Raw genomic sequence first — 72,089 nt, forward strand, 5'->3', positions numbered from 1 at the left:
GTTAAATCCTCAATATCTATCATTACCACTTGATTATGCAGTCATGTTTGCTTAACAATGGGGTTACATTCTGAGAAATGGATCCTTAGGGTGATTTTGTTGTGCAAACATTATAGAGTATGCTTGCACAAACCTAGATGGTATAGCCTACTATACACCTAGGCTACATGGCATAGACTACTACTCCTAGGCTACAAACCTATACAGCATGGTACTGTACTGAATAATGTAAGAAACTATAATATGATGGTAGTATTTCTGCACTTTAAATATATCCAAAAGTAGAAAACATATAGTGAAAACATGGTATAAAAGATAAAAAATTGTATGCTTGTATTGGCACTTACCATAAATGGAACTTATAGGCCTGAAAGTTGCTCTGGGTGAGTCAGTGAGTGAATGGTGAGTGAATATGAAGACCTAGATCATTAGTGTACACTACCACAGACTTTATAAACATTGTACACTTAGCCTACACTAAGTTTATAAAAAATTCTCTTTTTGATAATAAATTAACCTTAGCTTACTGTAATATTTTTACTTTATAAACTCTTAATTAAAAAAAAAAACTTTTGACTCTTATAATAACTCTTAGCTTAAAACACAGATTGTATAGCTATATAAAAAATATTTTTTCTTTATGCCTTTATTCTATAAGCTTTTTCTGATTTAAAATTGTTTTTGTTTTAAAGCTTTTTGTTTAAAACCAGGACAAACACACACTTTAACTTAGGCCCACATAGAGTTAAGACTATTAATATCATTGCCTTCCACCTTGACGTCTTGCCCACTGGAAGGTTTTAAACAGCAATAACACACATCTCCTATGATAACAGTGCCTTCTTCTGAAATGCTTCCTGAACACCTGCCTGAGGATCTTCTTGAGGAGGTGTTACTCTTTTCAGAAATATGTTCATGTTGGTTTACTTGGTTTCTTTTTTTCATGATAGATTTACTTATAAGCAAATAATGCACCATGAATATTCCTCTCTATTAAGGAAAACTTTTCAATGTTAAGGACCATGGTTTCCAACTTTTTTAGGAACTTGTTGAGGTGTGTAAATGCTTAACTAAACACTTCACTATTGCATATACAGTTCAACGTTGGCTGAAACAATGTTATGCTGTCTATCACAGTACATTTAAAGAGGCTGAGGTCCTTACTTACTTTGTGTTACAATGCTTCTCTAGAACATGCAACAGTGCAGACACTACAACAATGCGGTCATAGTACAGATACTCAAAAAATATATGTTGAATAAATGACCGATTGGGGATGATTTGCTCTGATGGGACTGGATTGGTTTCAATATGTCAGCTGTCCCCAGGGTGCCTAGCTCCTTATAAGCTTGAGGCCTTCTAATTAAAGAAGACAGAGGAAAGATAAATAACTTACACTCTTTCTTGTCCTGACATGCATTAATTATGTCTTTTTTATAAGCCATTGAGCCTTAACCATTTTATGTGAGGAATAAAGTAGCTATTCTTGCAACTCCAAAGAGATGCTGCTTCCTCTGTATTCATGAAGAGAATAGGCCTAAATGTGTGTAATTTCTGGCTTTTGTCCTAATCAGAAGCTTGAAGTTCCAAAGAACTCATGACACATTTCTTGTTTTCTGTCTGAGAATTTTCACATTGACATCAATCAGTGGTCAGCTGAAAAACTGCGACTGTAGAATAGGGCTGGGAATGGAAGAAAGAATGTTAGTGCTTCATCCAAAACAAATTTCTCCATTGTTTGACAGTTGTTGAGCAATAAGAAAAGATGCAGTCAATTTTATTTAATTTTTTTTCCACTTGTGACCTGAAGTCTTTTGGCAGTGCAACATGCTAGTCAAGAACAATAGGAGGAACATTGTCATAATTTCTTCTTTAAAGTATTAAGGTCTAAAACACACACACAAAAGACATAAAGGTAAGATAAAACATATTGTTATTATGTATACTTATATCTAAGTTTATGTACTAATGTAAACCAACAAGATAGAAAGCAAAATGATTCTAAAGTTCAAATATAAAATATAATGTTATGCATGTAATACAATACACAATATTTATAGTTTTATTTTTTTTAGGAATTCTTTCTTCTAAATTTTCCCAAAGGACTTCAAGATCTTTGGATTCTAACACAGGACTGTTCTGTCAAATTATTTACACACTTTCTTCTGAGAGGCAGAAATTCTGACTAATTTACAGTTTTTTCTAGAAAAAAAACTTATAAATCATATAAACAAATTAAGGGGAAAGAACTGCAAAGAAGTGTGATATCTCTGAGATATTTACCTTACTTGCAAACTAACAAGTTAGCTTGCCATGATTTCATAGATGTTGGCAAAAGACATAAGAGTCCTGGTCAGAGACACAGAGCTTTATGACTCACGGCATAGCAAGCACCATGAGTATCATGTGCCAGTTTCCCTTGCCTCCCAAGTCCTTGCAGGAGTGATAGTGATTGGTCCTGGTGGATTCTATACACATAGTGGTTTTGTTCCACAGTTGGGGAACCCCCAATTCAGGAAATCTGAATGTCTTATAAGAGGTTACAAGCATATCTACCCTTTGTGTCAGAGAGGGACAGTGTCCCTAATATCCAGTGCTGGGAAAGATAGCCTCTTTGCCCATAAGGCACACAGAAGAGTGAGAGGGATATGGATAATTTTTAAATAAATTAAGGGGAAAAGACTTAGTGCATTGTTTCCCTTTTCCTTCTATCTGTCTTGGCTTAAACCTAGAAAGCAGAGAGAACACTTAAGTAAAACCAGATGCTTATGTTTTTACAATTAGCATAAATAATCAGGCATTTAGTAATATCTTTTGTTTTTCTTGTTTTCCTTCATCATTGCCCAAAGTAATACCATACAGTAAGAACTCATAAATACTTATTATTTGTATAAATGTTCAGAAGGATGTCAAATAAGCATTGCTACATCTCATCTCCAGAGAACAAGTAGTAACTGTACAATTAAAGTCACCAGCCACTGGCTCACTGCTACTCTAACTTTCATCACACATCTTCAATACTGAATAACATCCAGCTGTATAAAGATGTCACCTAGTGTGGAAAATTACTATTATTTTAGATCTTTGTTACACTGATGAAATTAAACAAATGTTATGCAGCATCACTTTATTTATGCATAGGAAGAATAACAATTTTAGAATAACAGTTCTGCAGAAATTCTTATGTTTGTGGTGTGTGTTAAGGTAAAACCTGTGATAAACATTTTTTTTTTTTCACTATGAGAAGCTGATACCTCATAAATGTGTAGCCTTCTCCTGCAGAGTATAAAGATTGGTAAGTAAAGAGCTCTCTAGATAAAGAGCTCATCCCTGTGAAGTCAATGAGTCCTTTGAAGGTACTATGGTTCTATTCAGTGCTTTGGAAGAGTTCATTAACCTAACATAAATAGACTATTTATTGCTACCTAGAGATTCATACTAGTTACGTTGCTCTGTTTACCCACCTATATCCTGATTTCTTATGAATATGTGAATGTCTTGAGTCTCATTTTCTATGTCTTTTGAAGGCAGAGATGATTACAGAGTCACACTCTATAATTCATATGTCTGTAGATCTGACTTCTTTGAAAATCTTCACAATCAATTTTTAAAAATCTTGCCATGATAGTGTTATACTTAGTAAGAGAGCCCAGATGGAAAATGTTAATATTTTATATGTTTATAAATGTCTATAATAGTTTTCTATGGACAAGTTTTATTATTATTTAATTTTCTTCTTGTTAAATTCAAAAAATTTATTCCTCTTACCTAAGGATAATTTCCACATCTGTGCTGTGAATTTTATTCTCAAGAATCTTAAATTATAAGCAAATGTCTCTCTTTTATATTCTCTCTCTCTCTCTCTCTCTCTCTCTCTCTCTCTCTATCTCTATCTCTATCTCTCCCACTGGAAATTTCTCACTGGCTTTTCAATATTCTCAGGTCTCCTTTATAAAACATCAACAATAAAAAATCATCTTTAGACCTCTCCTCTCCTTCTGGTAAATTCTGTCTTTATTTTCTCCACTTCACAGCCAAATCTCTCAAAAGAATTATCTTTGTCATTGTGTTTATTTCTGCACTTTCTTCCAATATAAATTTGAACCATTGAAACCATTTTTATTAAAGTTAACGCTGTATACTGTTAACAGAATCTCAGAAATTTCCAGTCATTTTGTATGAGTCTTCACTGCTACATTCAAAGTTTTCAATACTTAAAAAAAAAAAAAAAAAAAAAATTCTCTTCCTTTGCATTTAGTCCCTACCATCTCCAGGTTTTACTTCCTACTTTTTATGTTGCTCATTTCTGTCTCATTTTCAGCGTCAGTCTTATCTTGGACATGAAATGCTGATCCTAAGGATTCTTTTTCTTGCTGTATTTTAAATTTTTTTAACCAATTTCAAACATATTTGTTGTTTAAGTTGCAACATATTTATAGGCAACCTGCAAATATACAGCTACAGCCATATATCTTTTGATTTACGGACCCACATATTTAACTGCCTTTTGAACATTTTCTTTTGGAGAGTCAAAGTCATCCAAAATAAAAATTCTTCAATTAGAACTCATTTACATCCCCTTGAACTGCCTCCCTCCCCTTACTTCATCTTCTCTAAAAACACCACCTTATTTTATTACCCAAGCCAGAAATCTTGAGTCATTTTTGATAACTTCTTTTGCTAAATTCATCAGAAAATCTCATTGATTTTTTTCTTATATAGTTCTTACCATCTACAATCCACCACTCTAGACCACGCTTTCAATATTTTTCTCAAAGATGACTAGAATAGGCTTCTAAGTAGTCTATCTGCACCCACTCTAGTTCACTTCCAAACCATAGTGAAAATAAAAGTTTTTAAAATGTGTGACTCTCCAAAAAATTATCCACATTACTCTTTTAGCCTCCGAGTAGCCTTAGGACAAAGCAAACTTTTCGATGTGGTCAACCTGCCCTCTAGACTCTCTCTCCATGTTCTTCCTTATCCTCCAGGCTCTAACTAGTTTGGCTTTTCTTTTAATACATCACATTACACATGTCCTTTCCTCCCATGGTATTGTGCACATACCGTTGCCTCTACATTGATGTTCTTTTCTTGAATCTCACCTACTTAACTATAACTCATCCTTCAGCACTCACATCAAGGATCCTTGCTCACAAAAGCCTGCTTAACTTTTTTGACTAGGTTAGTTTTCTCCATTACGTGTTCTCAGAAGATGTTTGTACTTCTATCTTGTAGCTCTAAACACAGTAGAAATTTTATGTTTGCACAATTATTTGATATCTATCATCTCCATTAGAATATAATATATACAGAGTTAGAGATGGATCTGTTTTTTTTTTCTTGCCAGGAATTATCAAAATGAGAAGCATATGAAAGGCATTCAGTAAATGAGTGATGACATAAGAAAAGAAAAACAAAACAAAACAAAACAAAAATAAAACCCAGTAGATTAGGAATAAAAGACTTGTAGAATATAAGAGGATAGAAGGCAATTAATGAAGTATGAAAGAAAGAAAAAAAAAAGAAAGGAGAAAACCAAGAACAATTAGAGGAGAAAACCCTTGTTTGGTAATATATATATAATATTTTATGTGTTAAGCACTGTGTTAAGATATTTATAAGTATTACTTTTAATATAAATCCAAAGTATAAACTATTTTAATTTCTGTCATAGATGAGACAGCTGGAACATAGAAAAGCTCAGGATCACAGGTTGTGTAAACGCTATGATTTAAACTTAGATCTGTTTGACTGGAGTGAAATGAATTAGTTTAGAATTTTCAAGCCTAAGATTATAATTTTTAATTAAAAATTTGGGTAAAATAGGATGCCTAAGAGCTTTTGAGAAGTCCGAGCATGTGGTCCCAATAGTATATATATAAAAATAAGCCAGTATCTTTTACTAGATCAAGAAAAAAAATGGTAAAAATAAACAATTAACTATCAAATGACTACTTTTTATTATAAAATAATGTTTTTGACTTTAAAAATAAAGATTTGTTAGGTATGAATAATAACTAGTGTTTTCTAATTTTGTCGAGATAAAATTCCCATTAACATTGTATAAGTTTAAGATAAGCAACATAATGATTTGATGTATGTATATAATGCAAAATGATTATCATTTTAGTTAATATCCATCACCTTACATGGTTACATTTTTTCTCTTGTCATGAGAACTTTTAACATCTATTCTCTTAGTAACTTTCAAATATACAATACAGTATTAACTACAGTCACCATACTGTATTTTATATCTCCAGAACTTATTTACCTAATGACTAGAAGTTTGTACTTTTTGACCACATTTCCCACTTTCCCCACCTCTCAGCATCTGCCTCTGGCAATCACTAATCTTTTTTTTGTTTCTATGAGTTCTTCTCTCTCTCTCTGTCTTTCTCTTTCTTTCTCTCTTTCTCTTTAGATTCTATGTATAAGTGAGATTACAGAGTATTTTTCTGTTTTACTTAATTCACTTAGCATAATGCTTTTAAAGTCCATCTGTGTATCTATGCCATTAAAGGACATGTAGGTTATTTCCATGAACTTTATTATTTTGAACAGACAAAATAATGGAATGGTTGAGAGGCCAGGCTTTACAGATAGACTAGAATCAGTGTCTGAGCTCTAACACTAGCAGATATTTTCAGGCAATTAGCTTAAACAATTGTCTTGGGCAATTGATTTATACTCTTTACTCTACAGAGGAAAAATGCCTATCTCATAGGATCATTAAGTGTATCAAATGAGATGAAATATAAAAAATTCTTAAACTGTAGTTGTAGGTCCTATTGTTTTCAAAGATGATATTGTTAATAATTAATAATAAAGAGAAAAAAGAGGAGAAGAAAAAATAAAAACAAGAAAGCAAAAAGTAAGGAAAATAGATTTACAGTTGCAGCTCTGCCTTACTGATGTATCTTTTAGGCTCGTTTTATAAGCATAGAATTATACTTTGGGCTCATATCCAGTGCAAGCTCTTAGCTAAATTATAGATTCTGTCTTTACTACCGAGTGCACAGGTCTTCTTCATCCCTTAACTTTTCTTTCTTAATCAAATAACTTTTACCCTCCTGCAGTCTTCCTTGGCTGTCTAGAACCCATTACCACCACTCCCATTCTAACAGGTCAGCAATTCCCACCTGCTCCCTGATCTCTGCGTGTAAGTTTTCTCAGTTCTCTGTACTCAGAGGCCTGCTCCTTAGAAAATAATCTAACAAAATGGTGGTATCTCAGTGTTAATGTTTAATAGAAATTTTAACATATTACTTGCCCATTGCCCAAAGGTGTTTGCTTTTTAAATGGCTGTATCAATCAGGGTTCAGAGAGAGAAACAGAATGTGCAAGAGATTAATGTTGAAGATTTATTGTAAGGAACTGACTTACACAATTATGGGGCTGTCAAGGAATGTTTGAAAATTGTAGGGCAGGCAATAAAGGACAGGTTAGAACTCTTGGGCACAAGCTGAAGTTACTGTCCAAAGGTGAATTTTTTCCTTATTCTTGGAAACCTCAGTACTGATTTTAAACCCTTTCAACCATTCGGTTCAAGCCCATTCAGATTATATGGGATAATTTCCCTTACTTGAAATCAGCTGTGTAGACTTAATGACCTCTACAAGGCACCTTCACAGAAACATCTCAATTAGCGTTTAATAGAATAACTAAAGATTATATCCTAGTCAAGTTGACACATAAAATTGCCCATCACAATCCAATGCTTGTCAACATGACATCCATACACATCTTCTTAAGTCATACCTAATTTCCGAATAAGAACAATAACAAAATCATACCTCTGTTTAACGTGATGCAACTATCCTGTGTACAACCGAAACATACAAACTCTTCCCTCAGGAAAGAATGGTAAGCCCTTAGGTGATATTTATCCTCTTCATTTGATTCCCCATAACTTAAATAATGTGATATAAAGTTACCTAGTAACAATATATCTTATGTTAGATAAGAGAAGGAACAGAATAAAAATATTTTGCTTATATATATATAAACATTTTTACGATAAAAACAATTCTTTATTTTGTAATAGTTCATGTGGTCATAACTTGTATTTATAACCACCTTCTTCTAGAATACTCAACTACTTAGTTTAAAAATATGTCTTTGTCAGAGTATACTAGTAAAATGTTGTGAGTTATAAAAAAAATAAATATTTTGTCATTCAGATGACTAAAATGTGTTTTGCAGATATATTTGGTCTACATCCATAGTTCCTGGGTAACACAGCTTCCAAACCCTTTGGAATTTCCTAAGTGATGAGAGCAACAGCGGTGTCTCTAGTTGTTGGTGAGGTAAATTTGAGACCTCATCCAAGGGTGGCAGTTGGTTGCCAGTAGAAGCCAACGATGTCATTAGAGGATTGAAACTTTTAGTGCCTTGATTTCCAGGGAGGGGAGAGATGCTTGAGGTTGGATCAATTGCCAATGGCAAATGACTTAGTCAATCATAACTACATAATGAAGCCTCCATAAAAATCCAAAAGGATAGTTTATTGGTTTTCCATGTGCCAATGGGTTAGGCTTAAAGGTCCATGAGGACAGAAGCCTTTTTTTTTTTTTGCTCAGGACTGCATCCTGTGTATCTTTTCATCTGGTTGTTAATTCATGCTGTTTAATATCCTTTGTAATAAATCAGTAATCTGGGTTTTCCTGAGTTACGTGAATTGTTCTAACAAATTAATCAAACCAAAAAAGGGAGTCCTGGAAACCTCTGATTTATAGCCAGTTGGTCAGAAGTACAGGTTACAACATAGATTTGGCGATTGGCATCATCAGTTGAAGGGGGTCATTAGAACCTCCAAATTGTAGTTCAGTGGTCAGAAGCAGAGATAACAACCTGGATTTGTGACTGGTGCCTGATCTTGGTGGAGGGTGATCTTGTGGGACTGAGCCATTTACCTGTGGAATCTAATTTTATATCTGAGTAGATATCATCAGGATTGAGTTAAATTTTTGGACACTCTGCTGATCCAAAAATTGCTTCTTGTTTTGAGAATTGCTTCTTGCTTTGGGAAGCCTCCATACACAAATTGGAATTGGGTCCAGAAACACTATTGCCTAGAAATGTTGAATTTTATTTTATTTGAGTTCATTTAAATCTCTAGTTAGGGAGATATCATTTAATAGATTGTTTCATGAAAAAACAAATTTATTTTTATAAATAAATTTTAACTGATCTTTTATTATATAAGCAGATTTTATTTTCAGAATTTATGCTTTACATATTAAAACTGATTTATGTTAAGATTTTTTAGTTATATTATAAAGTTAAATCATTTTAAGTCACTTATTAAAGATCATGGTACAGAATATTTACTAAAATATTTTGATTATGGGATTTGTATTATACAGTAGATATTTTGAAATTTTATTGATGTATAATTTACATACCATAAATTTACCAATTTTATGTATAAAATCAATGTTTAGTAAATTTACAAAGTTGTGTAATCCATAATTCAGTTTTAAAACATTCTTTTTACCTAAAGATTTTATAATCATTTTCATTCAATCTCTGCTACTACCTCTATCCTCAGACAACCACTGATCAGATTTCTGTTTCTATAGGTTTACCTTTTCTGGATATTTCATATACATGGAATTATTCAATACACATTTTTTTGTGTGTCAACTTCTAAATTAATGGTTATGAGGTTCAGTCAAATTGTAGTGTGGGGGAGGAACAAACTTTCCTCTACCCTCAAGGTTCTTCTGACTGGTCTAATAATCAAATAGACATGAGACAGAATAGCAAGAGAAAACAACCAAATTTAATACATACATATGTATGAGAACCTCACGTACATGAGAGAGTCAGAGACCCTAGATACAAGAGATGTTCAGAGATAGAAAGGAAATGGTATATAATACATTCTGAGCCCCTTGGGGCTTCAGAAGGTAACTGTCAAGAGTACAAACTCAGTCATTAGTAGTTTGCCCTGCTAGATAGTTTTTCTCTCATAATCTGTTATTATGAGCGAAGTCCCTAATTCAAGTTTTTCTAGGTAGTTAAGAAAGGGGCAGAAGTTCCTCTCCAACCTGAGGCTAAAGTTACCTTTAGCTCAAAACAATCTTCATACCACAGAAGCATATCTGACTCGGCCTGAACCCCCACAGTTGCATATATCAATAACTTAGTCTTTTTACTACTGAATTATTTTCCATTTTGTTTATCTATTAGTCAAACTATATTTTGATTATTTTAAGTTTTTTATGATTATGAATATTACTGCTTTAAACACTTGTGTACAGGTCTTTATATGTTCTAATTTGGGGAAGGTAGTTTAATTTCTTGATTATATTGTAAGTTTATGTTTAGCTTTTAAGTAACTGCCAGAGAAGCAGCCCGATTTACATTCCCACCAGAAGTGATTGAGGATCCCACTTTTCCACATTCTTACTGACATTTAATGATGTCTGGTTTTTGGATTAAGATCATTCTAATGGTGATAAAGAGCTATCTCATGGTAGTTTAATTTGTATTTCTCCTTATTACTTATGAGCATTTTCATATGCTTATTAGCCATTTATATATCCTATTTTATAAAATGCCTATTTAAATCTTCTGTACTTTTTAAATTAAGTTGTCTATCATTGAGTTGTAAGAGTTCTTATTTATATATTCTGGATGAAATTTTTTTCAAATATAGGATTTGCAAATATTTTTCCTGTTGACTGTCTTTCACTTTTCTAAGGGTGATTTTTAAAGCGTAAAAGTTTGCATTTCCATAATGTACAGTTTATCAAATTTTTTGTATTACTTGTGCTTTTAATGATATAATTAAGAAATCTTGGCAAAGCTCAAGGTTAAAAAGATTTATTCCTACATATTCTTCTAAGATTTATATAGTTTTAGCTCTTACGTTAAGGTCTGTAATCTATTTTGAAATAATTTTTATGTATAGTGTTATATAATGACATAAATTTATCTTTTAGTAGGTAGATAGCCAGTTATCCCAGAACCATATGTTGAAAAGATTATTTTTTTCTCCTATTAAATTGCTTTGGCACTTTTGTTGACACTTAATCGACCATAAATATAATGGTTTATTTATGAACTCAGTTCTGCTCCATTTATCTATATGCCTATCCTTATGCCAATACCTATATTGTCTTTTTAAAATTATTTGTATTGAAGTATGATTAATATGTAAAAATCTGTACATATTTAAAGTGTACAACTCAATAAGTTTGGGAATAAGTATACACTTATGAAACCATCACTGCTATCAAAGCCACAAACATGTATATTACCTTCTAAAGTTTCCTCCTACACCTTTTCTCCTCCTCCTCCTCCTTCTTCTCCTCCTCTTTTTTCTCCTTCTTCTATGTAGTAAAAACACTCAATGTAAGATTTACTCTCTTAATAAATTTCAAGTATATCATACAATATTATTAGCTGTAGGCATAATGCTTTTACAATAAACCTTCAGAACTTATTTGTTTTATATAACTGAAAGTTTGTATCTTTTGACCATTAACTCTTTATTTCTCCTCCCCTCAGCCCCTGACAACCACCATTCTCAAAATCTATGATTTTGACTATTTTTGATTATTATAGTCCTGTATGTTATGTAATGGGAAAGTATACATACTTCGACTTAGTTCTTTTTCAAAATTGTTTTTACTATTCTGAGTCCTTTGTATTTCCATATAAATGTTAGAATCATTTTTCAACTTCGACAAAAAGCATATTGAGATATTAAGAATAGCAGAGGACTTCTAGATCAGTTTTAGGGGAATTGCCATCTTAACAATATGGAGTCTTTCATGAATGTAGAATATCTGTCCTTAATTTAGATCATATTTAGATCTTTAATTTCCCTTATCAATGCTGTATAGTCTTATACTTCTTTGACTAAATTTATCCTTAGGTTTCGTGAGCTTTTTATTGCTATTGTAATATATTTTTTTTAATTTCACTTGCATATATATTTATCTATTTATATTTTTGTTGGATATTGATCTTGTTTTCTGTGACCTTGCTGAAATCATTCATTAGTTCTAGTTGTTTTTTTTGGGGGGGTAGCAGTGGGGGAGGGTGTTCTTTGAGATTTTCTAAGTACAGGATTATGTCATCTACAAATAAAGACAGTTTTGCCTCTTCTTTCCAATATAGATTTTTAAATTTCCTTTTCTTGCCTGATTGCACTAGAAACAACCTCCAACGCAAAATTAAATAGAAGTGGTGAGAATGGACATCCTTGTTTTGCTCCTGATCTTAGGGGAAATTTATTTAATAATTTACTGTTACGTATGATGTTTTTTGGATAGATGCCTGTTAGCAGGTTGAGGAAATTCCATTTCATTTTTCGTTTGCTGAGATTTTTTTTTTATTACGAATGGATATAGAATTTGCTTTTTTTCTGTGTCTGTTGAGATTTATATGTGATTTTTGTCAATTAATGGAGTGTATTTTATTACTTTTTTATATTAAATTAAGCTTTGCATTTTTAGTATAAATTCCACTTTGTCAAGGTTTATAATCCTTTTTATGTATTATTGGATTCAGTTTGCTAATATTTTATTGAGCAATTTTGCATTTATGTTTATGACAGACATTAGTTAATAATTTGTAATGTATTTGTTTGGCTTTAATGTCAGAGTGATATTTACTTCAGAGAATGAGTTGGGAAATGTCTATTCCTCTATTTTTCTGAGTTTGTGATAAATAGTTATTTCTTCTTTAAATGCTTGATACAATTTACCAGTAAAACCACTTGAGCTTGAGTTTTTCTTTGTAGGCAGATATTTTTATTACTAATTCAGATTTTTGGAGTCAATTTTAGTAGATCATGTCTATGTAAAAATTCTTTACTCTTCTAATTTATTTAATTTATTGGTATAATATTGTTCACATGTGATCTCTTCTAATTCTTTTAATTTCTTTAAGATCCATAAAAATATCCATCCCTTCTTTCATTTCTGATTTTGGTAATTTGTGTGCTATCTTTTTTTCTTAATGATCCAAGTACTGTCATTTGTATTGATCTTATCAAAGAATCTACCTTCGGTTTCATTAATTTTATCTATTGTTTTTCTGTTTTCTATCTCATTGGTTTTTGCTTTAATTTTTATTATTTCTTTTCTTCTTCACACTCTGGATTTAGTTAGCTATTCTTTTTCTATTTTTTTTTTCAAGGTAAAAGTTTAGTTTTCAAATATAGGTGCTTAAAGCTATAAATTTCCCTCTTGGCACTATGTTAGCTTCATCCTATAAATATTTATAGATTTTAAAAAATTTAATTAAATTTTTTTCTGATTTTCTTGCCAAGTTTAGATCATTTAAATGTATGTTGCTTAATTTCCAAATATCTGTGAATTTCTCAAATTACATTTTGCTTTTTACTTCTATTTTAATTTCATTGTGATTAAAGAATATACCTTGTATGATTTCAATCCAATTAAATTTATTAAACCTTCTTTTATAGCCTAGCGTATTTTAGCCAAACCTCATGGCCTGCAACAGTAGAGCTAGGTAGATAGAAGTGGAACAACCCTATTATAAAACTCTAGTCTAGTCATGTTAAAAGAGTCTCTGATAAAGGCATTTTCTGTTTACTATTTAAATGAAGGATAAAATCTCTGTTGTCAAAGATTATTGGTTAACCTAAAAATAATTTTATATAAAGTAGCAATGTAGTAAAAATCATTACAAAGAAAAGTTTTGGATAAAAATAGTTATGCTGTCATAAAATAAATATTCATAAGAAAAGATTTTGATGTGGTTATAAAAAGTATCTTCCAAATTAGAGTCAAGCACCTTCTTTATTTTTACTTAGGAAGGAAATGTGTATATATTTGCCATTAGGATAAAAGTATGAAGTGAATGATTCAGTGCACTGAGTCTCCATCTGCCTTAGGCTCTATGCTAGATATTAGATAGTGGTAACAGGGAGTTCAGGGAACATTAAAGAATGTCTACTTCAATAAATAGAACATCAAATATCATGAGGACATAATTTAATTTTTAAAAACTAAACTAATACATTTTACTTAATTTTTTTTCTACAATAGGAACACAAGATATTTTTAAAAACAAAGACAAAAACAAAACCCCTGAGGAAGCATTGGAATAAGCTGTTCTACCATTTTATTTGGTAAAATAAATAACTGAGTGAACAATCAAAGAATACTTTCCTAATTACTATCTTCAAAATGTGAGCAAATAATAAATATCTTTCTATAATAGAAATAGTCTAAAGCCAGGTACAAAGTATAATAATCACACCTCTTTCTCTGTTGTCTCTATTCCTTCTTTCTTCCCTCCCCCTTTTCTTTCTTTTTTTCTTCCTTCCTCCCGTCCTACCTTCCTTCTTCCCTTATTTTTTTCTCCTCCCTCTCTTTCCTTCTCTCATTTTCCTCCTCGTCTTTTTCCTAATTATTATTATTATTTCTCCTCCTCTCCTTTTCTTCCTTCTTCTTCTTTCTTATTCTCTCTCTTTTCTTTCTTACTTCCCACTGTCTCATGAAAATAGAATGTTACATCTTAAATGAAGTATCACAGACTTTACATGAAGATGGTAGCCCAAAACTAATAAGTGAGTTAAAAGATTCAGGACAAGATATTTATAAACTTTGACATTATTCATGCCTGAATAAAAGCTGAAATTAACTTTGTTTCAAATTATAAGTTATGGTTTCTATATTAAATAAAATTCAGAATAAGGTTTTATGAAAATAAAACAAAGTAAAAAAAGATAATTTGATGAATCTTAGGTTTAAATATTAGCTCTAATATTTAAATATTGGATTTAAATCTTTAAAATTTCTCTTTATTGCGTGATTAAAACTTCCTAAAGTTTTTCTAAAGAGATTTATTTTTAAAAAACAAATCTTAATTTAATATGTACTATGGACTTGACACTATACTATATGTGAGAACAGGCACAAAATTTGGGTCCTTCTATACAGGAGTTAGCAATGATATAGTGAAACATCACTGTATGTAACAAAAAAAAAATTACTTGGCAATGGATGCTAATTAGCAAATGAATATAAATAATACTAATAAATTATAGATGGATGAGATATTTTTCATTTGGGATGGATAAAAATGTTTACAACTTAAAATAATCAAATTAATTTAATTTTGTTTGCATTCATTGGAAATGAGACTATTTCAAGCTATTTTATTTTTCCCTGCTGTAAGGTTAAGACTAGAATATTCATGTTTCAACTTATAGGTGTTTCTGATTTAATATGTACAATTTAGCATAGTTAAAGTACATTTTTAAGCCTTCTTATTTTGAATTTGTTGAGTATCTTGAGTTATTAATCAAACTTTGGTTTTATGTACTCACAGATAAATTTTTCCCAAACTACATTTTCATTTAGTTTTGAAATCAGAGTATAATTATAAGAAAAATTTAACCCACATGTTTTTATTCATCAACTCTTAATTGTTAAAGTACATTATTGTTTTTAATTGATATTTTATGTTCCAAGGAAGTCTTTTGAGCTATTTCTTTGTTCTCATTATAAAACACAATGATTAATTTTTAGCTAATGTGTTACAAAACAATCTGGAAGAAAAGAATAGTCTCAGGTTTCGCTTCTTTGCACATCTTCTTTCTTGCATGCCTTGTCACCATAGGCATAAGAAACCAATTGCAGTGGTGTAAGGTAAGAAAGAGAGAAGAGTTGGATACAAACCAGCACAAGGCATTTATGGAATAGTTTTATTTTCCATTTATGAACAAAGAAAATATGCAGTTTTGTGCTTAAATTAAGCAGAAGTGTATAATCATTAGGTTTATTATAGGTCTTTATAATGATTCAAGTGAAATTACTTATGATGCATTTAATGATGAAACCACGCCAAAATACAATATATTTATAGAAAAAGAGCTCCATTTAGTAAATTTGCGAGAGTGATTAAATGAAACAAGAATATTGATGGGTAACACTCTTGCATCATTAGTCAGGAAAGCCAGCCCTGACATAGTCCAGTGATAATACCAGAGCTTTCAGACTGAATTTATGAATCAGCATCATTCAGTTGTCTATTCAATCTCTGCTTAGTCTAAAGTAGCCATACCTATAAAGAAGTAATGTGAGAAAGAACAGCCATTATATGCAGGTGAAGTAGGTCGTTGCTAGTGACATGAGTAGGTCCTGAGACTATCTGCACACAGTCTGTTGCTGCAATCTAAAAATCCATGATTAGGGATTTATATCTTTGACTAAAACAATTCAAATCATCTCATGAAAGAAAATATAATCTTTCACTGAACATTAGTGATCAAGTTTATCAGATTATTTTTTGAGGCTTATGAGTTTTGATGGAGAGGATAGATTTTGCTTTTTTTCAGAGTTTTGATAAGACTAGATATATTTATAAAAGTCTTTAAAAATGTGCTCTATTTGCCCAAGATCCCATACATAGTCAATGCCAAAAGCAATCCATCAAAGGAATTCTGTAGTTGGTTGAGTTACTTATAATCTAATAAAAATAAAACTTAATATATCCTGGCACAGTTCTGTTGATGTGAGTTTTCATGAATAAATTTCATGATTTTTTTCTTTTCCTCTGTTGAAAGGCAAAATGGCCAAGCAGCAGATAGATGTTGACCCAGCTCTACTAAATAGGCTTATAGTATGCAAAAAAGGATGAATGAATTTTTTGTCAAAGATTTTATAGTTACTATCAAAATGTTAGAGGTGGGAATCTAACTTACAGAAAGCACGTGTGACAGGCCCCAAATCTGGCTCATAATAGACTCCTTATAATAATGTCTGGATTTCTTCCTTTATAAATTTGTGGTTTTCCCCCCAAATATTGCATTAATTTTATTATCACAAGTTTATGAAGAAACACTTTATTGTCATCATCCATTTTTACAGATGTAATAACTGAGTCTTGGACTAGCTATATGAAAGTCAAATCTTTGAAGGAAGGAAAAGTGTCTGGTTGCGTTCTACCCTTCTTCACTCAGCAACTCTTTCTTTGTTCCACATGTGAGCACCCTGGGGGTCCTTCAAGGTTTTCTTTAAGAAAGGCATGTTCATGCTTTTCATAGTAAAGTTTCTGAAGTCCATGCTAGGGCCAGGTAAACATCCTCAGACTTGAGATATTTAAAACTACCTATGAGATCTAGCATCTGGACAGGCTGATAAATTCCTTTTAGCCCTTCATTCTTATTGCAATGGAACTGAACCAAAGTTGTAATTCTTGAAGAGTTTTGGAATGGTAAATGAATTTCAAACCTGGGTGTTAGCTGCTCTCTGCATATTAAAAGGTAATTGAATAGGAGCAAGTACAAGTACAATTGGATATGTAGGCTAGAGGCACTAAGTTGCAGCCTCGAAGAGGTCACACTGAAATGAATTTTTTAAAAGGAGTATAAAATTGCATCTAAGATAGATGGTGAGCAAAAGTAATATTTAAATGAAATTGTTATGGATATAAGTCACTTCCCAGGCATTATAACTATTTCTAACATAAAATATGTTTTCACTTCATATATAAAACATTGTTATTATTCACATTTATGACATGTTAACATATTAAAACTTAAATGTTTAATGCATATATTAAAATTTTGTGTCATCATTAACACAGCTGATGAATTCTCTGAAAAAAAAGTGGATAAGATATATTAAAAGAGATAATTTTTACAATTAGAATAAAAATACAAGAAGTGTGGTGGGATAAAAATGCCTATCTAAAGTTCTAAACCCTTCTTTTTTTTTTCCTCATGGGAATCTTACTGCCATTTGTTTTCCTATTAAATGACATTTCAAATACTTTATTATAAACATAAATCATATCTCCTTTCAAGAAGGCAAACTTAAACTAAATTTGAGATCTGGCTAGCATTTCCAAGCCTTACCCAAGACTAAATAAATAGATGAACAGTTGCTTTATAGATTGTATCTGAAGGATAAGGAAAAAGAGACAGTAGATTACAGAAAACATGTCACTTGAAACTGACATCTGCCCTTTAATTCACCAACATCAACCTAAACCCTGTCACTTTAGTTGACATCTGTTACACATCTTGATGCACGAGGTTCTAGAAAAGTACAATCTTATCCGCATTTGGTTAGAAACAACAATGACACACATATAATATATATTAAACAGCTTTGATTTATCTATAGATATGACTTCATCTTTATTAGCCTTTTAAAATGCCAAAAAAAACACTTTTGTTGACCTGCTGATTCACCTAGATTTAGTCGTGGATGCTGATGGAGTTCTGTGGAGACATTTTCAGTCCTATGTGCCCAGATTATACATCCTTTGTGATATAGGAAATTTCCACCATTAATTTGACTTCTTTAAATTAAAGCAACTCAACAAGATCCTTGTTAGATGCATACATATTACCTGAGATGAATAAATTATGAGTATGTTTATGTTCATTAGCATCAGTTATCATATTAATAGAAAAATAACCTTTTGAAATAAAATGAGGAAGAATTACACCATAATGAGACAATGAAATAGAGCCTAGATCTAGTCCATTGCTATTCAAAGTGTGGCTCACTCATTAACAGTCTCAGCAGCATGGAGAAGTTGTTAGAAATGCACATTCTTCTGTTCCACCCCTCCTCTACCACCTACTGACTCAGGATATCTTGGGGTGGAGGCTGCTTTACATGAAGCTCTTGAGGTGATTCTAATGAGTGCTAATATTTGCCAAGAACTAGTCTAAACTTGAGATTAGTGAGGCCACCTGATGGTACAAAAAGAGGGAATGAGCAGAGTTGAAATAAGCACTTTATGTAACACATTAATTTTACATATTTATTTACAGTAACTTATGATCCCAATTACAATTACCTGAAAAAAATCATGGTTAAAATTAAGTGGTCAGTATAAGTCTGTATCTATACACCCATTTTATTTGAATATACTCTGATAACATAAGTAGGTTCAAAATACTCCATTTCATAACACATACTTAAATAAATTAAACACATATATAATTTCTAAAGCTTTGGAGTATTTGCTAAGAAAATTAAAATGTTAAAGAATCATAACTTTTATATGCAAAGTCACTGCTTTAAGAATGAGTGGTGTACAAAACAAAAATTAACCAAAAACATCTACATGTGTACTAGTCATTTCACACATATGTTAATGACAATACCCTCATAGAAAAATGGAATCAAATGGAATGAAAGGGTTTATAGGAACCTGTGAAGACATCAAGATTTTTTTTTAGTTTGTAGATTATAATTGTGCTCACTAAAGTCATAAAACCTTTAAACACATGCTATTGCTAACACCCTACGTATTCAATTGATCTATCTTACTGAAATGGAGAATATCACATGCGCCTTTGTTGAACCTCATTTTGTTAGATTTAGTTTATTACTAAAGCCTACTGGGAAGTTGTCAGAGCCCAATTTTATTATCAAATGAATTCACTGCTTTACCTTGTTTTGTAGCATCTAGAAATTTTGTGTACATATGTCTTATTCATTGCACATTTTTATAGAATATTGTAGCAGCAAGACAATTTCAGAATTTATAACTTCAAATTTTAAAGAAAATATGGTGCATATATGATGTATAAGTGTTTCTGTTATGATTCGTATGACTATTACTGAAAAATCTTGTATTCTGTAATATGGTGCACTAAAATTAATAGGACTAATGCTAATGGAAAAAATAGGTTTATGGCAGACAACTGAAAACCTGTAGAATTTTCTAATCAGAACAATAACAAAAAAACAACTAAGTATCTATTCTGATACAAATGTAGCACGACTAATCTCTATTGGCCATTGCACTTAGCACCTCAGTTAGTTAATTGTTTGCAACATGAAACCAAAGAGTTCTTACCTTGTCTCTGGTGATGTAAGTCCTGAAGGGTGACCATTTTCATTCAAGAAACAAAAACAAACCAAAAAGATGAAACTGAACTTTAACTACTGGTTTCAAAGCCAGTCATGAGATCTGGAATGACCACTTCACTATTAGCTCTCACTGTTCTTTCAGAGAAAATTTCTTTCGAGCACGTCAATAGGTTACGATGACTCTGGGATATGATTTCCAAATCCTATGTTTACTCTCTTCTCTCCATTGTTCTCTTTACCTAGAAATCCATTCCCTACATCTCTCTGTATCCAATTTTTTATCTTCATTTCATTATGTATCTGAAGTCTCATCTCTTCCTTTTGTGATAACTTCATTCTTACCAACTCCTCCTTCTATGTTGCTGTAGAACTAATTACTAATGATTTATTATAATCATATCATACTTAGCATATGAAATCCTGTATTGTCACATTATATATTTTTATCCTCCATCTCCCATCCTGAGTAATGATAGACGAGTAATCCTTTTAATCAATGTATCCATAATTCATTCCTGTTAGTCAGAGTTCTCCAGAGAATATAGATATAGATATACAGATAGAGATAGAAAGAACGAGAGAGCAAGAGAGGGAGAGGGAGATTTATTTTAAGGAATTGGCAGGCTGGAAATCTCAGAAAGAAGTTGATGTTTGGGGTTCAAAGGCTGGCATAAGGAAGAATTTCTTCCTCTTAGGGAGATGCCAGTTTTTCCACTTAAGGCTTACAGCTGATTGGATGAGGCCCATCCACATTACAGAAGGTAATTTGCTTTACTCAAAGTTTACTGATTTAAATGTTAAACACACCAAAAAAGTACTTTTATAGTAACATCTAGACTAGTATGTGACCAGCAATTGAGAACTCACCATAATTTAGTCGAGTTGACACATAAAATTTACCATTACATCATTCGCCCATCACCCTTTTGATGGTCATTCAGAGTATTTCCTTTGCCACTACAAATATTGCTGCAATAAGTAAGCTTGCCAAAACCATTTCATGTAGTCATGAGCCACATAACAATATTTTGGTCATCAATAGACAGCATATACAATGGCAACCTCAAAAGATTACAATGAAGCCTAATTTCTTGTAAGAAATGAATGAATTTTCTACTTAGGAGGAATTTTATTTTCCTCTGATGGGAGCAATATCTGTTGAGCTATGTACATCAATTTTGAGTGCGCAGGTACATCCCAATTGGCCAGCTACTGACCTGTTTTAGCAGAGAAGCCTGTTCCCTCAGCACTACATATTTAGAAGTCGCTACAGCCTTCCCAGATCTCGAAGATGGTCTTCAGAGTATATTGCTATAAATTCTGGGTTGAGGACCCAAGGGTGCTATACAAGGACACAAGTGCTACTTTAATGAGTATTAAGTGCCACTGTCACCTTAGTAAAAGATGTTTGCAATAGTGTAGAGCCATCCTGTCTCTGTACTTTGAAAATATTTTCAGGTTGCAATGATGAAAAGCATAGATAAACTTTATTTCCTCTATCAGTTCAATGCCAGCAAGAACTCTTCGTGCCATGTAAGGTCAATGAAACCAAAAACAAATTTCTGGAGTTAAAATGTTGATGCTTCAGTTCTACACCCTCTCCATACTAAGCATCCTCCTTTTTATGAATACCACAAAGTTTCTTAATCTGATCACTCCTCTAACATGAGATAGCTAATACCATATTGCCATGACAAATCTCCTGTGTTCCTTTAAATCTCCATTTTGATTTCATTTTCCTACTGATTCTTCGGCCACCTTTTATTCCCTTTCAATAGTCACTATCATAGTGATCTACACCTACCCCAGGCAGTTTCTCCATGATATTTTCAATCAATCCAGCCTATATCTCTGTTCATGGAGCATCACTGACAGCTTGATGTTTTATTTTTGACCCTGTTGGAAGGAAGTAAGGGGGGGGGGTTATGGAACAGTATTTTAAAAATCTATAGTAGTGTACAGTAAAGTTCTAGTCTTCGCATTCCCTCAACACTCACTCTCTCACCCAAAGGAACTTCCAGTCATGCGTGCTTCATTAAAGCTAATTGCCCTATATTTCTGTATCATTTTTTTAATCTTTTATATTGTATTCTTACCGTATCTGTTACATATTTAGATATATTTAGATACATAAAAATTTACCACTGTTTTACAATTGCCTATAGTATTCAGTATAGAATATGTATAGGTTTATAGCCTAGAAGCAACAGGCTATACCACATAGCCTAGGTATGTAGTAGACTATACACATTTAAGTTTGTGTAAATGCACTATAGGATGTTTCTACTACAACAAAATTACCTAATAAAGCATTTTTCAGAATATATCTCCATCATTAAGTGACACATAACTGTACACATAGGTTCACCTATAGTATATATCCCTAGAAGTGTAATTTCAGGGTCATTTGTTATGCACAATTGTTAATTTGACAGATATTAAGTTGTTATTCATGAAAGTCCCATAGCAGAGTATACATTCCCATCTGAAGGTCTAAGAGTCTCTGTTTCTCCAGACGTCCCAACATAGCCTACTTTTAAATTTTGACAAATGAGAGTTGACAAATGGTATTACATTTCTCTTATTATAAATTAATGGAACATCTATTAAAATGTTTAAGAATCACTTGCATTTTTTTCTATGAATAAATTGTTCGTATCCTTTGTTTATTTTCCATAATTTATTAATATTTTTATGATAAAATAGTGTTGATTCTAGAATCATTAAGAAAAAAATAGTACAAGTCTTCCTCACTGTTCAAAAGTAGAGTGTTCCTATGATAATTTACATAAACTGAAATTGTATAAAGCAAAAAATAGTCTCCACTTTCTAAAAGTTCACATTATGCAACTTTGCTTTTATGAAAGACATATATTTGCACTAAGAGAAGAAATCCAAAGAGGATTTTTGCTTTTACAAATAAAAGCTATTACTGTGTTAACATAGGTCTTTTGTAAAAGTGAAGTGTCGTGACTCAAATTTTCAGAGTGTATGGATTACCTATATTTCACTGTATTTTGAGTTGAAAATATTTTTCAGAGTTTTTTTCTATTAGTCTGTTTTCACTATAATAATAATAAAAAGAATTTTATCATATATCAAAAGTTTAAATAAATTTTAATCAAAGTATTACATAAATATAGGGAAGTTCAAACATTACATGTATACAAATAAATAGATTTTTTAAAGTGAGTGAAGGTTACCTTTGTAAATATCACCATATATAGCTTCCCACAGTGACACTTCCAGTCAATAACAATCCATTTCCAAAGGTAAAGTCACCAACATATGTTACAGGCGTGTCTTATTTGGTTGCTCTTCACAGATATTGAGCTTTTTACAAATTAAATATTTGAGGAAACCCGGTGTTGAATGACTCTATCAGCACCATTCTTTTTAACAGTATTTGTTCACTTTGTGTCTCTGTCACATTTTAGTAATTCTCACACTCTTTTGAAATTTTCATTATTATACATTTTATGGTGATCTGTGGTCAGTAACCTTTGAGAAATTGTTTATAAACATGAGTCAATTGATATAGCAAACTTTATTTTTGTGTTATTATAAGAAATTGGCACAGTCATCTCAACCTTCAGCAACCACCACCATGATCAGTCAGCAGACATCAACACTGAGGCAAGACCTTTCACCAACAAAAAGATTATAACTCACTGAAGGCTCCGATGACAGTTCGCATTTTTTAATTAAAGTATGTACATTGTTTTTTAGACATAACGTTATTGCACACTTAACAGATTACAACATAATGTAATCATAACTTTTATATGGACTGGGAAACCAAAACATTTGTGTGACTCATTTTATTGGGATATTTGTTTTATTACGATGATCTAGAACAGGATCTGTAATATCTCCAAGGTTTGCCTATAGTTATACTTTTTAAAAAATTTAAATAAATATATTTATTTCTAGTGTTTATCGTGTTAGTTATATGTTATAAAGTTATATAGATGTTTAAAAGTTATATCAAGTGTGTATTCTTTAGGTATTTGGCTTCTTTGGCTCAACATTATCTTTATGAGATTCATCTATGTTATTCTGTGTAGTGTTAGTGTATTCATTCTCGATGCTGTATAAAATGTGTTAATATATCATAATTTTCTTAGTCTGTTTATGCTGCTATAGCAAAATAGCAGAGATTAGGTAATTTATAAAAAAACAGAATTTATTTCTTCAGGTTTTGGTGGGTGGAAGTCCAAGATCAGACTACCAGCATAGTCAGGTGAGGGCTCTATTTCAGGTCTAAGATTTCTTCTATCTTCACATGACAGAAGGGGCTAAGGATCTCTCTAAGGTCTCTTTTATAAGAACGCGAATCTCTCATGAGGGTTCCACTTTCATGACATAATCATTTTCCAAACGCCCTACACCCTGACACCATCACATTGGGCATTAGAATTTCAACATGTGACTTTGGAGGAGAAACAAGCATTTAAATTAAAGTAATAATTTATTTATTCATCAAATGTTGAAGGATATTTACACTTTAAGTTTTCTGTTATTTCAAGAGTGCTGTTAGAATGTTCTTGTATATGTCTTTTAGAAGACATATGGACATATTTCCGCAGACTATATTTAGGAGTGATATTGCTGGATCATAGGGTATGCATAGGGTTCTTTGTCTATCTATTGCTTGAAAAGGAAGATTGGATTATTTATTTTTAACTTTTCTTTTTTAAAATATGAAATTAAGGTTATAAATATTCTAAGCATCGTTAGCCGTATTTCCTCTAAGTGTGATATTTTATATTTTCCTCATCATTTAGTTAAAATGTTTCCCAATTTCTATTTTTTAAAGATCCATGCATTACTTAGAAGTACATTGTTTAATTTCCAGGCAGGTGGAGGGAATTTTCAGTTTTCTCTTTCTTATTGATTTCTAACTTAATTTCACTGTGGTCAAAAAATGTACTTTGAATATCCTGAAAACCTTTGAAATTTGTTGAGGTTTGGTTTATGATTCAACATGTGGTCAATTTGGGTAAACATTCCTGTGCACTCTGTTGTTATTGGGTGAAATGTTCTGATGTCAATTAGATCAGTTAGTTAATTGTGTTTGTGAAGGACATATTCTAAGATGGCCTGCAATTATCCTTGCCTCTGGATGATCAAATCCTTATGTAATTCCATCCCCTGGTGGTTGGTGGGTCCTGTGACTTGCTTCTATCCAGTAAAATATGATTGTGTTGCATAAGATTGTACCATCAGTCTCGCTAGGAGACTTTCCCTTGCTGGTTTTGATAAAGCACGCACCATGAGGGGGCACCATGTGACTGAGGCTAACAACTAGCTACAAAATGATGGTGACCTCTAGTCAACAGGTGGCAATAAACCAAGGCTCTTGCTACAACTGTCTGCAAGAAACAAACTTATGCTTAGAAATATGTGATTTTGGAAGCATATCTTTCCCCAATCACACCTTGAGCTGAGACTGCAGCTATGGGCAACATGGGGATTGCAGCTTTTCACATGAAGCTGAAACAGACAGGACCCAGGAAAACTATGAAAGAACTTTTGATATACAGAAGCTTTGAAATAATAAACTGTATAGTTTAAGACTAAATTTGTGGTGAGCTACAAATAACAGTGTTGTTACAAATTTTACATATGTACTAAATTTTTATATCCTTATTGTATTAGCTATAGAGAAAGGTATATAAAACTACCTCAGCTTTTATGAATCTTTCTTTCTTCTCTTAGTTCTATAAATTTTATTTTGCTTTATAAATTTCAAAGTTATGTTTTTGATTGCACACAAATTTAGAATTTTTATGTCTTCCTGGTGAATTTACTCTTGTATCATTATGAAATATCCTTTTTTATCTCTAGTAGTACTTATTGCTCTAACAGCTGTTAAAAATTTTTTATTTTGGTCTTTATTAACCTTCCAATGACAAACTTAGCTGTGATTCTCTTCTTATTTATTTACTTATGCTTTACAGAGCATATTAAATTCATGGGTGGATATCTTTTATTGCTTTTGAAGTATTTTTGGCCATTATCTGTTCAAGTATTACTTCCGTCCTATTTGCCCTTTTCTACTTAGAATATCCTACTTACATACATGTTATCTGTCATTTCTCACATGCTTCTAATTCTCATTTAAGAATTTTCAGTTTTTTCCTTTCTGATTCAGTTTGGATATTTTCTATTAACCTGTCTTCCAGTTCACTACTACTAGTGTCTTTCAATTTGTATAATTGGTTGTTAAAACTCACATAATAAATTTTTAATTTGATATATTTAACATATATTTATTGAGTAGCTAGTCTGTGCTAGCACTGTTTTATGCAGGAAAAAAATACCAGTTAAAAACAAACCAAACAAAAAAAATGACAATAACTTTACCTTCACACAGTTTACACTTTAGTATATGGAAGCTGAAAATAAAAAAAAAAAATAATCAATAAGTATGCGTTAGAATGTGAATTGACTATAGAGAAAATTAGTGCACAGATTGGTAGAAGTAAGGAATATTGCAATTTTCAACAAGGTGGAGTGTGAAGAGTTGACTGAAAAGGTGACATTTGGCCCAAAATTTAATAAAATCAAAGGACTTACATCTTTTAGAAACGTTAAGGGTAACATTTGGCCCAAAATTCTATAGGATCAAAGAACCATATAATTTTTTTGACAAATAGAATTCTAGATAGCCCAGAGGCTGGAGTATTCCTGACAAATTCAAGAAACAGCAAGCATACCATGTTTGTGGAGCAAGGTGAGTGACAGGGAGAGTAATCTCAGAAGTCAAAGAGAAAACCAGTGAACAATGCAAAGAAAATAGTGAAATGTTTGGGACAGACTTTGTGGGACCTTTTAAGCCATTATAAAGGTTTTGATTTTTATTTGAATTAGTTGGAAAATTTTAGGCAGTTTTAGGCAGATGCGTGATGTGATCTGACTGATACTGTAATGGGATTATACCAGCTTGTATTGTGAATAGTTCTAGTGTGTCAAAGATGGAAGCAGGGACACCAATTAAGGAGTTCATTTTAATAATGGCCATGTGTGTCAAGGTGTTTTGGACAAAGGTGGTACAGAGGTTGTAAATTATGATGAGAACTTGTTAGATTCTGGATACCCTTGGAAGGTAGGACCAATGGTATTTTGTTTAATGCTGCCATGTTTAATAATGACATGATTTACAGCTATACATTTTCTACTGTTCTGGTTTTGGCTAAATCACATTCTTTTTTTTATATTAGGGGTCATGTGTAATTTTATTTACCATTTTATTATTGACTCAAATAATTTAAGATAAGATTTTAAAATTCCTAGCATGTTGGATTTATTTTTACATGGAATAAGTATTTTATCTTTTCTTATTTTAATTTTATTACATTATGGTGAATGAATTAATGTTATCTTTAACAGTCCTATATTATTAGAAATTTTAAGATTGTCTTTGGGATATAGTATAGTAATTTTTTGTAAAAACAGAGAAAACCTTGAAAAAATAGTATATCGTCTGTAGGCATAAAAGTTCAATAAGTGTAAATATTAAATCAAATTTTAAATATTATTATTAAATTTTTCTTTGTGCTTATTTAATTCTTAACCTAATTAATTTTAAATGGTAATAGTATTATAAAATTCTCTTACTACATAACATTTAAATAAAATAGTTTTGAACTTATTCCATATTTTTAAATATATCACAAATACATAGGTCACCTAAACTTATTTGAGATTTTTAATATATTGGATGTATTTAGATAATCCAAACAGCCATCTCTTAATCTTAAGTGTATGCTTTATTAATTTTGACCCTAATTATTTTATTTGATGATCTTTGACTTAAATTCTACTGTATTTTATATTTATCTTAGATTTCATTTCATATTATCTATTGAAACACCAACTTAGTCAATTTGGTTTTTTAATGCTTTTTTGGTTTTGGGAAAGCAAACAAAAATAATATAGATGGATCTTTGTTTTAATACTATGTTTTGAGAATCTCTGTCTCTTAAGGGATTCTGGACCACTTATATTTTTGCCATTTGTCTTATATTTAGAATATTTACATCTTTTTTTCTGATTTTGTTCAACCTTGCAGTTTTTTACTTCTATAATTTTGTTGTATATAAATATTTCTTGTTCTTTTTTTACCTATAGTCATCTTTTATTAATTTTTTTGAATTTTCCAATTACTATTGGCATATATTATATTAGTTCCAGGTGTGCAACATATTAGATATTTATATAATTGAAGCAGTGATCATTCAATAAATCTAATACCTATGTAACACCATACATATTCACTACAATAATATTGACTGTATTCCCTGTATTGTACTTTACAACCCCATGACTGAAAAGCACACATCTTATGTTTAATTCATACACCTATTATCAATTCAAAATGTTTTTTTCTATTATCTATTTATTATATTTATATCAGAAATGAAGAAAAATTTCTCATTTCTTTTAATATAAACTTAGGGTTTTTTAAAAAGATATTTTGACATTAATTACTTTTAATTTTTATTTTTGTAATTCTGCATATTAGTCATCAGGTTATAGCTCATTTTCATCTCATTCCTCTCTATTTGGTGATTTTCACATATTTGTCCTTCATATCCCAAATTTAATAAACAATATTCATTCTATACTTTATTTCTTCTTTTGGAGATTTATTCTTACCTTTTGTATTTCCTTGAAATCATTTATTACTTCATTTTCCTCAATTTGCTTCACCAAAATTGTCTCAGCCTATCATTTCTACCTGGCTCTCTCCTCTTATAGAAAGAAGTCTTTTTCATTTCTTTGAAGATACCAAGCAGATATATTATAATTATTTTTCTCATTCTGGTATTTTCTTCTAATTTTTGAAAATGTCTTCTTTCCTTTAATGTTTAAGGATATATTTTTTTTATCCTTTATGTTCTGGCCTTTTAAATATATATTATCCTATTATGCTACCATTTTTCTTCCTAATAAACTGTACTTAAAAGGCAAAATAAAGATGTGTATCTATATAGTATCTTAAGTTTGTCAACAAGGAGATCGTCTATAATGCCATTTCTCCCATCCTTTCTAGCTGGCTATAAGCCTCTAAGTATTGATCTACATTTGACTATCAGATTGATGTACTTATTCCAAAGACAATTATAATATCTTGATAACAAAATTAATGACAATTTATGTAGTTTCTCCTTGATTTTATCTTTGTGATGAAAAGTAAATAAACTTAGGTGCTTCCAGAAACAAGGGCTTACTTTAGAGATAGGTATGGCAATGAAGGGGCGGGCATCTCCTGGGATTTTAGGAACAACCCTCCAATGGTACTTCCTAGGAACTAGGAAGATCCAGTATAGCAATAAGAACCAGGCTCTCTTATTTAACCCCTAGAAGCATATTTCATTGATGTTTGTATTCAATGAGTCACCATTTATATGATTAAACCACCCTCTTCAGTTCTTAAGTCTTTTTGTCTTCTCATTTCTATCAGTTAAAATTAGATGCCTTCTGAGGTTCACAGTTCCAATTTCTCGGAATGGAAATATGATGGATTTAGACGATCCCTATTCCCTCTTTTGAGAATACACTTTCAAACAAATTCATTTTGTAGGTTTCTATCCAGCAGAAAATACTGCTACTTTTGTGTTGATGAATACCCATGGTCTACTTATAGACAAAAACCAGGGATTTACTCATGACATTAGTGCTTAAAAAGCTTTCTTAGCAGGGAACTGTGGACAGGAAACCCTCTGGAATGGGGATTTGGAGTGTGGTAGGCATTAAATTGGTTAGCCAGGTTTTCCACATATGCTTCATTTAGTTCCCTGTCACTTTTTGCATTTATCTATAATTTTTCTTTGTGGATCTAATGAACTCAAATTTGTACGACTTTTCTTATTCTCCTCTATTTCCTGTTTTTTTTCATGGCGAGTGTTGCTTGAAAAGTTTATATATGGAGAGAAAATATGGTTTGAAAAGTTTATATATGGAGAGAAAATATGGTTATGAGTAAAATTCTAAGTCTGAAAAATCTAGAAGGTAGATCCTATGGCTATTTATTTTTCTTATTAGTGCAACTTCTACATTTAGGATTTAAGTAAAGATTGTGCAACTAATTTAAATGCCTTTTTAATGCCTACTTGGGGCACTCTGTCCTACGCTAATTCTATAGGTTTTCTCCAAGAATTCACTTTTTTGTTTATCTCCATTAATTATGGGGATAATAGAAGTCCTGGCTTTATCTAGAAATAAAATCTTTTGTTATATTTTCTTTATAGAGTTATTGCTACTTTTCTGATTTTTATATGTCTCTAAAAGTATTTTAATAACACATTGTTTATTAATATATGCTAGTGGTACATTAGGAAGAGACAACTTTTAACTACTACAATAAATTGAAAACTCTCTTAACTTTTTCTGATAAACTTTGAATTTGACAATATGCTTTTATTTGAAGAAAAATACTCTCCTGATCTTTTGTCAGAGAAAAAAAGAATAACTCATGTTATTTTACCTTTCTCCTTTATAACTGAGTTACCTATTTAAAGACAGTCTTCAAAGAAAATGTATTTTGAAAAAGATTTATTTCTTTAAAGCCTCATACTAGTATTTCTTATCTATGATTTATGCCATAGCTATACCCATTTCCACAAGCAAAATACTAACCAATCCCATGGATTTCTTCTTTTTTGATAACATCACATATGAGCTCTCTCTATATTTTGGATATTAACCCCTTATCAGGTATATTATTTAAAAATATCTTATCCCATTCAGTAGGTTGCCTTTTCATTTTCTTGATGGTTTCATTCACTGTACAAAAGCTTTTTAGTTTGATATGATTCCATTTATTTATTTTTACTTTTGTTGTTCTTGCTGTGGGAGACATATCTAAAATATTGCTAGGACTGTTGTCAAAGAATTTACTGCCTGTGTTTTCTTCTAAGAGCTATATGGTTTCAGGTCTTACATTTAAGTGTTTAATTAATTTTTAGTTTATTTTTGCATATGGTGTAAACAGTGGCCCAGATGCATTTTTTTTTTTTGCATATATCTATCCAATTGTCCCAGTCCCATTTTTTGAAGAGGCTATCTTTTCTCCATTGTATATTCTTGCCTCCTTTGCTATAAATTAATTGACCTTATAAGCATGGGTTTATTTCTGAGCTTTCTATTCATTCCATTGATCTATGTGTCTGTTTTCATGCTGGTACCACACTGTTTTGATTACTATAGCTTTGCAGTATAGTTTGAAATCAGGGAGCATTATACTCCATTTTAATTATAATATATTTTGGTGTAGATCTCTTTGGATTCAGCCTGTTTGTGAATCTCTGTGTTTCCAGGACCTAGACATTTCTATCCTTCCAAGTTAGAAATTTTACAACCATTATTACTTCAAAATCAGTTTTCTGTTCATTTCTCTCTCTTCTTCTGGTCCTCCTACAATGTGAATATTAGTAAACTGGATGTTTTCTCAGAAATTCTTGAAACAATTTTTCCTTTTATTTTCTGCACAGATTGGGCGATTTCCACTATTTCGTTTTCAAGTTCATTATTCTATTTCTCTTTATCATTTAATGTGCTTTTAATTTCTGTGTGTGAGTGTGTGTGTGTGTGTGTGTGTGTGTGTGTGTGTGTGTATTTCAGTTATTATACTCTTCCGCTCTGATTGGTTCTTTTTTAGAAAAATAATTTCTAATTCTGTTAAATTTCTCACTGTGTCCTTCTTTTCTTCTCCCAAGTTTGGTGAACATTTTTAAAACAATTATTTTTAATTCTTCGCCAGGCAAATTGCTTATTTCTGTTTCATTAGGGCTTAAGTCTGGGATTTTTTTCTTATTCTTTCATTTGTAACATAGTTATTTATATCCTCATTTTGTTTGAATTTCTCTGTTTCTATGAATTAGAGGAAACACCTCCCTCTCCTAACTTTGAAGGAGTGGCCTTTTGTTGGAAAAACCTCTGTGTAGACTAAACGTGCTGGGTGGCCTTAGTAAGCTGGCTGGAGCCAAAGCATGTGTGCATGGTGCAAGGGTGCCCTGGCAGGTCAGCTGGCCAGGTGTGAAGTGGGCATGGGCCAAGGTGTTCCAGGGCACACAGCTCTGGGGGTGCCCTGGAGGGCCAGCTGACCCAGGCTGGAGTAGATGTGGCATAGATGGCCCGGGGTATGTGATGGTAGCCTTGAAGTCTGGCTGCAGTACTTGGACAGAGCTACCCCCTACATCATCTAGGTGGAGGGTGAACGTAAACAATGGTGCTCACCCGTGTCTTTGATCCTGGAGAGTTCCTACAGAACCCCATCCATCTGGCAGGCACTTTGGAGTTAGTAAATAGACTTCTTTCTCAAATAGTTTAGGTGCCTTTTAAATAGCTGTTTAATCTATGTGCTCAAGAGAAGATAAGTCTGTATGTAAGCCTCTCAGTAACATCCTTCTTTACTACAGGTTTCCCCAATGGAAGAAGGTTCCTGTGGTTACTATATCTCCTTCTTTTTTACCCTTCTCTATGTGGTCTCTCTGTTGTTTGTTGTGCAGAAGCTGTTAAACTAGTCCTCAGTTGTTCTTTAAGAAGAATTGCTCTATAAGTAGATATATATTTGGTGTGTCTGTGGGAGGAGGTGTGTTCACGGTCTTTTTATGTCACCATTTTTAACCTATGTCATATATATATATATATATATATGTATGTATACACACACATATATATATAGATATATACATATATGCATGTGTATATAAATTTAATGTAAGTCATCATCTAAGTATCTTTCTTATCTCTTCACAGTTCTATAATTTCAGCACTATTACTTTTGTTCAGGTTTTCCTGATTCTTCTTCCTTATATTGGAAATCCCCATTCATAATTACCCCCTTGAGTTATTTTCTCTGTTGTATATTCCAAGCCTCAAGGGTATAACATTCTTCAGTGTAACCTAAATTGCTCAAAATATTATGTTCCAGTTTTTTAACATGATCTTAAGAATTTATCCTGTCTCTATTTCTTGTCTTACTCCTCAAGAATGAATTGCTAAATTTACTGAAAGGCATGATGCTCTGTTTCTGTTTTCTCCTGGCTAACACTCGGCAAATTTATATTCAACATTCAAAACTCAGATTAATTAGTACTTTCTGTCACTCACTACTCTCAAACAATTGTATTTATTTTTTCTCTCCAAGTTCCTATAGCATTTTGTATGCATCATACCAAATCTTAAAGTTTTTGTTTTTTGTTTTAACATTCTTTTTCTTCATCTAAATTTAAGACAAGAGGCAAGACCCTTGTCTTCTTTGTGCCACCAGTAACTACTATACTACCTGAATCATTGTGGACAAAAAAGTAAATACTTTTAATATGTAAAGTAAATAATCTAATGCTTCTGGGTCAATATAAATCCATCACCACTTCCAGAAGACGATATCCAGGGTACATCCTTTAGATAGTGGGAAACAAATTTATTTTTTCATACAAAGAAAAAATAAAACTCAGTGGAGAATATATATCTCATTCCACTGAGATATTTATGAGGTTTCTGAATTGAATTGAAATTCCCTCTTCAATATAAATCCTAGATACAAGTTGAGTGTGCTTAGGGTACTAATACTAGAAAAAGAAACAAAAAGAAAAGTAAACATTAGATTTTAGTTTAAGAATTTGAGTGCTTTTTTAAACCAACCAAATACAATCAGATTATATTTATTTTTACAGAAATGTTTGCTCAGCTAATGCATTCCTAATCAAATAATGGGTGTTCCATGATGGAAATTTCAAATAAAGTTTTTAAAGCTGTCAAAAAGTAAATAAGCTAACTAGAATTATATTTCTTTGTTTCTTAGTGTATCTCATAAATGCTCAGAGAAGAATATGGTCTATTTAGAAATAGGTCAGATAAACACTCAAATGCAATTATTATCAATGCTTTCTCCTCTATGCCTCACCACCAACCAATGATTTAACACATCTTCTGAGATATGTTCATTTTTAAGTGACAAACATCTCTCAGCTCTATTAAATATTTTTTATTATTTGTTTTTTTACAAACTCCACACCACTTCAAAAAATCTGTAATGTAATTAAGTAATATAATTTACTTTCTATAAAAAATAAAAAGCATTTTAATTTCCTCATGAAGTTTGTGTTTATCACTGTCCACATGGATTTTAACTGCATTAGTGTCAATGAAAGTCGATGAAGTTTTAACATATATTATAGAATACGCAAGTGAACAATGCAGACTGTTATAAGTAACTTTAGGGTATTTTGAAGTTTATTTTGAGTTCTTTTGTTCAAACTGCCAAAAGTCTTTGACATGATGCATTTGGTCTACAATGATTTATTTTTCTTTCTTTCTTTCTTTCTTTCTTTCTTTCTTTCTTTCTTTCTTTCTTTCTTTCTTTCTTTCTTTCTTTCTTTCTTTCTTCTCTCGCTCTCGCTCTCGCTCTCTCTCTCTCTCGCTCTCTCTCTCTCTCTTTCTGTCTTTCTTTCTGTCTTCTTTCAACCCCCTCTCTCACCCCAGTGTTTCATATCTATAGAGATTTTCTAACTGAACATAAGCTCTTCCACTTTAAGTTTTGTGACATAAGGATTACAGAATACTTATTAAAACACTGCTCTTGAGTACTCAAATTTAGACACTGTAGACAACAGTCTATTGTTAATAAAATATTTATAGAAAAAAGAAATTTATTTTCAGTCTTGTCATTCATAAGACATTAGCAATTAATCTAAGTTTCATGAGACATCATTTTGAAAGATTTGATTAAAATAGATTTGGATGCATTGAAATAAAATGACAAAAGTTCAGATTGTCTGTGTTTCCTCTTGCTTGAAATATCTCTCAATGGGAAGAATGAAACAGTAGTACTAAAGTTCAAGTTTTGTAAGATTGAGAATCTATTTTATATGAAAAGAATTTGTTTCACATGTTGTAAGACAATTTGAGAAAAATTAGATTGCTGTTTTCTGAGCTCATGAACTATTAGGACAATTGGCCATAGAAGGAAATAGTCAATAGGGTGCCGCTCATCTATGGGAACTTAGAATACTGAAGATTTTTCTGACAGTTCATTTTTTCTTTTGCTTTATGCCATTCAAGATAGAAAAGTCTACATAACTCTTAAGAAAGTTCTGTGTTCTAAAAAATAATAATAAAATAAAATAATAAATAAATAAAAATATAATGACTAGTTATCTAAATACTGTTTTTTTATTCATCCATCTTCATTTGCCTTTACAAAATCTCCAGAGAACTATGACTTTTCTTTAAAAGTTACAATCAATCTGACTCTTCGAGAACTTATTTTCAAAGAGCATTAAAAAGAACAGCAATCGTACCTACCTTCAGACTGTATCACTCATGTTGCAGTTCCTAAAATAAACACTTTATTTTATTTCATCCTCATAAGTGATCTGAATAGTCTAATTTTGCAAGTAAGGAAGTTGAGTTCTAGAGAGTAAGTTGTCCAAGGCCACATTTCTGGAAACTGGAGAAGGTGAAATGTGAGCTCAGGTCCAAAGCTTTTGATATTTTTGGGTATTAAAAAGAGATGGTGGGGGGAAGCTACTTCTCTATACAAGAAAATACAGGAACTCACAGAATTGAAAGGGACAGAAACTGGCAGTACTCTGGAAGCTGGTCAGCTGAATCACTTCCAGCAGTCTATAAAATCTTTCAACTGAGGACAGGCTGTCTCCATGGCTTGGTGACACTGACCCTGGACACAACCACTATTGCAGTAAATCATGGCTGCTGCTGCTCCCATGTGCCTCTGTGACAGCTATTATTCCATTTCTGTCACAGACCTCAGATTCAGTTGGTCAAGTCTTTGCCACATGGTCATGTCATGGCTAGCAAAAGTTGAAAGAGGGAAGATCTGCCAGATATTGGGCTGCAACCCACTAGGTTCCACTAATAATATACACAAACAAAAATTCCTGAAAATAGGAAACCTTAAAATTTGGCCTCTATAACCATACGATCTTGTTCACCATCACCACTTATCTGTATATTAAAGTAACATCTTAATTTGTTCCTCTTCTTATCTTTTCATCCCATCTATTCATTCACAACAGAGTGGCCAGAATATTCCTTTTTAAAGCTTGTTGCCTCTTTGTTGAACCCTTCAGTGAGTTCTCATTTTACTCAGACTAAAAACATAAATATGATTTTCAGATATATGGACAGGATTAAGGGAATCAATGAGGTGGGATAATAAGGTACTCATGGCATAGCAAAATTAGGAAGTTGTCCCCACTCTTAGATGTAATGTACACATCATTTCCTTTTGCAACCCAAGTCCCATGGGATGATGTAGAGGTGGGTCCAAGTCTATATTGCGCACACAGTGGGTTTGTGTCATTGAAGAATTTCAATCTTAAGAGATCCCAACCTTATAAGTAAGCCACTAGTAAATTTGTCCAACTATTGTCTCATAATAAAAATATTATTTTTCTTATGTTGGATTTCAAGTAAACTTTTCCTTCAGAGGGAGATACCATCCATCTCTGCTTTTCAAGACTGTTCATTTAGTGTGAAATAAAAGCTGTCACAAGACAAGTAGAAAATACAGACACATCGAAAATTGTCTCTCAATATGTGCTAGATACATGTCAATATTTTAAAATATTTCTTATATCTTTTAGGATGTCCAAAATATTTTATAACATATCAAAATAACATGAAATCTTTACATAGAGGCCCTGGGTACCACATATATTCATTAGATAAACCTTACTAGTGTGTGCTGGCTGGAAAGTTACTGCTTGGCTATTGCCCATGGGAACATAGGCTATCACCCATAGGAACATAATATTCTAACAATAAGCTTTTTGCTTCTGTACCCCTAGCTTGCACAACCGACCTGTGGGTTGACAGTAAATAAAAGAAAAATAGACTTGTGTTCAGACAGAATGAAGAATGGGGTTTGGGCTTAAAAACCCTGTACCTCTAAATTTCAGGGCTGCTTAATTTGAGGTCTGCTTACCCCTTGGAGACCCAGCTGGCTAAATAAAGAGTGTGTTTCCTATAGCTCGCTGATTTCTGGTGGTCCGTGTGTCGATTGGGTGCTGGTGGCTACAACACTAATTGTGTTATTTTAATCATCTATTTTCTTAAATAATTACTTTCTATTAGATATCTTTAATGTTGAGAATATATTAAAATATTACACTATTATTTCAGATTTTTATCTTTATCTTTGTTTTGTTTTTTTTTTTTAATTTTGACTTTGTGCATGGGTGCGTGCGTGTGCGTGTGTGTGCGTGTGTGTGTGTGTGTTTATACACATACGTAATTATAAAAAACAATGCTTTTTGGCGCATAAAAGATTTTTATTTTCATTTTGTTCTAATGAGCTGTTAAATGTGTCTTTTTGGTTCTCTATATTTTCATTGTACTCCTTTTTGTTAAAAGATTATTTTGTTCTACTGTAAGTATTGCTGTATACCTGATTTCTTCTATGAGAATATCTGTTAGGCTACTAGCTGTAAATAAATAGTCCACTATAATAATTGAGGAAGTTTTAATAGACTATTTACAAAACAAAACAAATAGAACCATAGATATAGAGAACAAGCTGATGGTTGCCAAAGGGGTATAGGAATAAAAAAATTAAAAAATGTGAATATAAAAAGAAGTTTTAGCTTGTGGACCACAAAACAAACAAACAAACAAACAAAAAAACAAGTGGGGAAAAAAGAGACTATTTACAAAGTTATGGAGAAGATTTGAGGGAATAAGGAGCAGCACAATATCCTGGGGGTGCTAGTATTTTAGTCCTACCTGTTTTCAGCTCTCTCCTTTTCTATCCTAACAGTTACTATTTTTTTTAGTGGAATTGATGAGGTAATAGTGAATTCATTAAAAAGCATTATGTTTCTTATGAAACTGCCCTTCCACTTCACTTCACCAGACTTCCCTTTTTCACCTTTAGTTTATGTCTTTTTGGGACTAAAACAGTTATTGTCAGCCTTAAAATGCCCAGTTGGAATGCTATCTGAACATTAATCTCTCATCCAATTGAAAACTTCTAATCCTACTCAAATCAGACGTGAATTCCTCTAACTCAGTGAAAGGAAATAAGAAGGCTCTGTTCTTTTACACTTTCTCCAGTTATTCATTCCATTTCTTTATTTACTGAAGTCCCATGAGCTCTTCTAAGATTAGGGGAGTCAGAGAGAAAGGACAAAAAGTACTTTACTGGTCCATATTTGTAATATAGTGTTTGTGTCCCATATTGGCAAATGCTCACATGCTGGCTTTTTTTATGGTAGAGTTCTTTGGTAGCTTTTCCACTAATCCTCACCATATCCTTAAAGGAATCATGAAATTCACTAAGTGATACAGGTTCTGACCTGGTGGTATATCCCACATTTATTAGTTTGCTATTGCTGGGTAACAAATCACCACAGACTTAGGTTGAAACAATACCCATTTCTTATCTCAGATTCTTTAGGTCAGAAATCTAGATATAATTATCTGGATTAGCTTCTGAAATCAAAGCAGTCACTCACTAGTCTGGGTCCTTTTCTGGAAGTTCTGGGGAAGAATCTGCTTCCGAGTTCTTTGAGGCTATTGACAGAATTTAGCTTCTTATAGTCATAGCACCAACCTCACCATTTGTTTGCTTTCTGTCAGCTGGAGGCTGCAGTTACTTTTTGAAGGTATCCCTTTAGTTTTTGCATGTGACTCTGTCATTTAAAATCACCAGTGGTATGTTGAAAATTTCATGTGCTTTAAATCTCTGACTTTCCCTTCTGCCAACAGCCAGGAAACAAACAAAACAAAACAAAACAACAATCAAACAAGCAAAAACACTTCAATTTTAAGGGGCTTACCTGGTTCCCTCAGGTTTACTGAAGTAATCTCCTTATCTGAAAATCAAATGATTTAGAATTCAAATACACCTGCGAAATCTCTTCATAGCACTGCCCAGATTTGTGTTTAACTAAATAACCAGGGAATTGGAATTTTAGGAGTCATCTTTAGAATCTGGCTTTCAAAGTCTTCCTCTGGCTGTCAAAGATCCACATGCCTCCTAAATGCACATTTCATTCACTTATTTCGAAGCCCTTGTGATGGTCACTTTTATATGTCAACTTGGCTAAGCTACAGTCCCCGCTTATTCAATTAAACCTTAATCTAGGTGTTGCTGTGAAGGTATTTTATAGCTGTAATTAACAGCTATAATTAATTGACTTTATGTAGAGGAGATTGTCCTTGACAATCTGTTGGCTGATTCAGTTAGTTAAAAGACTTGGAGAGAAGAGCTGAGGAAGAAGAAACTACTCAAGGGTGATGGCATTAGTGTTTCTAGACTGTCCTTGCTGACAGCCTGTTTTATAAATTTTGGACTTGCCTAGGCGATTATATATACCCTAGTGGTTCTTTTTCTCTGATGAACCTTTGGCTGATACAATTTGCAAAAGTCTCACCCAATTACAGTGTCAACTTGAAATCCAAATTCCATCTAAATAGCATTAGCTCAAAAGTCCAAAATCTTCTTATCTAAATCAGATGACAAAAAAGTTGCCAGGTGTAATTCACCTTAAGCCCCAGTGCTACTTAGGACCTGAGAAACTACTGAATAATCTTATCATCATACTTGCTGTCAAAATATTGAGGTTCGGAAAGTTTTTGTCCATATAATGATTTTCAACTCAAACTAGAAATTCTAATTTTTCTTTGGCTCTGTAACATTTTATGGTTACCAGTTTTCTGCTGTAATTTCTAAGCTTAAAAAATCTTTCTTTTCATATAGTATAAACAGATGTTTCATGATCCATGCCCGATAATTGAAATATTATGAAGTCTTTGAAATTACTCTTTTTTTGTGTCTTGTTTATGATGATTCTCACTAATGGTGTATTGTTTTTATAAGTCTGACCTTGTAATTAAATAATTATTATTAATACTTGAGGCCCAGGATGATATTATCTTCTTTCTGAGAAGACTTTCATGTACTTCCATTGGTATAAACCATCTAGAACTAGCTTAATCAAAATTCAAACCTTGAGGTTCCTTGAACTATTCATTCAAAATTTTCTTATGATCACTTTAATTTGGGAGTTATCTTTTCTTGAAGTTATTAACATTTAAACTCTTATCTTAATAGTTGAGATGAGCAAGGTTAATTTGGATAGGTTTTGTTACATTTCAGTTTTTTTGGGTATAATTCTAGATACCTAATAATAACAAAGCATAAACAACTTTAAATGCTGGGCTTTTCTCTCTGTCTTCTCAACTTCTTTTCGAGCACTGGCCAAGTAGTTTCTCATGATTTTGTAAGTTCTTTAAAACTTTAAAAAAATATTTTAAAGAAATATTTGTATATGGCCTTTGTAGTTGTTCTCAGTGAAAGGATGGGTTTGAATTATGCAGTCCATCATTGCTGGAAGAAGTTTCTAAACAAAGCATTTCTTCTGTTTTACATGTGGACAAACCTCTTGAAGCTCAACCTTTATTGGATGGGTGCAGTTCTAAGATTATGAAGGTATAAGATTACATCCTTACCTGGCTTTGAATTACATAACCTGCATTATTTAACATCAATAATGGTTCCAGCTCCATCTATTTTCTGCTTCGGCTTTGAATTTACTTTTTTTTTTTTTTTTGGCACATGGTAATTCTTCTTCCTCATTTGTTTTTGAGACAAATTAGGTATTATTGTTCTTTTCTGTTTTGTTCCATTTTAATGATTTATTAATTTCTTTTGCATTTCTTTCTATTATTTTATTATTTTTATTTTTATGGTGACATTGGTTAACAAAATTTGGTAAGTTTCAGCTGTACATTTTAACAGTAAGGCATATATATATATATATATATATTTACATTATATGTTCACTTCCCATAGTTAGATTTCTTTCTGTTATCACATATGTGATCCATTTTACCTCTCCCCTTCTTCCTCCTCCCCTCCCCCTCTGGTTACCACTAATTTATTGTCCATGTCCATGAATTTCTGTTTGTTTGTCCTGTTTGTTTGTTGCTTTTAGGGAAACAATATTTACACACTGATGTTCATAGTAGCATTATTCATGTTGGCCAGGACATGGAAGCCACTGAAGTGTCTTAAGATAGATGATTGGATAAAGAAGCTATATAGATATACACAATGGAATATTACTCAGCCATAAGAAGAGATGAAATATTGTCATTCACAACAACATGAATGGACCTTGAGATGATCATGCTAAGTGAAATAAGCCAGACAGAAAAAATGATTTGTTCTTTTTAAAATATTGCAGATGCAACATTTATACAAATAAACAAAGAAGTTTAGCAATTTATGTGTTTTTGTGATTTTTCCCAATCATTTCCTGAGGCTATCTTAGGATAGGAGCTTTCCATAGCAACTTACTCAATGTTGGAAACACACACACACACACACACACACACACACACACACATACACACACACATTTTATTGTTTAGGTTTTTCTTTTTTAACCAAAAACATACTAAGTGCTACACATACTTAATAAGCTGTCTGTGAGAATCTCATTTACTTTTATCTTTGGCAAATTTACAATATTCTGTTTAACATTCATTACTTAGTGTTTAATATTACTACACAGGATCAAAAATAATTAAATTACACACTTCTGATGGCAAATTTGACATCATTACTTAATAACTACAAATATCATCTTTTGTCATGTTTCTAATATAAGAATATAAATGATATTGCCAAGATCTGAACTTAATCACTATTCTGATTTTTTCAGTGGAATAACTTATATGCCTTTCTACAATAGTCAGATTATCATAAAAGCAGAAAATCCTGCTAATGTGTCAAAATCCTATACACCAGATTATCTCTTAGAGATCATGGCTATTCAATAAATGAGCAGACTAGACTTAGTTTGGATGAGAAAGATCCAATTGAGGCCCCTCTGGGAAGTAATGTTTTAGAGAAGCTAACAACATAATTTAGTTTCTGTTGTTCCCAAAAACCAAGTTCTTCCCTAATTAACAATCTTGAGGTGATATTGAAAAACTCTGTTGACTATATATTTTGGAAATTCAAAAAATTTCAGATTCATAGTATTAGTTAAATGTTTAAGATAATGGCACTATAATGTCATAGCAGCTACTTTATTAAAAAAGTGATATTACATTCCAACACTAATGCCATTACACCAACTGGGTGTCCTGCTATTTAATTCAATTCAGATACTACATGGAATTAGTGCAGATTTCACAAGCTAAAAGCTTAGTCTCACAAGCCTGTCCTGCTTCAGATAGCACTCTCAAGTTTGGGTGTTCCTAAAATATTTGTAGCCTGACTTGGCTACAAATATGGGGATTTCCACAACGCCTCCTTCAGGTTAGATAATTTTTTAGAATGATTCTCAAAACTTACTGAAAATACTATACTTACGATTACATTGTATATAAAGGATACAACTAAATGGATAAAAACAAAGTCCAAAAAGGTCCCGAGTACAAGAGTTTCTGTCCCCTTAGAGTCAGAGAGCATCATCCTCTTATTACATTGATGTGTTTACTAACCAGGAAGCTATCCAAATCTTATTGTTCAGAGTTTCTGTCTGGGATTTCATTATATGGGCATGACTGATTAAATCACTGACAAAATGAACTCAACTCCAGCTCCCTTTTAGCCAGGGAAGTCAGAGAATGAAGCTGAAGTTTCAACCCTTTAAGAATTCTTGTGGTTTTGTTTTGTTTTGTTTTGTTTCTTTTGTTTTCTGGTTTTTTTTTTTTTTTTTTTTTTTTAAGCATGGTCAACTCCTCTCTGGAAACTATCTGTAGATTCAGCCTGAGTTACCCACTAAAACAAACTCAGGTATAGTCGAAAGGGGCTTGTTATGAAAATCAAAAGACATGCTCATCACTTAAGAAATTCCAGAGGTTTTTGAAACTCCTTGTTAGAAACTGGGGACAAAGACAGGATATATTGTTTATTATAACACAAATAGTTTAAAAATATTATCATAAGCTATTAGAATAGAGTCTATGTTTTAGGGAAGAACAATTAGAATAATAGAGAAAGGAAAAACATAAACATTCAATGTTAAAACAGAATGTGATGTGAGTGTATGTTGTATTGCAAGAGACAGATGCAAGTTAGAAAATTATATGAGCGTAATTATCAAAGAGGAAAACTATTTCTGATAAGTTCTTGCTCATGGGCAAGTAAACCCAAGTGATTTTTATCCCAATATATTAACAACATATCTGGGTTGGTAGTAGAAATCTCATTGTAATTATTCATCTCACTATGAATACTTAGTTTATGCAGCCTTGAAAAAATATTTAATTTTAAGATGAAGTGAGTTTAGTTTCTCTGATTTTTTTTTTTTTTTTGATGAGAAAAGCTGTTCATATATATTTGCCTAGTCCCCAAATTATTCCTGGAAGTACCTCAGAGAAATCTTCTCAGTAAATTCAATATAAATATTATTGAGAAACTCACCAATTTTTATTTTATTATTTGTAAATACAGTTAAGTAATGTCAGTATGTTACTATCTGTGATCATACAATTTTACCATGTCATAAAAGATGACATGGAATAGTGAGAAAAAGATCATGTGGGGAGCAAAATGCTATAAATCATTTTTCTGGACATGACACTAATTTAACAAGTGATGATAATGGCAATCACTTAACCTGTATGAACTCTAATTTCCTCATTTGCTGAATAAATAGTTTTACTAGATTCAAGATTTAATATTTTTTATTTCTATTGACTTCAAATTATAGAATAATAATCTGATCTATATATACATACAAACACTTCAGTAAAAAACCTACTTTATACAAATTGGCAGTATTTTAGACCATGAGAAATTGACAATACAGATCCTTGGAAGAATATTAAAAGAGGATTTTGTAATTTTGACCTATTAACATAAATACCCTTCAACAAATGCAAATAGAAATAGAAAATATAACTTTGCTATTTAATGAGATATTTTATTCTCTTACTTAGTTTTTACTTTAGTCACTACTATGGCAATTAGCTTTTTATGACCCATCTCGGTTGTACTTTTTGACTTCTATATCATGACTCCTTGGTGGCTGGGGAATGTTGTGACAGAAGAATCACACTGAACTCATGTGTGCACAAACTGGAAGTGATGGAAAGTTAATGACCCATGGAGCAATCTTAAGCATTAGGAACAGGATTAGATAGATAACTATTCCTACTTTCATCCCTTGGGAACAAAAGGCTGAGGATCATTCTGTACAGTTTCTCAGAGGACACCAGTAGGATTGAGTCTCAGATGCCTTCCACAGTGATCAACTCAATAAGGCACACTGTGTACTGGTTTCTCCCTCTTTCCCATTTCACCCTTCCTGTTTCCCTCTCCTGTGCCCTGTGACCACTTTCCAAACAAATAACCTGCACATAAGCTAATGGCTCAGACTCTGTTTTAGGTGAGGGCATACTGAGATCTTTGGTAGCAAAAATTGGTAGTAGAAATTGGTAGTAAAAGTATCCTAGGAAGCAGACTTTAAAAAGAAGATTCTGGTACTGGACCACTTGGTGTTGTGAAAGGAAATATCAAAACTCAAAAATAATTACAGAATATAGCTACTATGTTCCAGTAAGTACAAAGTGGATACTGAGATAAAATGGAGGAATGTAGAATACGGAAATGAATAGAAAAGAATTTATTGACATGGAAAACTGCTCATATGACTCTGGAATTACGTTCCCAGAAAGCATTTGAAGTTGAGTATACAGATGTTTCCTTGAGACTTGGATATACTAGCTGTAGTAAATGAGATATAGATGCTAGAACAGCCTTGTCTTAGTATTGAGAAGAGTTCAAGAGACTCAGGATGTGTGGATGTTAGAAAAAATGTCTTTTGCAAGACAAAAGAACTCAACAGGCTGCCTTGATCCTCAAGAATCTGTTGTGATAATCTATAGTCCATGGTGTTCCTAGGTGAAAGACAAATGAACAGCCAAATACAGTACTACTAGATTTGTTTAATCGAAAAATGAAAATAAAGAGCTGATAAGCAAAAAAATGAAATTAATGACATGTTAGAAAATTGAAAACCTTTACCTAATTTTCAGATCTAAACTATTCTATTGATGCCCAAATCCCATCAATTAAAAGTAATTCTGGGCCTCCTTGAGGTAGAATTCTCCAAAATACCCCAAAAGAGAAAGCAGCCATGCAGCTATGCACTGAGGAAATGGGAAAACATAGACCTTTATATAGCTGTTGGAAGCAGAGTATGAACTGACATTAATAGAGGGAACCTGAAATGTCACAATGGTCCTCCAGTTATGATGTGGCTTATAAAAGCCAAAGACTGTCTCACTGGGAGTACACTCCTAAATAGCAGTGGTTACCAAGCAATGGCCATGTGAGGGCATAGCAAGAAGGCAGCTGTCTGCAAGCCAGCAAGAGTCATCCAGTAACTGAACCAGCTGGAATATGAACCTTGATCATAGACTTCTAGCCTCTAGAGCCATGAGAAAATAAATTTCTGTTGTTTAAGCCATTAGGCCTATGGTATTTTGTTATGCAGCCAGCGTAAACTAGTACAAATGGCCTGGTAGGTAGGCTCCTCCAAGGAAAAACAAAAACAAAAAACAAAAAACAGTTGTTGCTCCTTGTACCTACCACTAAGAAAGAGACACAACAATTAGTGGGAGAATCATTAAATTGTTTGAAGTCTTTTATTGGACTATATTATATGTATAGAAAAGACAAATGTCATTAGTAAAAAATGGCTACTGGCTCTTATAGACCCTAAGGATCTCATTTTGAGGAATCAATTAACTCTGTGATCATAGATTCCCATCATGAGTTGAGTGTTATGCTTTACACTGAGTCGGGGACTGTAGCAATCCATTGTACAGTGGAAATAGTACATTCAGGATCAGGTTGGATTAGATTCAGAAAACAAAAGAAAAACACAGGAACTGGTGGTGCAGACTCCATAGCATCTGTCTTTTAGAAATGATGTCTCTTGCTCAATTCAGACTCATTCCCTTACTGGAAAATATTGACCAAGAAGGAAAAATCTCAAGCCCATTGCAAGAATAGTGCAGCTAGATATATGTGTGCTTGTCAAAAAAAGATTGCCGCCACATACTGTCCCACTTAAGATCTAATGGATAGAGATGAAAGGAAATTCCCTTAGTGGGCAAAGCTGCAAGAAATGTACTCAGTCTTTCAGTCTGAATGGAAGGAGAAATGACTCAGGTCCAGATACATACTCCTGGTGGAACAAATGTCTTGGTTGGTTCATTATGGAATTAGAAGGGGCAAGATTGGAAGATTAAGAACAAAAAAGTTTAGGGAAGTGGCCCAAAGTTCAGTTCTGTCTCATTACATCATATGCAACAGCAGTCTCCAACCTTTTTGACACCAAGGACTTGTGCTCCTGTGAGAATCTAATGCCTGATGATCTGAGATGGAGCTGAAGCAGTGATACTAGCTCTAAGAAGCAGCTGCAAATACAAATAAAGCTTCACTTGCTTGCCTGCTGCTCTTCTCCTGATGTGTGGTCCAGTTCCTAAAGGCCACTGACTGGTACCAGTCCGTGGCCACAAGGGGTTGAGGACCCCTGCAAGTCTACAAAGAATTTAAAAAGAGGAGGTGCTCAACACAACTACTACAGTGCTATAGTGCCCATGAACCAAGTAACAATGAAGAAAGGGAGAGACACTCTAAGTGGTTGTATCGACATGGGTGCCCTCTTGCCAATTATGATCTAACTAGAGCCACCAGTGAATAATAAATCTTCCTTCACAGATTAATGCTAAACCTTCTAAATGACAGCATCCCCTGGAGAGATGATGTAGCCACTGGATGAAGGTTAATTATAGTGGAACTCCATCATCCTCACCAGAATTAATAGTGGCTCTGGATATGGGATTGCATTACTATCTTCAGACTTACAAAATGCCTGATTTCCTAATATGTTACCTCTTGCAATACTGTCTTAAAGTATCCATTATTAAGGAATTGCATTACTAGCCATTACACAGCATCCTCTGGCTCTTCCATATAATGCATCACTTGAAAGTGACTAGTCTAATAGAATAGCGAAATGGCTAACTAAAGGCTTACCTAAGATGTCTGCTTAGGAACCAGACTCTGGGATTTGGGTGTTGTGCTCCAGGATGGGGTATTCATGTGGAGCCCACAGCTGATATGTTGTGCTTATTACTATAACATATGGGCCTTGGAACCCAAAAGTTCCAACTGCTGCTTACCTGTGTGGCCTGGTTCCCAGCAGGTGGTCCCAGTCCATGGCCTGGGGTTGGAGGCCCCTGGTGCAAGGGATAAGACCACCTATTACATGAGCCACTGCTGTAGAAACCAGCTTCATACATGTATAATCTGGAAGCATCTTGCCTCAGCTGAACAGTGTCCTAGCTTTCTACCTTAGAGCTACTCTGAAGCCAGAGTGGGAAATTATTATGAAAACTTGCTCAGTATTCACACATGTGAATCTTGGAGGCATGAGGGTGTTAATGCACCATGGAGATTCTTAGCAATAGAGGATAGGAGGCAGTGAATAAATGCTCTCCACTCAGTCTTCAGGAGGCATGTTCTATATAAGCTCTTCAGAAGGTCCTGATAAGTTTGAGGACAGTTGTCTATGCAGCATAACAACTTAGGTAACTTTTTTTTTTTTAATGTTGGTTTTATTACTATTCAGGTATGCTGAGACCAACAGTTCAGGAGATGACTGCCACTGGAAAAAAAAAAAAATTGTTACAGCTCCTATGCCATGCAGGTCCACCCAGGCGAGCACCAGGAGGGAAAATGCCAGCAAGGGAAGGAATGGCGAGGTGGGGTAAACAGGCTAAGCAGGTGTAGTATTGGCTAGTTTGAGTAATTTCAGCAGGTTTTGGGATGTAGTGGTTGTAGGATGTAATTGTCTGGTACCTGGCCCTGGGATGATCAGGGCAGGGGAATAGTGGCATAGAGTATAAGAGTCTGATAAGGGCAAAGCTGAGGGTGTGAGTAATTTGCATATGAAAAGCATGCTCCCAGGAAAGTCATGTAAATCTCTAGAAATTATCTAACCTTGGGAGAGACAGTCCCTCCAGAGTCAACAAGGCCCAGATGCCACAGCATCAGAAACACAGAAAATAAAAAAGCATGGTTAACACACCCTTGCATTTGATTTCCTCCTTTCTTCTTTGTTTCATTCCTTTCAGGTTTCACTCTTATCCCTTGAGGTCATTTTACAAATACCTTTACACAGACATCTAGTCTTATGTATTAATGTCATAAGGTATAAGGGATAGTGAAGAGGGCAAAGGGTAAGTGGTGGAGGAACTCAGGCTGGGAAAAATTCTTTCTAACCCACTGATTTAGCTTTAGGTTTTATTGAAATATCTCAAATTTTGGCCCTATGACTATTCAAAAGATTCAGTGCCCATGACTATATAGTTTGCATGTTGCATTTCTAAAGAGAAATGATTTGTGAGAGTAAAGATGCTATATTAAAAAAAAAAAAAAAGTCTACAGCCATGCCACCCTGAACATGCCCAATCTTATCTAATCTCGGAAGCTAAACAGGGTCAGGCCTGATTAGCAGTTGGATGGGAGAACACTTGGGAATACCAGGTGCTGTAGGCATCAAAAACAAAAACAAAAACAAAAAAACAGACTGGTCTGGAAAATGGTTGAAAGAGTTGTGTTTTTTGTTAATTAAAAAAAAAATTATAATGAACGTGGGCAACTGGAATCTCCCCTTGATTATTAGTAATGTGAAATTTAAAAGGCTATTTGCACATCATAAAGACAATGGGAGCTAAATCACATGTGGAGTTTTGTTAAAGAAGAAGCGTGAAAGACAATAATCAAAATTGTAATCAAGTAAATCAAACATTCTTCTAAGAACTATATCATTTGTTTACATCAAGACCCAGAGGAATTGCCCAGGTAGTTGGGCATTAAGGATCTCTGTGGGCATAAATAAATGTTATTTCATTCTTGATTCTCCTTCCTCAGAACCCCGTGATGGCAATCCCAGTGTGACAAGAGGAAAGTCATCTCCATTTTATATTGCTCGAAGGTGGGAGATTGTAAAAATCAGGGCTCCCTCTTCTCCTTGGAGTGCATTTGGTTTTCCATCTTCTCAGCACATATCCTTCAGGCAGACTCCTGTAGACTGATCTGGACAATGGAAAGCTGTAAAAGATTGCCTTTAAGAAGCTCATTACATGGCATTTTTTAAAAATTAGAATTTATAGGATTAAATAATTTTAGAATTTAATTCTAGGATTTAAGAATTAAATATAAAGAAATGTTAATTATTCTGCTGGCAAATGAACAGGGGGAAATAAAGATCTACACTAGATTAACAACCCTGTATTTCAAAATGGGAAATTCTTTTTCACTTTTCTGAGATTTCTTTGTTCACTCTCTTAAGGTTCTGAATTTCGAAATCCAAATACATCAGGGACTAAATTATTTTGAAATTACTCTGAATAGCAGATTAGTGAGATTATCTAAAAATAACTGAGGTAACGTAATGCAGACGGTAACTAATGACCTGTAAATGCAGGTTCCTCTACAACTCTCCCTTCAGGGAATAGCTAATGTTTCTTGAATGGCTTCTGTGGGAACTGGATGATTCAAAGGAATTGGTAATAAGAGATGATACAGTGATTTTGCCATTATATCTTGACTTGAACAACATATAAACAAGCCATCTTTCTAAACAAATATATTCATAAAGGCTCAAGAAATGTACCAAATGCTGATAACAGCCCAGAAATCTGTACTTCTAATCAGACTTCTCAGGCTTACTTGTCAGAATTCATTTTGCAGAACAGACAGAATAATTTCTTTCTTTTTTTCTATAGCAATAGGCTATGCTATCATTCTAGTGTAAAACTTCCATCTCAAACAAAAGTTAATAAGAAGTTCTTTCTTCATTTGCATCTATTCCAATTGGCTTTTACATAGACAATCAAGTAATTTAGGAACTAACACAGAGAATGGAAGACAGGAGAATTTACTATACGGTGCAAAGCTATAAGATAACCACAAGAGGAAAAAAAGTAGAGCTTCAAGGGAACTAATTTAATGCCCAATTCTTCATTTATTAGATGTGCAAAATGAAACAGAAATGGTTTAAGTCGACTTGTTCCAGGTGAAGCACTTAAAAAATAGCAGAGGTTCAGGTCTTACCCCCTTGCCTGTTGAGACCTCTTTCCTTTATAACATTGCCTCCCCTCAAAAAGCATTGGGAAATACGCCATAGGATCTTGCTGCAAATTACTGAGACATGGGATGTACTAATAAGAGACAGATCACTCACTACAAAGCAAGTAGTGACTAAAGTTTTCTTTAAAAATGGGTCAAGGTGGCCCCGTTATTTGCACCCATTAGTATATGACACTAATGAAGAAGGCAAGAAATAACACCCTCTCAATACTTTTTATTTTATCCAACACTAAGCAGAAAAGCAAATGAGGAAAAAAGGAAAATAGCAATTCTCGCTAATTAATTTGACCATACTCGCTAAACAAACTAGCTACTGTGACATTTTATAATTGCGGAATTTTCAGAGACAGACATATCTGAAAATATTACCAGATAGGTAAATAGTATCTGTGAATGCAAACCAAAGGGCAATGTCAGTGTGTGTGAATAAGAGAAAACAGTCATTACTGTTCCAAAGAAAAGGTCCAGGAATTATTCACAGTCCTGTGTAATGGAAAGAATGTTGCTTTGGGAATCAGATGGGCCTTGAGCCACTACTCTTCAGCCACTGTGCACCTCAACACTTTGCCTTAAGCAATCTCAGGTATAGCATAGGGCTAATAAATACCAGTCTACTCATCACCAGGATTTAATGTGATAATATATTTAAAGTCAGTACATAAAAAAAGTTCAATAAATTACAATTCACAGATTACTAAGAAAAAAATCATATCAGTATATATAGAATAGTGTATTTCTATGAACCTATCATTCGGCTTCAGTAATTAAAACTTAAGGTCAATCTTGTTTCATCTATACATGCATCCACTTCCACTCCCTATAATACTTGGAAGCAAATCCTAGATGTTATTTTTCATCTTTAAATAGTCCAATATATATCTTTAAAAGTTAATGATTCTATTATAATACAACCAGAAACCATATTGCATCCCCCAGGTAGTAATAATTATTAATATTACCTAATATCAAGTCAACATTCAAATTGTCAAATTGTCTTATGTGTTTTCCCCCCAACTTATTTGAAACAGGATCCAGTAAGATTGGTTGATATGTGATCGCTATGATGATGATAAAGGTTGCTGGCACCAAATAGTATAATTTTGGAATGGAAATCATATCCATATGTAATGCTAGCCATTACTACAGGGATTTAAAGAGAGTGCAGGAATGTAATATATGACTCACAGGTAAGGTCAAATTTTTTCTCTACTACTCATATCAAGGGGATGATGAACTTCATTAACCTGGCAAAAACCCCCATTATGACACCTGTGCCAGTCATCCTGTTCTTTGCTTTAATTTGCTTTGTGACTAGTCAGTATGGAGTCACAAAGCCATAGGAGATCTGAGAGAGGTCTGTATAAGCACAGGAGAGGTGTGTGTCAGAGAGCCTGCCGGCTTATTTTGATGTTGATATTTTTGGTGTCTATATGCGGTAGCATCACCTCTTCTTTTATTGTACTCAGCAACAATTGAGTTCCTACTTAGAACATTCTACGAGGTCTAATTTTCTTTAGAGACATAATTATGGATAAAAAGCAGTTAAACAAGAAAATGATCCATGTCCTCGTATGGGATTTGGGGAGCAGATTAAAACAGTGGGCTAGTAGCTGGAAATTAAGTCAGAGTGAGAGAACTGGGGAGATGATAAGTAAACTCATAGGCTTGCGATCAGTAAATATTGTAGAGATGGCCTCTTTTCTCTTTCCTTCATTACCCTATGTATAGAGATAAACTACTTATAAATAATAATGATATCCTCATAATTAATTTCGGTCCCTCTGTGTGCATATATAATACATACATACACACACACACACACACACACACACACATATATATAATGTAAGCTTTTCATATATATATATATATTTTTCTTGTTTTCAACTGGAGATGAATGAGGTTACATACAAAAAGATAAGACAGGGTATCCTCCAGCTGTTGCAGCTATCTAAAGCTGACTGTATCTAAGAAGACGTGGTTGAAAGGAGTAAGAAAGTTGACAAAGATTGAGTTGAAGAAACAAATGATTGGAAAAATGAAATACAATACATGCCTTGTTACTATTACATTATTCTATGTGTCATTAATCTCAAGTTGTCTACAAATGGATTCTTAAAGATTTGTAATATATCATGGATTAAAACTGCAGTCTGTGTTGAATAATAAGTATTATATATGCTTAAATAATTTAAACTACCATGCAATTATGTTTCAGTTTTAGTTGATCCAGATCCAGTTAAATTAGGCTATATATAAGGCATCATTTAGGTCACAGAATTGTTCAAACAAAGTCTGAAAGGGGTGGTTGTTCTCTTAAATATTGTAGTACCACAATAAATTATACATTTTTAAAGGGAAGTGGATCTATTTTGGATACAAATTTATTATTATATAATTATTTAATCATGGGCTTAAATGACATTTTTTGGAAAATAAAGGGAAGGTAATTGAATCTAAAATTAGAGCAAGAATCTTGTTCTTTTTTAAAAATCATATAGAGCAGTTTATGATATACAGTACTCAATAAACACTTTGGCATGAATGTATAAATTAATAAAGCTTTGATCTTTTCTAACAAAGATGAATTTATGCTAAGTGACCAGTGTCCTGCTGAACAGTACAAATGGCCATCTGATTTGACAAGACAAGAATTGATAAACCATTCATAAAGACTTTCTCTATCTCCATTTTTAATTCATCACCAGGTTCTGTAAGGTTTATTTCCCATGTGTCACTCAATTGTGCTGTTCTCCTCAATTCCACTGCTCGTATTCTAGTCCAAGATACCCAGATCTCACCACAGCTACTCTACTAGCTTAGTCACTAGATTCTCTACATTTCAACCAATGGTCTTTTAAAAATGTATCTCTAAATTTGTTCTATTATTCAACCAACTCACATCTCTTCCTTCCCCTTAAAGCCTTTAAAGTTTCCAATTATTCTTAAGATAAAGACCCAAATACTTAAAATGATTCTTGAGACCTTTGCTACATTTCCTTTGCCATGTCACTCCTTTCTGGTCCAGAGCATCATGCTGATTTTTCCACTGGTCCTCCAAATGAACACAAACTTTTCTCAACAAGACCTTTGGATATGCTGCTTCTTTAGCTTTGACTCATTTCCCTTCTAGTTTTATCAAGTAAATATTAATTCAATTCATACTCCAGCTCTCCGCTAAAAAAAAAAAAAAAAAAAAAAAAATCCTGCTTCAGAGTGCCTTCTCTAATCCCCTGGAATAGATAAATTCCTACTGTTTATAAAGTCTGACAATACGGAGTAACTTATTATCCTAGCATTTGTAACCATTACATTTCTTTGCGGAGCTATTTGATTAACTGACTTCACCAAGAGAATCTCACTGCAGGGGTGATAGGAAACATTTCTCTGTGCTCACTTTTATATCTCAGTACCTAACAAAGTAAATACTACATAACTAAGTGCTTAGGTAGACGCATTCCACTTATAGTAAACATGATGAATAAGTAGCTATTACCTTTAGCATATTGAATAGAACTGTATAGATACAGGAAAACTTCTCTTATTCATTAAGGTTCCATGATTTATTGGAAGCAAACATATACGAAATAATCCATTCAATTAACTATTATTTATAGAACTTCTATTTTGTCTTCAGTACTATAACAAACTTTATTTTTTCATTTTTTAAAGTTAAGATATAGTTCAGATACAGCCAAATCTACCTTTTGTACAATTCAACAAGTTTTGACTAAAACATAGAATCATATAATCACCAGTTCAGTCAAGATATAGTACAGCTCCAGCACTCTGGAATACCATCTCCACCCACTCCCAGTCATTTGCAGTTCTTCTTAGACCAACAGCTCATGTACACCACCGATTTTTTGTTTCTCCCTTAAGTTTTGCTTTTTCCAAAGGTCATATAAAATATACATTATGTAGTCTTTTAAATTTGCCTTCTTTCACTTAAAATAAAGCATTTTATGTTCATCTCTTTTGTGTCATCTATCAATAGTTTGTTTCTTTTTATTGCTCATTTTCATTTCATTGTAGGATATATTATAATTTATTTATGCATTACAAGTTGAGTGACATTTGACTATTTCTACTTTGTGGCAATTATAAATATAATTGGTCTAAATATTCACATACAAGCTTTTGTGTGAACAAAGGTTTTCAAGAAGTATATATTAAGTTTACTATGTCACAACATTTTCCAAGATAGCTACAACATTTTTTAATATCACCAGAAATGTATAAGAGTTTCAGTTGTTCCATATCTTTGGCAATACTCAGTATCATCCATCTTTTTATTTTACATATTCTTGTGGGTACATAGTGACATCTCATTGTGGCTTCAATTTTTATTTATCTAACGACAAATGGTATTGAGCATCATTTCATGATCATATTTACTATCCCTAGATCGCTGATGAAGTGTCTATTCAAGTCTCGTCCACTTTTTATTATTGCTTTTTAAATTGTTGGGTTACTAGGTTTCTTTACATATTTTAAATATAAGTTTATTATCACATATGTGATTTGAAAAAATTTCTCTCAGTATGTGCTTGTCTTCTCTGAACAGTGTTTTTGAAGAGCAGAAATTCTTAATTATGATGAAAACAAATTTAGCAAATTTTTAACAGATTATGCTATTGATGTCATATATAATAAATCTTTGCATAACCCAGGGTCACAAAGTTATTCTTCAATATTTTTTTCTAGAAGTTCTATAGTTTTATAATTTATAATTAGGTCTTTGATCAAATTTTGAGTTAAATTTTGTATAAGCTTTGAGGTATGTGTTGCAACTTTGTTTTTTTTTTTTTTTTTTTTGCATATGTATATAAAAAAATTCCAGCATCGCCAGTTGCGAAAACTATTCTTTCTCTGTTAAATCGTCTTTTTGCAACATTCTTGAAAACCAACTGACCATGTATGTTTGAGTCTGTTTCCATGCTCTCTATTCTGTCCTATAGATTTATTTGTTTATTCTTTCTGTGGTACCATTCTATCTTGATTAATGTGGCCTTATAATAAATCTTAAGAGCAAGTACTGTGATTCCTCCCACTTTGATCTTTTTTTTCCCCCTCAAAATTTAGTATCCTTTGCTTTTCCAGGTTGTCAATTTCTATAAAATACTAGGATTTTTATTTAAATTGTGTTAAATTTATAGATTACTTTGGGAAGAACTGACTTCTTAACTATACTGAGTCTTCCAGTCCAGGAAAATTGTATAGTTCATTTTTTAAGGGGCTACTTTGATTTCTTTCATAAATGTTTTGTAATTTTTGAATATACAGCTTGTATATATAGGATATATATGTTAATTATATCTTTTTAATATTTTAGTGATATTGTAAATGATACTGATTTTATATTTTAATTTCTAATTTGTACTGCTTACATATAAAAAATGGTTGATTTTTGTATATTGACTTTATATTTTGTGACCTTGCTACATCCTTTTATTTTTCAGGATTGTTTTATCTTTAATTCTTTGAGGTTATCTATAAAGATCTTATTGTTCACAATTACAGTTTTATTTCATCATTTCTAACCTACATAATATTTATTCCTTTCTCCTTCCTCATTGCATTAGCTAAGAACATAAGTATGATGGTGAATAGTCATAGAGTAAGTGAACAGCCATGTTTTATTTCTAATCTTAGGATAAAACATTCATTCTTTTGACCTTAAGTATCGCACTCATTGTAGATTTTTCATAGATTCTCTTTTATCAGATTGGAAAGTTTCTTCTCTTCCTACTTTGCTGAAATATTTTTTTATGAATGGATGTTAGCCGTTGTCTATATCATACGTTATTAAATTTGTTGACATAGAGTTGTTCATACCATTTCTGTATTAATCTTTCAATTATTATATGATCTGTAGAAATATCTCTTCTTTTGTTTCTGACATTTGTTATCTTTATTTTATCTCTTTATTTCTTGATAATCCTGACTATTGGTTTACCATTTTTATTTATCTTTTCAAAGGACAAATTTTTAATTTTTTTCTTGCTTTTTGATTTTCAATTTTATTAACATCTTCTCTAAATCCTTATTAAACTTTTTCCTTCTACTTCCATTGCATTTAATAATCTCTCCATTTTCAAGTTTGTTAAGAGGATGCTTACATCTTTGATTCGTGCTTTCTCCTTTAATATAAGCATTTAAGGCTATATATTTTCTTACAAGCACCGCTTTAACTATCTCACATATGCTGTACTCTTGTTATTCAATTCACTTTTTAAAACTTTATTGTGACTTTTCTCTTTGATTTATGGGCTTTAAAAAATGTTTAAATTACAAAAATTTAGAGATTTCCTCGTTTATCTTCCTGGTTCACTTCTTTATTAATTGTAATTTGGCAAGAAAATATATTTTGTATGAATTCAATTCTTTTATTCCACTAAAGTTTTGTCGTGGCCCAGAATATGGTTTATTTCGTTCAATAGTCCATGTACACATGAAAATAAAAATTATATTCTATTATTAGGTAGAGTGTCTTATAAGTGATAATTAGGTCAAAATAGTTGTCATTGTTCTATTTTCTATATCTACTAATTTTCTATCTATTTTAATGGTTACTAAAGGAGGAGTTTTGGAAACTGCAAATATCTTTTGTGGATTTCCCCATTCTTAATTTTATGAATTTTTAAATCGTTTTGAAGCTCCATTGTTAGATGCATATATATTTATGATATTCATGTTTTCTCGATATTTGAACTTTTCATCATTATGTAATATCCCTCTTTATCCCAAACAGTATTCATTGTTCTGAGATCTATTTTATTTGATATTAATATAACCACCACTTCAATAATTTTTTGATTAATGTTTTTATGTTTTTATAATTTTTCAGTTTTAGTTTTTACTTTTCTATATCTATATTTCACATATATGCATATTTTTTGCATATATATACACAAACATATATATACACAACATATATATATATATACACACAAAAATTTTTTTCTGGGCAGCATATATATATGTATACATGTATATAAATATGTGTGTGTGTGTATATATATATATATATATATACAAAAATTGTTTTATTTTTGGGGGCAACATATAGTTGTAGCTTTTTTTTCTGTATCCAACATGATAATCTCTGTCTTTTAATTGTTATGTTTAGGCCATTTACATTTAAGGTTATTATTAATATTATTGAAATAAAGTATATTACGCTGCTGACTATTTTGTTTTATCACATTCTTCTTTTTGTTTTTTCTTGCTTTTTTTAAATTAATTACTGTTTTGATTTCACTTTATCCTCAGTGTTGGTTAGTGTGTTTTAAATTTTTAAAAAATGTTTTAGTTGTGTAACTAGGGGTTTTAATATATATTTTTAATAATCATGGCCTACCTTAAAATAATGTCATATAACTTCATTTACAGTATATGGATCTGACAATAAAAGACTCCCTCTTACCTTTGGTGCTATATTTGCCATTCGTTTTACTTTTACATATACAATAATGTCAAAGTGCATCTACACTGTTTTTTGCTTTAGCAGTCAATTATCATTTATAGCAACTAAAAGCAATGAAGAAATAAGCTTTATATTTATCTTTATTTATGTTCTTTCTTTACGTTTTTATTTTTTTTTATATAGATCCCAGTTTTTGTCTATCCTCATATTAATCTGCCTAGAAAAACTTTCTTTAGCATTTTTTTTGGAGCTGGTCTCATGGTAATAAGTTATCTCTGTTTATGTTTCCTGAAAATAATTTTATATTTCCTTTATTTGAAAAATAATTACACTGGGTATAGAATTCTAGGTTGATGGTTAATTTTTGAGGCAGCTTCCTGCTTTTTTCCCTAGTGGCTGCACCAATTTACAATCCCACTAGTGGTGAACAAGAATTCATTTTTCTCTACATCCTCGCTAATACTTATTATTTCTTGTCTTTTTAATAATGGCCATTCTAGCAGATTTAAGATAATATTCCTTTATGGTTTTGATTTGTATTTTCCTGATGATTAGTGATTTTGAGTGTCTTTTCATGTACTTGTTGGCCATAGGGACATTTTCTTTGAAAAAATGCCTATTTAAATCCTCTGCCTATTTTTTAATCAGATTGTTTGTGTTCTTTTTTTTGTTATTGAGCTATATGAGTTCTTTATACATTTTTAATATTAACTTACTATATATATATGATTTGGAAATATTTTCTCCTTTTCCTTTTTGTCAATGGTTTCCTTTGATGTGCAGAAGCTTTTTAGTTTGATGTAGGCCCATCATTATTGCTACCTTTGCTTTTGGTGTCAAATCTGAAAAGTTTTTGTCAAGACTGATGTCAAAAAATTTACTCCCTATGTCTTTTTCTAAGAATTTTATGGTTTCAGTTCTATGTTCAAGTCTTTAATTGATCTTTTTGTTTTTGGTTTGGATTTTTTTTTGTTTGGTTGATTTTTGCTTTCTTCATTGTGTGTGTGTATCATTTTCATCAACCAATCTTTAAGTTTATTAATTATTTCCTTTGCTGTGTTGAATCTACTATTTACCCCCAGTGAAAGCATTAATGTTATAATTTCCATCATTTTCTCATAGTTTCTATTTCTCTGTTGAAGGTCACCAGCTGAACTGACATGCTATTCACCTTTTCAACTAAAGAGTTTGACATATTAAGGAATTGTTTTAAATTCCTTGTTGATCTTTCCAACAACTATGTCAGGCTTTTAGTACAGTAGGTTGAGTAAATCTCACCAAGAATTAAGCTTGATTTAGTTTTGTTATTACTGTTGCATACCTCAGTGCACTTCAGGCTTCAACTTCCTCTAGATTTTAAACTGTAATTCAGGAAGGACTGGTTTGCTAGAGGGGTTTTCTCATTGTTCGGACTGCTTACCCATTTCTTTTGCATTTGTGTTTCAGAGAAGGTCTTTCTCCTTACTTCTGAGTCTCTCCAACCATGTTTGTTGTTCTGTACTTGGTAGCATGAGAAAAGGAGAAAAAAAACATTGCATTATTATGTTCAACTACAAGTATTATAGAGGCGCTTTGTCCCTGAGACCGAATAGTCATGCTCTCTCAGTGATATTGCTCTTCCCCTAGCAGTGGAGGATCTCTTATTGTCTAGGCCTAAGACATGTTACTGCCCCTTTTCCAAAGGCAGCAAACTTTTTATCAAAGAATAAAGGTATTTTTGGTTTCGGATTTTTTCTTCTGTATCCCCAGATGCAATGGGTCTTCACAAGGAGTCTTAGGGAGACAGTGTGCCTGCCTTTTCACAAGCAGCTTAAGTTGGTTGTTCCATAGGTGTAAAAAAAGGAGATAGATCTGGGTGGTTTTCATACCTTTCTTGTAGTGGGTACTTACTTGGCTTAGTTTGACTGAGCTGTCATAACAAAATGTCATAGATTACTGGTTTAAACAACAAAAATTCATTTTTTCATAGTTCTGGAGGCTTAATGTCCAGGAATAGAGTGCCAGAGTGGTCACATTCTTTTGAGGGCCACTTTCTTACCTTGTAGATAGCTACTTTCTTGCTGTGTCCTTACTTGGCAGAGAGGCAGCAAGGGAAAGCTCTCTGGTGTCTGTTCTTAATCCCAAGAAGAAGGTCCCACCCACATTATTTCCTCTAAACCTAGTTACATTCCAAAGGCTCTATCTCTAAGTACCATCATATTACAGGTTAGGCCTTTAGTATATGAATTTTGAAGTGACACAATTCAGTCTGTAGAGCACACAGTAGTCTGCAGTTTAACTGTTAGTTTTAACATCTTTAGCTGTGCAAGAGCAATAATAACCAGAAACATTTTGTTAAACTAGGCCACATAGTTTTTCTCTCCTTCAAAATAAAAGTAATAATGAAAGAATTAATACAAAGATAATCTGAATAATACAGAATTAAAAGATAGTCATCCTCACAAAAGATGATTCATTAAGGATATGGAAGACATCAAACTGTACTACTAAATGTAATTTTAGAAAGATAATCTTCATAAGAAATATTGCTGCTGTTATTTAGTTGCAGAGATTATAGTAAACATTTCTGAACACTTCAATATTAAATACAAGATAATAATAGTTGTTGTGGTAAACAAAAATTTTAATCTTTGTTAAAGGATTTCAAAGTTCTAAATAAGGAATGAACTATAACTTATCATTCAGTCCAGCAACACAAAATATATAGAAAAGTGAGATCAAATAAGTGAGCTATCAAGCTTTCTATTCCTATGAGTAAGGAGCCAGTTATCAGAAATTCCATATTGGTAAAATCTTCATTTCACTCAGGTCAATACAGAAGAAAGAAAACATTTTTTTACAAAGGTCTATGTTGCTGTCAGATGGAAGCACATTACATTGTTTGAAAAATCCACATCCTGGCATATGAGTATTTCTCAAAGCTAACTATTCATAAAATGTTGACATATCATTACTGTAACTGTCAACAGACACGGATAGTGGTATGATCACATGAAACTCCATTCTCGAGGAAATCAGAAATCACAAGACTACTCTGAGAATTTTCAGAATACTAGTACTTAAAACAAGGAAATTGTTAGATTTAGCTCAATATATAAAAACATGATTAAAAAGAACAGCTTCAAAATAAGAAATTCTGAAATAGCCACTATGTCAGAGATCCATATAGTATAATAGGTCACTAGAGAGCCCTATTAATTATATTTACCTAACTTAGTAAAACATACAGGTTTGTAGATCTTTATATATGGATAAAAATCATTTTTAAACATGGAAAGTTCATATAAACCATGACTGTATTAATCATTATTCAAAAGAGTGATATACAAAGTTATTTGATGCTCTTGGAATATAAAGCTTTGGTAGATTTATTTATGTCATGTTAAGATGAAGATTTTAGTATTTGTTCTTAGACACTCAGGAAAATTTAATTTAGGAAGAGCATAAATTATAGAATTAGAATTTCCCTAGTTATTCTGCAGTTAATGAGTGGGGGGGGGAAGTATATTTAATTTAACAAATTTGGGGTATTTTTAAAAATATACTCAAAACATTTCTAAAATAATAAAGATAAATCTTTAAAAAAAATTTCTAACTTTTTTCCAAAATAAATATTATTCTTTCTTTCAGTAGTTTATCCAACATCAACATTAATTAGAGCCACCATTTATCAGGTGTTATTTTTTTTTGTGACAGGCAAAGTAATTAATGCTTTGTATATGTTATTTTACACTTAATAACATATAGCTAGGTTAATTCTAGTATTTCCCAAAAAAAGAAAATAATAAATTAGAAGACACCAGAGAAAACAGATAATATTATTAGTCTGCTCAGATGTTGGTGATTCCAGGTGGCAAGCTTTCTAAATCTCTGGCTTATTTTCTCATTATACTTTCCTTTTTAAGCTTACTATTGATTTCTGCAAATCTTTAAATTTTCCCTTCCATGAAAAAATTAAGCATTAATAGTCTAACGTTCTCCATATAAATCATTTGAGTTATCTCCTTTGCATCTGAAATGCCTTCTATTATACACTATCTCTGTGACACAAATGAGAAAACAGTCACTTAAGTTATTTTCAGTGTAATGTGGTTCATATGAGGAACTATGGTAGAGAAAGGCCATTTAAAAAATAATGATATAAAAGTTGGACCACTTGATCTCTTTTGATTCCTACTTGTGTTTTGTGAAAAGCATAAAGGTAAACCACTATGTATGAAGCCATTTAATCATAGTTTCTCCTAGGACCTATCATATTGGATAACAGAATATTTAGCTTTGGGTGGTAGGGAAGACATTTAATACCATTATTTCATTTAGTCTATTAATTTTATTAAATATTAGTTTATCTAATTGGCTATCTCTCTCATTATCACAGAAGTAGAGTAAATATTAGCTGGGAACTATTTAGAAATTAAAATGTAACCAAAGAAAAAACTGGAGAAAAATCCTACATACGTGTTGGACAAAATGAAATTGACAGATAACAAATGTAAAAAAAATATGTTTTTCACAAGGTCATCTAGATAATTTTAAACGCAGATTCTAAACAACCAAATTTTAAAAAATCTAATAGTTATAAGGTGTGACCCTCGAATCTGCATTTTTAAAGTGTACATATGTTTAAGCTTAAGGACCACTATTTATATTTTAAGATAAACTTTAAACTCTTTTTATCCCAATATGACTGATGAATGTTATATTAGGAGCAGTAACTTTTTTTCACCCAGTTATTCTTTTATGTCTTGAATCCAAGGGTACATATCCACCAACTTATATCCATTCAATTGGTGGTTTTAAACTATAAAATAGATAGTACTATCTAAAACAAGTCACATTTCTGTAATCAAAGTTAGCAATCTTATCAGTATGTCCCAGTACATTAATTTTATTGATTTACTCTCCACACATTAAATATATGGTTGATAAATATTATTGAATACTAATTCTTAAAGTTAGACGATGGCATCAGCTATTATCAAATCAAATCCTTTCCAAGGACAAAATTGAGACAAAGAATAAGCAACTTGCCTAAGATCTCATATCAATTAGTCAAAATAAGCTAGTTATTTTTTGTCACCCACCACTCTGTTTTGAAAGAGAGCTATCTGAGTTCTGAGTTGGGCCGTGACAGAGTAACTAATATTTGTCCTCGTTACAAAGACAATAATGAAATTAGATAAAATAGAGAAATCACTTTTCATATATTTGAAATTGAGCATCTCTTGTCTGCAAATAACCCCATAATAACTCTGGGTTTCCTTTTAGGATAATTATCCTGTCGCAGAGCACAGAAGTTCAAGATAATGGTAGTCTTACTGAACTGAAGAGACAGATATCATAGTTATGAGCTGCTGAAGTAGCTGAACTTAGAGGATAAAGACATCAGAAAAAGAAGCTATGCAGAAAGGTACATCCAAAAATCTACATGGTGATTCACATAGCTGAGTATAAAATATATACAGTACAAAATTCTGCAAGAGATCACATGTAAAAGGACTGAGTATGTACAGGAGATTCTTCAGAGCTAGGAGATGTTGAAGTTATAGCCCAGTCTGAACAAGAGATCTCAATAAATATGGTTAATGAGTGGAGACTTAAGAAAATAATACCTAAGAAGTAAGATCCACAGCCTATATAGAGTATACTGTAGGACTATTTTAAAAGTAAAATAAAACCACTCAAAAAGAAGAAAAATATAAGCATGATGGATTCAAAATCATTGTTTAATAACTTAATTGCCCACCAAAACAAAACTCAAACATTCTTTAAAGGGACACACTGTAATTCAATCTTCTTGCTAAACATTATTTTAATTTCTAGTGTAAAATAAAAATTACTATAGAATGATGCTACATGAAGTGTTATCCATAGTTAAAAGAAAAGAGAGATAAATAGAATAGGCCCCAAGATGACATAGATGTTAAAACAAGACAAGGATGTTAAAGAAGATATTATAAACATATTATAATCTTAAAGGAAAACATGGTCTTAATGAATGAACAGATGGTGGGGTCAGCAGAGAAATAGAAGCTATCAAAAATAATAAAGATGAAAATTCTACAATAGGAATTATAACACAAATAATGAAAAAACTTGCTGGATTGGATTGACAGATTAGAGGCTGCAAAAAAAGTGGTCAGCAAGTATGAAGACACATAAATAAAGTAATTCAATATGAGAACACAGACTTAAAAGTATTAAAAAGATTGATAGACTTGTATGACAATATCAAGTATAAGATCAATTAAATGGATTTGAGCCAAGCCTCTGTGGGTCATATTAGTCAGAGTGGTTGATGGAGTAGTATACATACTCATTTGTACATTTGCTAGAAGGAAAAACAGAATGAAGTTCAGGTAGGTTTGCTTGTAGAACATAAAAAAGAAAATAAGCAAACAACCAAGAAGACAACTTGTTTTCTAAATTTAGAGTTCCTCAGTCGTGATGTAAATCAATTGTGTGTGTAGCATCCACCTACGTTCCTATGCATTACTCTGATGAGACTTGGGGCACTAGAGGAGCTAACTCAAACATAATGTTCATCCTCCTTTTCTGAACTGTGAATAATGAATTTTTTTTTTTTCAAGAATAAAGACTCTTGTGTCTTCTGCTATGATCTATGAAACTATGGTAGGATAATGTTTTACCTTGCAAGAGGGGCAAACTTTCAGGTCAGTAATACTTCTTGGCACAAGGATATGGGGAAAATCCTAAAAATGTACACAAAAATAAATAAAGTGAATCATATTTTAAATGATTGACATTACCACAGTTAAGGGACTGGGGAAAATGTTAAAAATGTAACTTTTTAACACAATACTTGGACTATGCCCTCAGGCTCAAGACAGAAAGATCTCTAAATAATTAATTTGTATTAGCAGGTTTATTTTCCACAGAAGTATAAATTAGCAATTCTGAAACTTTCTGTGTATTTTAGAATTGAACAAATACATATACTGTGGATAATAAGAGTTTTCTCACAGTCAAAATTGAAACTTAAATATTAAATGAGGAGTTATTAAAATTAATTCATCAGTGTGAACTCACAGATTTTACTCTAAGCAGATGATGGATAAAGTTATGTTTGAATATGTATGTGGGTATGTGTATATTTATGTCCATGTGTGTATGTCGTGTGAATATAGGTACTTGCACGTATATTGGTATGTCATGTTTTACACAGCTCTAACCACTGAGAAGGCCTAGATGCAATTATATCTCAATATCAATGAGCATAACTAGCAAACAGATCTTGCTTTCTGGATATCCTTCTCCAAAAGAAGAACACAAGTGATCATGATGTAATTACTAATACCCAGATTTGAACAATAAATATGAGATTGAAATTGTATATTGCTTCATCTGCATCCCATAAGATATTTAGATTTTTGAAAAGCTGTATGTTTTTATTTGATCTATTACTTGATCCTTGGGCTATTTAGAAGTATGTTTATTTCCAAATATTTGTGATTGTCTCAATTTATTCTTATTATTTATTTCAAGTTTAATCCAGTTAATTCTATTTTTTGCCAAAGAACATACTTTATATTATTTAAATCTTATGATTCTTCATCGTATTTGCTCTAGGTCTCTCAAGATACATTTTTTATCATATCACGGTAGACCTTTAAATAATATAATATTATTGTATGTTTTTTTGTGATTTTGTTGTTATACAATTTATTTATTACTAGGCTACTATACTTATAATACTTTGTTACTATTATTTTCCTATATTCAAATTTCCATTTTCTTCTCTCTGAATAACTTCTTTTAGTATTTTTTATAGTATAGGGCTAAAGATAATGATTTCTCTTAGCTTTTGCATATTTTAAAAACAAATCTTTATTTCACCTTCAATTTTGAAATTTAATAATAGTATTTTCCCCTCAATCAAGATGTCTCTACATTATTTTCAGGTTTGTATAGTTTCTAGCAAGATGTCTCCCATCATTCTCATCTGTCTTTTTTTAAATACACTACCTTTTTTCTCCTGCTGCCTTTAACTATTTTGTTTTGTTTTATATTTTTTTAAGCTATTTGATTTATATTTCTTTGGTGTATTTTTTAATGTCTATTACATTTAGGGTTGGTGAACATCTTTGATCTGTGGGCTTGTAGTTTTCATCAAATTTGGAAGATTTTATTTCATTATTTCTTAAATATTTTCCTGGCCCCGCTTCTCTTCTCTCATTGTGGTACTCTAAAAATACATATATTAGATTTCCTGAAGGTGTCATACAGATCACTGATGCTATCCAATATTTGAATTCCTTGTTTTACATATTTTGCCCAGTTTTAATTTTTGTTTAAATTTAGAGGTTTAATTTGGTCCCTGCTATTTCATATTGGTTAGAAGGAAAATTATGATACAGATACTTTTGAAAAAGTTTTCTCAACTAAAGCTAACTCTATTCAAATGCTATGACTCAGCAATTCTACTCATAGTTTTTTTTCTCAAGATAAATGAAAACATATGCTCGCAAAAAGACTTGTATGAGAATTTTTAAGGCAACTTTATTCGGTGTAGCCAAAAACTAGAAACAACTCAAATTTCAATAAACATGAAAATATGTAAATAAATTGTAGCATATTTATTAAGAAATATTGCTCAACAATAAAAGGAATAACTTATTAGCACACACAACATAGACAAATCTCACAGATACTACGCTAAGTGAAACAAGAAACAAAGTGCTACCTACTCTATGAAGTATTTACGTGAAGTTTAAGATCAGGCAAACTAATTTTTGGTGAAAACATCAGAAACGATTTGCCTGAGAAAATAGAGAATAATCGAGAAGAAAAACAAGGAAATGTTCTTGTGAGATACAAATATCTCCTATCTATGTAGAGATGTGGGTTATGAGTGTGAATTTGTCAAAACTCTCATCAAATTTTTAACTTAACATGTGTGTATTTTATATGACATAAACTTTACCTAAAAAAAACTACGAACATTTAAAATTTTAAGTATTAGAATTGCTTTTCACAATGAGACGAGTCAGTAATTCTCAAATTACTTTCTGTAATTTCTGTATATTTATGGGTATTCTAAGTTTGGGAAAATTATTAAATATACCAAGGCTAAAAGAAGTTAGCTTTCTCATTGGAAGACAGAACTTCAAATATGGAAAGGAGGAAGATTAAACTCTACCCTGTGGCATTAGATTATAATTGGGGGTATAAAAATAAATCCAGTCTTTTAATATAGTCATAGAAATAAATAGATATAGATATATCTACATATTCTCTGATGAAGGAGACATGACATATTAATATCATTGACAGAGACCCAACACCATCTTGTTTCTAAATTTGATTTTCCACTAAAAGAAAACAGATTTCCTTGGAATAAAATATTGATTTAGGGCTAGAGTAGGAAACGTATAAGATGATGATCCTAGAATATAATATTGACTCAGAAAATCAGGAAGTGTTCAAAGAATAATGAAGATATGTCAAAAAGATATGTAATACACCTCGATGAGGCTCATAGTGGTCAAATCTCAGATAATTCGATCATCTGAATATGATGGACTAAATCTAGATTTTATTCTGTAGGATAGGGAGCCATTGGAGCACTCATTTGTTAGGCAGAAAGATGATCTTTTCACTTACACTCCAAGATTCACAGAAATCTAAATAAAAGAAAAAATCTATGATACCATCAAATAAATAAACAAATAGATTAAATAAATAAATACATAAATGAACAAATAAATAAATATGATAGTGGTGGATTATAGCAAGTGGCAGCTAGTAAACTAGCTCTCCAAAAAAAAAAAAAATTGTCTTGATTGGCAATATTTACTAATTTCTACTATGATTTCAAGCTACAAACATTATGTCACTCAATACAAATTTGGGAAGAGATCATTAAAATCACATTTGTGTGTATGAGTTGGCCAAAGTATACCACTAATTATAGCAGAATATAATAAGAAAACTCACATTTATACTGATATCAACAAAAATGATTAAATTACTTAAAGGGGTAGAAGAGAAAGCTATTGCTTAGAGTGAAATTTTAACTAATAAATATTGGAAAGTAAGGGGATAGAAAACAATCAATGGAAACTGGCAAGGAACAGTTTGAGAATTGTAAATGTACACAATCTCAAGGAATCATTCTGCAAGTCATTTATTAATTACAAAGAGAAAAATAATGACTTTGTGCTAGAAAGATCTTATGGATATCACTTTCATATAATAATTAATGTTAAGATCTCCAGTATTGGATCAAATTGACATCTCTTGTGCTTATGGATTGAATGTATTTGGGAAGACTAGCGTAATTTCTCTGTCATACCTTCTGTATGACTCTGGATTCTCCAAAGACACAGAACCAATAAGATATATTTATATAGAGAGATGCATTTTAAGGAGTTGGCTAATGCAGTTATGGGAATGGCAAGTCCAAAATCAGTAGAGTAGGCTGACAGTCTGGAAACTAAGGCAGAATTTATATATTATAGTTTTGAGACAGAATATCTTTTTCCCTGGAAATTTTCAGTTTTGTTCTTAAGCCCTTTAACTGATTAAATGAGACCTACCCTCTTTGTGGTATATAATAAATTTTATTTAAAGTTAACTGATCATAGGCGTTAATGAATTACATCTGCAAATACCTATAACATCTAGATTAGCACTTTATCAAACAACTGTGCTCCAGATCCTAGTCAAGTGGACACATAAAATTTAACCATCACATCTACCAAGAATTCATAATCTGACTGCAATCACAAAAAATTAGATAAATACAAATAGAGGAGTAAATTATGAAATAAGCATATAGCCTTTAACAATATCAAAGTAAAGAATAAAAAATAAGGCTAAGAAACTGATTAGGTTAAAGTAGACCAAAAGCATGAAACAATTAAATTTAATATCAGATCTGGGATTTCATCTAGTATTGAATAAAGAACACTATTAGGACAATTTATAAAATTAGATAACAAAGTATGGATTAGACAATTCTCTCTAATTTTACTGTGCTTATGTAAGAGAAAGTTCTTGTTCTTAGGCAGTTCACACTGAAATATTAGAGGTAAGGTGACACTGTCTCTGTATCACTCTCTACACTACGCAGAATAATGGCCAGTTCTCTCACTCTGACTTGGCCATTATTCTGCGTAGTGTAGAGAGTGATACAGAGACAGTGTCACCTTACCTCTAATACTTCAAATGGTGTCCAAATCTCAGTACCTGTGAATATTTTCTTATATGACAAAAACAACTCTGCAGATATGATTGAATACAGATTTTGAGATGAGGAGATTGTCCTGGATTATTATGATGGTTTTAATGTAATCACCAAGATCTTATAAGTAAAATCATTAGGAGAATCAGATTCCGAGAAGAACTAAGGACAGAAGTAGAGTTTGATGTGATACAATTACTAGTTTTAAAGGTGGAAGGGGATCGATCACAAGCTAAGGAATGCAGGCAACCTCTAGAAGCTGGAAGAATTGTGGAAGCCTCTAGAAACGAGAAGGCAAGGGACAGATTCTTGCTAGGCTCTTCATAAAACTTTGCTGACACAATTTCTGATTCAAGAATATTCATTTTAGACTTCTGAGTTCCAGAACTATAAGGTAAATAAAATGTGTTGTTTTAAGCCACAAACTTTATGGTAATGTGCTTCAATAGTAATAGAAAACTAATTCGCTCTAGTATGATTCAGAAAAGTATGCATTTATTTAAAACTATAAGTAGAGATAATGTAAAATAAATAAATCTAACATAAAATATTAGCAAATTTTGGTTAAGAGTTTCTAGGAGTGCCTACCTCTCTTGCAAATTTTCTTTGAGTTTCAAGTAATAATAAAGTGAAAAGGGATAAAAAAGATTGTTGGCTCTAAAGATAGAGAAATATTTACAATTATATTGGTAAGATGTACAAAATTTGCTTCAATTAAAACAGGGAAGAAGGGAGTGTGTAGGGTGGTACAAATAGGGCAGTATCAACTCTGGGTCGATGGTTGTTAGAAATGAGCACTGTGGAAAGAGCTTGAGTATAATTTTTGTCTGCTTTTGCATGTGTTGCAAATTCTTTTAAAAAGATAAAAAAACAGAACGATTTAATCTAAAAATCTATGGAAGGGAAATTGATGCAATACTAACATTTCATGTAACAATCAGTTTATCTGGGGAATTAACAGCCTCAGTTGTAAAAAAGAAAACTGGCATAATCTCTAACAGTCTAGTGTCGTATCAGTTTAAAATGTTTTATTTACTTGAACAGATAAACCAGGAAACAAGAGATTTTTCTCTGAGTATGTCAGCCAGTGGATATTAACCTTTCTCTCCTGCCAATGCTACTCTGAAGTTTCTGCAGTTCGTTTTGCTTTTTGTCGCTATAATTGTAGGTACTACCAAAAGTGTTTAGAGCACTGTTGAAAATAGCAGTATTCGAAGAAACTGGGTATCACTTAAAATATGATCCTTGGATAAACATCACATGCTCCTGACCTTCTTACAAAATGAGTAAGCACTGAATTCGTTTCTTTCTGGCTATCAAAGTCAATTGTATTTTCCTGGAGCATTTTAGTTAGCAGGTAGTTTAAGAAGACCATTGGAAAGGAACGAATAGCATACGTTTGGATTACCAACTTCACCTGTCCCCTTTTTCTGAATAAATATATAAAAGGGTTAAGGAAATATTCGTAGGCAATTAAAAAAAGAAAACTAAAAACAGTTCGAACAGTGAACCTAACTTTTTGCCCTTCCCCAATGAGAGAAATAAATGAGAGCATCTATTTCTTGGCCAGATCCAATGAATTTAAATTTTCCATTAGCATATAATAGGTTTAGATTATAAATCCCTTTGAGCGTGGGAATCAGTGAAGAAACAACAACTCTGCAAGCTATTGCTCAAATAAGCTCAAACTGTTGTTTTAGAATATACTGTGCCTGTAAAAAGAAAGATAATAAGTTTTATATGTGTCAGGTTTTTTTTTTTTTCTTTTTAATAGCAAGATTTTTTAAAAAGCCATTTCATCTCTGAGAGATTCAGTGATCATCTTTGATGACAAGCCAGATGGCAGCCATTCTCTAGACCCGGTGCCAAGAAGCATGACAGGAGCCGCAATTTACCTTCCGCGGTGAGGCTAGCTGCTGAAGCACTCCACAGCTGCAGGCGAGCAGGCTGCTGCCGGTAGGTGCAAGCACAGTTGGTTCCCTCCCAATTTGGATGGAGCAGGTAAGAGGCTGAATCAGTACCCAGCAATTATGGAATTGGCATGTACTGCATTGTTTACTCACAGTAATATTCCTACTGGACTTTATTAAAACACCATCTGTTGTCAGGGCAGACAAAGAATCCAAACAGAAATTCAGAGCAAGACACAGAGAGGGAGAGAAAGTGAGCCCATGCATGTGTGTGTTGGAGTCATGCTACAGGACTTGGTTTCATTTCTAAGAGGCCATGTTTGATCCTGGAGGTTATCTTTTAACACAATATTCCCACTCTCCCAGATTTTTGTTTATTGGTTTCCACTGTTAGCTAGGCCAAAACAATTTGTGGTCCAAATGAAGTTGGCCGTGTGTGAGTCAGGCTGGAATTGAAGGCACTGAGTGCATGCATATGGGTGGAACCCAATACATTAGCATTACTACAAATTAAAACCAAAATGAAGGAAAGTAAAGTTGTCTCAGTGAATGATACTGAGTAAACTTCTGAGTTAATGTTCAGAATATAGGCTGAGTAATAAAGGATATCTGCCAATAATAATATCCTCAGGGCACAAGAAAAAGTGACTGTTTTTCACACTCAGCTGTTTTCTCTCTCTTTTTAATCCTGCAGATGGAGAGCAGATATTTCTAATACACAGCTGGTCTTTACAAATGTCCAAGTGTAATTTTTCATATAGCAGCATATAATTCCAGGTGAGATTAATAAGTCAGAATTCCTCATCAGATAATATACTAATAAAATATGATACAAGTAATTAAATATGCAACTACAAAAAGACAACTATCTATTTGGAAATTTAGTGCAAAAAAATCCTTAAAATAAATATGTAAACAATCCTCAATTCATGTGGCAAAATGAAAGCAGCAGAAAAATGATTCTAAAACAAGCATTGAATACCTTCCGAGTAAAAGAGTTGGCTCATTTAAAAAATATATTTAAATATTATGGAGCAAATGAATCCAGAGTATTTGAGGAAAGCCAAAGGGAAAGCTCATATAGTGTATGATGTCATCGTCTGCTTTTCCTGACACTTAGACCGTTGATATTCTTGCCAGGACATGAGCAGTCATTTTAATTTACAGAAATTCTGTTTGCAAGCCGTACCAATATTTACAGAGAATTCAATGAATGAAAAGAAACAGCTGCGACTCCTTCCACCTCATTGCCCACTTCATCTCTAACTCTCCTCCTCAGTGCTGCCTTATTTATAGGCATTTCATTGAGCAATGGATTGGGTTGGCAACATTTCATATACAAATACCTGTTTATTAAACTCTTCACAATTCCTATTAGGAATTTTTTCTTCCTAAGTGTGTTTTACAGGGAATACCATGATTAACTGATTACATTCTGGATTTATATTTTTAATAGGCTTCAAAATACGTGAATATACCAATTATATATTTTTCCCTAAAACTGCATTTAAGATGGTTTTACACCTGTCCCAAATACCAGGATTTT

The 72,089-nt window shown here is 32.3% G+C and overlaps 1 pseudogene; it reads left to right on the top strand.

Moving 5' to 3' along the window:
* The first annotated feature begins 48,283 nt into the window (after positions 1-48,283).
* LOC118605535 lies at positions 48,284-48,402 on the top strand (annotated as a pseudogene).
* The last annotated feature ends 23,687 nt before the right edge of the window (positions 48,403-72,089 follow it).

This window comes from Rousettus aegyptiacus, unplaced genomic scaffold (genome assembly GCF_014176215.1).
Source record: "Rousettus aegyptiacus isolate mRouAeg1 unplaced genomic scaffold, mRouAeg1.p scaffold_m13_p_1, whole genome shotgun sequence".
NCBI lineage: Eukaryota > Metazoa > Chordata > Mammalia > Chiroptera > Pteropodidae > Rousettus > Rousettus aegyptiacus.